Here is a 72,089-nt window from a genome sequence, read left to right on the forward strand (position 1 = left end):
AGCCCTTTGAACTTGACAACTTGTACTTAGTATAAACTTTTTCTTAACCTTAATGCCACTAGGACATGAACTTGGAAACTGTTAACCGTGTTGGTGCATTTTTTAGGAACTTGATTGACCCATTAACTTTTGTATTAATATCTAATAAAATAGTGACATGTGTTTTTAATAATTAAAATTTTTAATATATATTTTTTAGAATTTAAAAAATAATAATATAAACAACCTAATATTTTTTTATGAGTAAACTATATAAATAGTCACCCAATTATGTCCACGTTCTTCTTTTGGTCACTCAACTTTAAAATTTTTCAATTTAGACACTAATGTTTAAATTCATTCCTCTTTTGATTACTCACCGTTATTTTGATAACGTAAAGCCTTTTTCTAACCGGTATAATAGCACATTTAGTCATCAATACTTTCTTATTCTATCAATTTGATCCTAATTCTAAATAACTCAATAAATTTAACCTTCACATTAACAAATTCTATCAATTTCATATTCTAACTTTCTAACCAAAGCTTTTAAATTTTAAAATAGGGGCATTCCACATCTATTAATTTTTTTTATTTATGGTTAAAATTATTCAATTCAGGACATAACCCTTTTTTATATATATTTAAGAAGTTAGTGTAAGAAATTAACTAAACACTATTAAAAATAATAGAAAATACAAAATTTAAAAATATAATATATAATAAAATAATATAAATAATATTTTTGAAGGAAAATAAATAAGTTAGTATTTATAAAAAATAAATTTTCAATTTGACTAGCATAATTTTAGTTTTTAATTAATTTGGTAAATGATTTGACACTAAATCAAATTATTAGTAATACGTATTGCTTATTATAGATTTAAAAATGAAAAAATAATTAAAAATAAATAGTAACAAAAGGAAATTCAATTAATTCTTTCACATTTTTGTCTTATGAAAAAGTAAATGTTCATAATTTTTTCTTGTATAATTATTGATTGAATAATTGAATTTTTCAAAGCCATATTTTTTTTACTTTGGATTTAATTTCTAATTTCAAGTACTGGCTTCGAGCACTATTTCTATGTACTTTGAAGGAAATATTATACCATTAACAACATGAGTAAATTTACAGTACTTTTTTTTAAGGTTTTTTCATTTTCTTTAGCTAAATTTTATCAATCAAAGGGTTATAAAATATCATATTTAGAAAAAAAAACTAATGAAAAAAAAAGAGAAAAAGGGAATAAAGTTTCAAGATAAACGGTAACAAGAATTGGCTCGAAAAACGCTTGTTAGTTAGATAAGGTTTTTTTTCTCTTGTTGGGGTTTTACAAATTTATAGATATGGAAAGCCTCTATTTTAAAAATTGAAAGCTTTTATTAGAAAGTTTAAGGGTCAATTTGATAGAATTTTTAAATAAGGGTAAAATTTATTAAATTGTTTAGAATTAGTATTAAATTGATAGAATATGTAAGTATTAATGACAAAATGTGTTATTATACCAATTAGAGAAAAGGCTTTCCGTTATGAATTTAATGGTAGGTGACCAAAACATGACTGGATTCAAACGTTAGTGTCTAAATTGAAAATTTTTTAAGTTGTGTGATCATTTGCATAATTTATCCTTTCTTTATTTTACGTGCATAATAAATTTGGACAAATAGATGGCAATATTTAGATGAACCTGACTGTCCATTTTTAAATTCATTCTTGATGTGCATTTTTATAATTTTTTTATAATTTAAACATAATAATATAAAAATATAATACTTTTTTAAAAAAACTTCTATAAATTTTTAAAAAAATTTAGAACTTCATGCTTTAACCTTCAAGACTATAATATATTTATTGTTAGATAATAGGTAAATGGATGACAACAGTTACGTTATCCTCGATAAGGTCTCACCTCGATATCTTAAATGAAATCAAGAAAAACTAAAGAGGATCAACGATGACTGTTATGAGAACGTGTGAGCTCATTCGTATGGTGCAACATTGCCAAATCTTCTTTTTAGAATTTTGTGATTTAAAAAAATCGCATCATTATAATTTCAAAAAATATATATATTTTTAGAATTTTAGACACTAAATTGTGAATTTTGAGTTTTTTTTTAGAATTTTCTATCATTTTCATTTTTTAGTATTATTGTTAAGAAAAAATTTAAAAGAATTAAAATTATATTTTAGCTATAGTTTAGAGCTAAATTAGGCATTAACCTTTTAAGTTAATGTGACAGATCATCATCTCGTTAAGTGGGTAATAGAAGTTAATAGACTAGCGGCCAAATGCAACAACTCGATAATATTAATGATTATTATGTAACTTTTGAAAATTAGGTGATCAAAACGTAATTTTAATCAAAGTTTAGTGATTGTTTATATATTCTACCCTTCTCTTTCTATCCTAAGGAGGCTTATTTTAATCATGTTCTTTTAGAATGATATACTTAGAGATGGAAGTATTTGTCAACTCTATCTATTACAGGGATTGGATCAAATTAATCTTTCTACCGTTAAATGTATTGATTTAATCCCTATACTATTAAAAGGAATTAAATAATTATAGGGATTAAATCATGGCATATTGTAACATGATTAACATTTATAGTTAAAAATGACATAAAAATTATCTTTTTCATTTGTAGTTCAACTCCAAACAAAAGATTTCATTCTCAGAACCATAAAAATCTTTCAAAATATTAACTTTGTTTATAGTAAATGACATTTTTAATTATACATGGACTAAATTGATTCATTTAATAATAAAAGAACTAATTTAATTTGGTTCCAATAATAGTGTTGAGTAATATTTTCTTGTATGTTATTGATAGGACTATTTGGGTATTTATACATATTGTTACAAATGCTATTACAACTCATGATAGGGTCCTACTATTTTGTCTTGACTTTGTTTCCATTGCCTCTAGTACTGACATTCTCTGTCCCTAGTACTGACATTCTCTGCAAATTCCAAGTCTATTGGGTACGTGTCTACGGAGCAAGCGATCTTTTCTGTTCCTAGGACAGACATTCTGAGCGAGCTTCGTGCTTGTTGGACACGTGTTTAGGTGGCCTGTAAAGCACACGGTCCTTTTTGCGAGCTCCTTGAGTGTATACAAGTTGAGACCGTGGCCATCCCTAGGTTCTTGGGAGCTGAGACCGTGGCCATCCCTGGGTTCTTGCGAGCTGGATCTGCAACCTTGCCTTGCGAGTTGGATCCTTGGCTTTGCCTTGCGAGCTAGGTCCACGAGTTGGATCATCTCGTGGTTCACCTTGTACTCAATTTTTTGATGGAACCTATCCAGGTCACAGGTCAGAGACCCGGATCCTTTCTAAGACTCGAGTCAGTGATTACTGATGTATAACAATTTACTCCCCCTAGTGGGCCTAAGGGGTGTTATAAAGTGGAGCTCCTTAGGTCCATCGTGTCAAGTTTAAATGCAGCTTACTCAGTTGGCTGCGAGCTGTGATGCATAACAATCATTCTGCCACATGTGAAAGCGCGTTTCAGATATGCGTATTTGACCATTGAAAGTTGAATCATTTCTATTTGCTCGCATCTGGATCGTTGATTTTCCTTGGTTATACGAATTATTAAAGAGTGGGAAGAGAAATCATTCTTTCAAAGGAGGAACCTTCAGAACCTTAAATTTTTCACACTTAGCATTTTCAGCAATCTGAAGCAAAGGTAATTTCAAAAACATTTGTGCTTTTTAATTTGTGCTTTCTTCTTTTACCAATATTATGATGAAGATGAGAGGGATCGGTAACCGAATAGTTCAAGCCTATTTACCACAAGAATGATCTTGGGCTCTAGTGATGACTAAACTCTATCCCTGTACCACTAAGCGGGAGGAACTGCAACGGGTTCTAGCTGTGCTGGGGATAAAGCTCCCCTATTTTGCTTATAAGTTGTCCATCCCAGATGGATCACATTGGCTGTGTGAAACCACCGAGGACAGCTTTCTACTACCAATTCACTCGCTTAATGCTGGGTTCCACTTGCCACTGTACCCATTCTTCTATAGTTTGCTCAAGGATTACGGTATTTCCCCCAATCAACTCTCAGTCTTTTCATGGTGGATTTCCATGGCGTACTTCATCGATTTTTCTTAGCATGAGGTCCCTTTACTCGCCGTTTTCCAGCACCTATATCAGCCAAAAGGTCACAATCGGAAGAACTCAATGGGGGTTTATACCATTATTGTGAATCATTGCTCAAATATTCTTCTGAATTAGGGGAAGTATGTTTGAGTTCGCAGTAAAATTGGTGATGATTTTGGATTTCCCATAAAGTGGTCCTCACCGAGCTGAGACATATGTTTATTTCAACGGACCCTCCCCATAGAAGAAGCCAAAACCCAATTTTAAAGGCTTCGCGCTAGGCGTTTGTTGGTTTTGGAAGATATGATCACGACAAGGAATGTTTTTCAATATTGTTTTGAGGGTTTTCTGAAAGAAGTATATGGCCTTATGATATTGTGGATGAGTTGGGTCTGATATTGCGAGGCTTCAAGGAAGGACCAATAAATTTCTTTTATCATTTTTGCGAGATGAGTCTTCGCCCATTTGCTCTTGATGCGTCTTTGCAAGGGGAAAGTGGTAGGAGTAACGTTAATTTGCTAATTACCCCTATTAATCATAGAATTATTGCTGATACAAGCGTCAATCGTAGTTCTAGAAGCGATTCGAGCAAAAATGACAGTGTTTCTCGCAAGATCAACGAGGCCATGGATATTGATTCGGTGATAAGTGGGGCACGTAAAAAGCGCAAGACTAGTGCGAAGGTTGTGCGCATTGATTCTACCAGTGAGGATAAAAGGAATAGTACATAATTGGCGCAATGTACTAAGAGAAGGGCAGACCCCGTTGGTCTTAGTACTAGTGTAGCTAGAACTCCAATTTCTCCAGTGACGAGCTTACCGACTGTTCATCTTGTTAGCTCGCTAATTGCCATTGATAAGGATACTCCCCCACCTGTCCCTCATGTATCTCCTTCTGTACCTATTGTTGAGGAAGCTCCATTTAGAAGTAATGGAGGTTCATTTTCGTGGTGTGAAGATTTGAGTGCGCAAGATTATCCATATAATCCTGTCGATGTGTCCCTCAGATGGCAAGCTCTTGTGCCAGAAGCTGCGAGTTTAAGTAGCGCACAAATACCTCTTGCATCTAACATGCCCTCATCCTACAATCCTTACTTTCTGAAGCTAACATGGTGGGGTTGAAATATGAAGAGGCTCATCAAAGTGAGCTTTAGAGACTAAGGCAGAGTTGGCCAGAGTTCGTAAGCTGTATCTTAAAATAAAGGAGAAAAATAAGGTTATCAGTAAATAGAGTGGGGATCTTACAAAGTCTTGACTGTTGCTGAGATTAAAATGAACGGGTTAGCTTACGAGGTGGCCACTAAGAGGCAGAGCAAAAAAGATGCACAAATTAAGCTAGATAGCGTTGTTACAGAGCATGCCGTTCAGACGGAGATGATCATCAATGAGTGCCATTCTTAATTAATGAGGGTAAGGTAAGATCAGTTTGAGGCTCTAGAGAAATTTAAGAAAATGATGGCTAAGAATGTATGTAAGTCTATCTCCAAGCTGAAAATGAACATATTATTGCACATTTAGGTTGTTGGTGGCCCTTTCGATACACGTAAAGTGGATCTCGATGCTCTCGGTGGTGGATATGAGTGAGGTGGGTTTTGATGTGCTCTATCCTTCAGGTTCTGCATGGGACTCATTTGTGTCCACCTAGAAGAATTCTTTAGACTTCTATTTAGAGGAGGACCCAGTTGAGGATGAAGACGTGGCCCCCTCCGCTGAGAACAACGATGTTGTACCTCTTACTCGTGTCGACAATATGGGCCAATGTGCTGATGGAGAATAGGGTATAATACATCATAGTTACCTTGTGCTTGTTATTTTTCTTTTTATGAAATGAAAACTTTCTTTGGAAGAAATTTGCTTTTAATAGTCGTTGTCATTGTGTCTTTTTCGAGATTATCACATTTATCGTATAATTATATCGTTGTTATGAAAGCTTCAGATAGAAGCTCTGAAATTTTGAGACTTCACAAAAGTTTCCTAGAATCACCAATTCAGATCATTAATCCACGAGCCGTTTTAGGCTTAAGAAATTTTCTAAAATAATCGGCTGGAAATATCAATCTGCAAACTGTTTTAGATTTGGAAAATTTTCTAAAATAATCAGCTGGGAGTATTAATCAGTGAGCTATTTTATACTTGAGAAATTTTCAAAAAAAAATTGACTGGGGATGTGAGATCATGAGTTGTTTCAAGGGTTGCGGTTTTGATCCTGCGATCCTAAATTTGACAGCTGGGAGTTTGTAACTCTCACTAACTATGTTGAAGGCTACGATTTTAATCCCTCGAGCCTTATTATGATAGCTGGGAGCTTTGCTCTTGCTAACTGTGTTGGAGGATACAGTTTTAATCTTGCAAGCCTTAGTATGAAAACTAAGAGCATTTCTCTCGCTAACTATGTTGGAGGCTACAGTTTTAATCCTGCAAGCCTTAGTATGACAGTTGGGAGCTTTGCTCTCGCTAACTGTGTTAGAGGTTGTGGTTTTAATCCTGCAAGTCTTTATATGATAGTTGGGAGCTTTGCTCTCCCTAACTATGTTGAAGGCTTTGGTTTTAATCCTGTGAGCCTTAGTATGGCAGCTGGGAGCTTTGCTCTTGCTAACCATATTGGAGGTTATGAATTTTTATCCTACAAATCTTATTATGACAATTGGGAGCTTTGCTCTCACTAACTATGTTGGAGGCTGGAACTTTAATCCTATGTGCCTTAGTATGATAATTGGGAGCTTTGCACTCGCTGACTATGTTGGAGGCTCCGATTTTAATCTTACGAGTCTTAATATGATAGCTGGGAGCTTTGCTCTCGCTAACTGTGTTGGAGGCTGCTGTTTTAATCCTGCAAGCCTTAGTATGACAGTTGGGAACTTTACTCTTGCTAACTGTGTTGGAGGTTGCGGTTTTTAATCCTACGATCCTTAGTATTCACAGAATAAGGATTTAGACATAATACTTTTTGAGATGTTGGGTATTCCAAGTTTATGGTACAACCATGTCCTCCATTCTCGCTAGCTTATATGCTCTGTAACTTATTTTTTCTATAACTTTATATGACCCTTCCCAATTTGGAGCCATTTTCCCTGCTGTAATGAAAGTAGACTAGTTTTGATATTTCTTAAGATAAGATCACCCACTTGAAAGTGCTTGTTTTTTACCTTGAAATTGTTGTAGCAAGCTACTTGTTGGGCGCGTTTTGCGTTTCTAATTTTAGCTGCCTCTCTGAGTTCATCAATCAGGTCAAGATTTAGCCTGATAGCCTCCTGATTAACTTCCTAATTAAAGTGTTGTGTTCTGTGTGACCTCAAACCAACCTTTGCAGGGATTACAGCTTCTACACCATAAATAAGTGAAAAAGTTATTTCTCCCATTACGATATGGGGTGTAGTTCGCAAGGCCCATAAAATTCCAGGCAGTTCTTCCAACCAAGCGCCTTTAGCTCCACCAACTTTTTTCTTGAGGGCTGTTAGAATTTTCTTGTTCATTGTTTCTACTTACCCATTCGTCTATGGCGTTTTCACTGAGCTTTGAGCTAGAGCTATCTGGAGGTCAGTGTAAATATTTTTAAACTTTCCCTCGAACTGTGTATCAATTTTCATAATAATCATGCGATGTATCCCAAACCTGCAGACAATCAATTTCCACAGTAAAGATTCCATCTGTTTCTCTGTGATAGTTGTCAAAGCTTCAATCCATTTGGTGAAGTAGTCCACATCTACTACTATAAAATCCTTTTGTGTTGTGGCTATAGGAAACAGGCCAAGGATATCAATCCCTCAAGTTGCGAATGACTAATGACCTGACATGACTTAAAGAGGCTCTGTTGGTTGTTGCTAAATTTTGGTATTTCTTTGGCATGAATTACACATGTGAACCAACTGGTGTTTGTCTTTTTGGACTGTAGGCTAGTAATACCCTTGCCTAAAATTATTTTGTGTGAGTAATCTACTCCCTAAGTGATCATCGCAAATCCCCTCGTGGATTTTTCGCAAACATATTCAGCCTCAGGTAGTGATAGGCACTACAACAGTGGATGTGAAAATCCTTTTCTATATAGTATACCCTCCAAAAGGGTGTACTTATCAAAAGTAAGATTAAATACGTTATCTTAATTCATTGTCTAATCAGATGAGTTCATGACATTCAAATATTTGAATTATATGTTAGGAATTTGGCAAATATTTTTAATTTGCAATAATGACATACCTAGCTACTCTGCGTTGTAGTTTTGTGAGCTCCTTCTTGTCTTGGTTGTCTGGTTCGACTTGGAGGGTGCAAATTACTGGTGTCTTCTGGGTCTCCTCCTGATCCATGCATAATACTTGCGGTGTATCATAGCTCGGGGTCTCCCCATGCTCGATTAAGATTTTCCCTCTTTGTTCAATGATAACAAATGATGCTAATTTAGACAAAGCATTAGCACGCGTCTTGTCACTTCTCGGGAGTTGCTTAATTTAAGCTTTGTCGAACCCTACAAACAACTGGCTTGCCCTTGCATAATATTTTTTCAGCAAAGCTTCTTTTAAATCGTATTCTCCATTTATTTGCTTTGCCACTAAATGCAAATCTATGTGGACAATCAGGTCATTCGCTCCTAGCTGGTGTGCTAATTGCAGTCCTGATACTAAGGCTTCATATTCAGTGGTGTTATTGGATGTTTAGAACCCAAATAACAATATGTGCTGCCATTCGTTGCCACTGGGGTCGATTATGAATACGCGTGCTTTCAATCCTATTATGATTAAAGAACCATTAACATAAACTAACCAACTTTTAGAATTATCAGTTTCATGTACACTTGTATGGATGTGGGTTAGCTACTAAACGGTGTACAACAAGCAAAAAAGTAATTTTAGTATAAAATACGAAATACATGGTGTTTTACCATAAAGTAAAACATATGGAATTGTTAGCATGTTATGTCTCATCATAAAATATAACTAATCAAATTGTTAACTTCCATCAATGTTTATACAACATACAATTTTTATAAGATATTTACTATCCACCATTTCAAGTTGCAACCCACATTACCTGTTGCATCCTTAGTTCTTTCAAAGGAACACTCTACTATGAAGTCAGGTAGCACCTATCCTTTTATTGTTGTTTACGAGATGAAGTCTATTCTGAATTTAGAAAGCTCAATACTCCACTTCGTTACCCTTCCTAAAGTGTTTATCTTGGACAGCACTTCCTTCATGGGTTGATTGGTAACCACAACGATTGGATAGGCTTGGATGTACAGGCATAACTTACGAGCTGCAATTATCAAAGCATAGATACACTATTCTATTTTTGAGTACCTCAGTTTACTGTTTTGGAGTACCTTGCTGGTGTAGTATACCAAAAATTGGTGGACACCCCCTGACTTAACTAGTACTACTGCGATTATCTCTTCTGACGTAGCCAAATACAGGTAGAGGGTTTCACCTACCCAAGGTGATTTTAAAAGTGGAGTGGAGGTGAGATATACTTTAAATTTCTCGAAGGCCGTCTGACATTCTTCGGTTCACGAGAAGAAGGCCTTCAAAGCTTTGAAGAAGGGGAGGCACTTGTCTGCCATCCTAGAAATGAATTAAGTGCCACCACTTTGCCTGTAAGATGTTGTATGTCTTTTACGGTTCACGGATGAGGCATTTCTATGATGGCTTTGATCTTTTTTGGGTTCACCTCTATCCCCCTTTCTAAAATCATAAACCCCAAAAACCTACTAGCTCGCACACTAAAAGCACACTTCTCAAGATTCAGTTTCATGTTATAAGCCCTTAAGACTGCAAATGTCTCTGATAGGCTTCGCAATGTTCCCCCATCGACTCAATCTTTACTAACATGTCATCCACGTAGACCTCGAGCCCGCGACCTATCTGGTTCTTGAATATCCTATTTACTAGTCTCGGATAGGTTGCTCATGCATTTTTGAGGCCGAATAACATGACCCGATAACAAAAAAACCCTTCATTTGTGATGAAGGTTGTCTTTTTCTGGCCACCTAGATCCAAAAAAAATTAATTGTATACTGAGAAAGCATCCATGAAGCTCATGAACTTGTGACCTGTAGAGGCATCCACTAATTATTCAATCGAGGGTCAAGGAAAACTGTACTTAGGGCACAATTTGTTGAGGTTGGTGAAGTCAATACACATTCTCTATTTTTCGTTTTCCTTCTTCACCATTGCTAGATTCAAAACCCAATCCGAATAATCCACTTTTTTGATAAACCCTGCTGATAACAGCTTAGCTACCTCCTGTTTCACCACTTCCACCACTTGTGGTGTGAACTTTTTTCCCTTTTACTTTACTAGCTTCGGCTCTAAGAGTACGTTCAATTTGTGCACAATTACTTGGGGGTCCACACACATGGCATGTTTGCTGCGGACCAGGCAAAAACATCCAAATTCTTCCTCAAGCATCACATCAGTACACTTTTTTCTTCTTCTTCCAACATTGAAGAAATTTTTACAGTCTTTTCTTCGCTATAAAAAAATAGTTACAGAGACTTAGTATGTTAACGACATTAGGTTTTTTACTTCTATGCTCATCTCTCACCTCCAAACTATTTAAATCAAGAACCTGACTTGTCAATTCAGGTCTTTGTGAATTTTGCCCTTCGGCCACAGGCTTTCTTGCTTGCTTGACAGACAACATATGACCCTACCTTGTAGTCCACTGATCTGATCGCAAGAATCCAACCCCAATCTTTGTCGGAAACTTGATTTTCATATAGAATGTTGCGACCACCATCTTTTTAATCTTCATTACTGGCTTTTCAAAGATGGCGTCATATGCCATTGGGTGGTCTACCACGTGGAACCGAAAATATTACATGGTTGTGTGCTCGTCATCCCCTAAGGTGATTAGTAAGGTGATTGAGCCTCTCACCTCAACGAGGTGATTCATGAAACCGTACAACGGACTAGACTTGAACAACGTATGTTTCTTTAGCCTCATCTTTTGATATGCGCCCTCATACAACACTTCTATTGTACTCCCGCTGTCTACTAGTATTCTTTTGACCTCAAAACTCGCAACTGTTACCGATACCACCATCGGATCATTACCTTATTCATTGTGGACAGGTTCTTTGTCATCACTACCAAATTCCATATTCCACTTCTCTTGCTGTCGTGGCCTCTTAGGAGTGCTAACGGAAATTACACTTCGCATGTATGCCCTCATGTTTGTATTGAAACTTGTCCAATCCTCGTCTATACCTACGATCACATAGATGGTACCCTTAACTTTTTGCTTACCCTTGGGATCTTTGCTGAAGCTCTGACCCTGCTGCAAACCACTCTGATTTACGAACTCGGCAAGCTTGTCGTTTCAGACCGCCTCTTCTATATATCTTTTAGCGTGAAACAATCCTCGGTCTTGTGCCCCATGTCGTCGTGGAAAACGCACCGATCTCTCGAGTTTATCCTTCTCCCAATGCTCCTCATCAGGGGTGGCTTGGGTAGGATCCCAAGGCTCTTTACTTGAGTGAGAATGTAGGTTCAAGTAGCATTTAATGGGGTGTAAGCTTCAAACCTTCCCCGAGGAACATATCTTCTGGTGTGGTTTTGCTAAGGCTTCAAGGGATCCCTGAGTGTGTCACCATGGGCCTGACTCTTTTGTGGCATGTCATTTCTTACTCGCAATGATTGGCTAGGGGGCCCTGTCTGCTGCGGGGTACCTCTCTGTTTCTAAACTGTCTGTCTTCTCTCTGAAAGGTGGCACACGATACTCTTTTGATTTCCTCTGCTTTTGTAAACTTGTGGGTTCACTCGTAAAGGTCAGCCAAACTCTGCGGTCTGTTATCTGTGAAGGAATATTGTACGTAGTCGTTCTGTACTCCCATGATAAAGGCATCTATGGCCCATTGGTTCTCCAAGTTTTTGGTGTTTAGGGTCACCGCATGGAACCTCTTCACATAGTCCTGAAGGGACTCGCCCTCTCTTTGTTTCATGGACATGAGTCCTATAGGCGTATTCATAATCGTTCTGTGGGCTCTGAATCTACCCAAGAACATCTGTCCCAATTGCAAGAAGTTTTAAACTGAATCTTATGGAAAGGATAGGTACCAATCTTTGGCATTCCCTTTGAGTGTTGTGGAAAAGGCTTTGCACTTCACTGCATCTGATGCTCCCAGCACATTTATGTACTTATTGTACTGCATCAGAAGAGCTCAAGGGTCCTTTCTTCCCTCGAACATATCTTTCGGGACCTTGAAGTCACATGGTAAGTTCATCATTGCGATTTTAGAGCTAAATAGGCTATTGGAACAAAATAGTCAATCCCTGTCCTGCGATTCAGAGTGTAACACCCGTACATCTCTACACAACTCGTCCATCTTATTTTTCTATTCTTTGATTTGCATGCTTAGGGCCTCATCCTACGTGTTTACATTATCCTAAAAATTAGAGTTATCAAAATGCATATTTCTTCACAGCTCCTGTTGAAAAGCTTGTTATTGCCCGAACCGCGCCTCCTGAACGGCCATCTGTTCCATCATAAACCTCATTTGCTCCTAAAGGGCTAGAAATTACTACGGGGGTACCTCTTGGATGAGATAGAGTGGCAACCCCTGATCTATAGAGGTATTCAAGTCCAAAGGGTTAGAAGCTCCCCAATAGACCATATTGTTGAGATTTTCTGATCTATAAGTGAACCACCCGGCAAATAAGTTTGTTTTATTATACTGGTCACTAGAACTTGACGCTTTGGCCTATCCTGATGAAGAGTTGAAGGGGAAATTTTCACTCGAGTAAGCCATTTGCTTCGAAAACTAAAGAAAGCTTAATCATATTCGAAAAAATCTAAAGATCGCGTGTTCGATCCACGCTCACCGCAACATTTGTTGAGTAATATTTTCTCGTATGTTATTGATATGAGTGTTCAGGTATTTATACATATTGTTACAGATGGTATTACAGCTCATGATAGGGCCTCACTATTTTGTCTTGACTCCGTTGCCTCTAGTACTGACATTCCTTGTCTCTAGTGCTGACATTCTCTGCGAACTCCAGATATGCTAGGTACATGTCTACAGAGCATGCGGTCCTTTCTGTTCTTGGGACTAACATTTTGGGCGGGCTCCGTACTTGCTGAACATGTGTTTGGGTGACCTGCGGAGCACGCGGTCCTTTCTGTGAGCTCATTGGGTGTATATCAGCTGAGACTATAGCCATCCCTGGGTTCTTGCGAGCTAGATCTGCGGCCTTGCCTTGCGAGCTGGATCCTCTGGGTCCGCGAGCTCGCTTTGATGTCCTCTCGTGGTTTGCCTCGCACTCAATCTTTTGGTGAGACCTATCCGAGTCACGGGTCGAGACAGATCCTTTCTAGGACTCGGGTCAGTGATTACTGATGTATAACAAATAGGACATGCTCAGTACATTTACCTATACTTAGAGGTGTTCATGAGCCAAGCTAGACCCATGCATGGTTATTAATAATATATATGTTATTAATAGAACCCCTAGACATGTTAATTTTTTATTATTGGTGTAACAATAACTTTTTTATTAAAATTTATTTATTATTGGTGTAACAATAACTTATATCTGTGTTCTAAATTTTCATATATTTGTGTATCTATCTATATACTTACTATTTATTAAATGTTTTATTGAGTTGTTACCCTCAACTGGTTCACCAACTTGGTTAGGAAATTATAAAAATACTCTTCTGTAATTAAAATAAGTTTATATTATTTGAGGGTAATTTAATCTTTTTAAGCAATCAACCCAAGCCCTTTTTAAGTTCATCTATATTATTTGTTCTATATATATTTCCATTTAAATTTCTAAACATAAACAATTTAGAAGATTATAAAATAGAAAATCATTTAATACAGCGCCAGTGAAAAAAAATTCACAAGCAAGTTAAGAGTTTGACAAATGTATTATAAGGTGTAGTAAAAAATAAGATAAAAAATTAATTATATAAATAAATGTGATACTTTTTATAACCTGTAAAATCTAAAAAACCCCACCAACAATTTATCAAATAATTACCCTTATAAAATATCCTCCAAATAAACACAACACATTATAAAATAAAAGGATAAAATAACACATTACAAACATGACTTCAAATCTTAGAGTAGAGTCCAATCCCTATCCATACTTCAAATCTGTCTTATTTTTTAGACTTAATATTTTTACTTTAAATCTGTCTCATTTTTTAGACTTAATATTTTTACTTCAAATCTGTCTCATTTTTTAAATTTAATATTTTTTGTTCAAGCCTCGAGCTTGGACGAGCAACCTACAAAAGAACAATTTGATACTGAAAGTCATCCCTATGCTTTTGTTTCCTTTTCCTTTTTATAAGAGGTTTTTAAGCTCTGTTAATGGCTCTTCCAGATAATAGCAAGGCCAACAAGCAAATTCATCAGCCCATTTCAGACAAAGGAAGTTGACATGGATATTCTTGTACCTCTGCACATGATGTATTTTAGAAACTTTCAAGAAACACACTGATGTTAACCGGGTCAATAACTAGCAATCGTCAATGTAAATTCACCAACATGAAAAAAAAGCACATCATTGACTCAAGTCACTAACATTGAAACCTCTATTAATAGCATAATCTATGAAGCTATAGAGTGGCGCCACACAGTCACCATACTTTTCAAAGCCATCCAATTCGTTCTTAGCCTTGCTTCGAAGCTCTTCCATAATCTCCATCGACTTCTCGATCCCATACAACCTCACATAACCTTTACCTTTCTTTTCCTGCCCCTCGGTTCCTTCTTTTTCTGTCGATTTTGACAGCAAAACATCATTCACCACTTCATACAATACACCCACAGCTCTCCCGTACCTCCTCAACCTTTCTATCTCGTCATCTTTGGCACCAGCCAACAATCCCCCACACACCGCAGAGCATTCACCCATTGCACCGTATTTTTTCTCTTGGATAAAATCAACAGTGTTGCCGCCTTTAAGGTCTAGGAACTGCCCAGCAGCCATGCCAGAAGACCCCACAGTGCGTGCTATCTCAGCAATCACACGCAAGAGCCGGGATTCAGGAACAAGCTCAGGAGGCGTATGCATGACAATATGGTGGAAGCCAAGAGGGAAGAGTGCATCACCAGCAAGGATTGCCATGTCATCACCAAAGACCTTATGGTTCGAAGGTTGGCCTCTGCGTTCTAGAGCATCATCCATGCAAGGAAGGTCATCATGAATTAGTGAAGCAGCATGAACCTGTAAAAATGAAAAAAGTTCAGTTCTAACCTGCACTTATGATCATCTGGTACCGATTTAAACTACATACAGACAACATAAAAGACAACTTCAGTTTAAATAGAACAACTTGCAGACGTCTCTTTGATTACAGGGCTTTGATTTAGCAACAAAGAATACTACATATTAAAACAAACTTCCATGGCCAGTGAATCTTCAAGAGTGTTCTAACAAAGCAATGAATTGTCTTTCTTGTATTTCTGAATTAAGTTTCTTACTCAGTTTAGGCAAATGATATTGCGCAAATATAATCCCAGCAATCTTCAGAAAAAAGATGACTCTTCCTACTTCAATGTCAAACAGTGATTCTGGTTATAAATATGATAAAATCCTGATCCATTTGTTTATCAATTATAACCAAGATTGAATTCAGTGAACCACAAATTCAAAAGCATACTGCACCAGGGTTATATTCTCATTCCATTTGAGATTTTATGTTAATTTGAACATTGATATAATCATTCAAAAACAATCCAAAAACCATTCGGGAAAAGGTTACCTTTTCTCATAATCAACATTAATTCTAGTTTTTGATTCTCTAAAAATTAAACTCTATGAAGAAAGTAACCAATACTTGATATTACATGCTGCAGCTACTAGAGCTTCATAAAGGGAAGATTCTTAAAAATTTATAGAATTAACACTAGAATAAAGTAATCCAACCAAAGTTTTATACCATATTCCTTAAAGCAGATACCTAAGCGTGGTTACTAAAGAAGAATCAGATCAAATCATGTGAATAGAGAGGAAATTGGATAAATGGGAAAAGAGGAGGCAACCATTTCAAGAGCACAAGCAGTAGGAAAAGCAGCGAGTCGATTATCCCCAAAGATTTCATAGGCAGCCACACACATAACAGGAGGGGCTCGCTTAGCACCCTTTGCAAGAACAGAGTACCTCATAGCTTCATAGATCTGATCTGGGTATTTCACTGGGATTGCTTCTTCAAGCTTTTGAGTGATTTCTGCATAAAGGGTAGCCCAGTAAGCCTTTAAATCGAATTGGGTCAAATTTGATTGACTTGAAATTGATACAGATGGTGACGATAGGCATCGAATTTGGATGTGAATATTCTTGGGTTTCCTGGTAAGGTAGAGATTTGGAACTGATGTTAACACCGTTGAGAAAACCATCCTTTCTCTCTCTCTCTTTTTCCTTTTCCCAGTACAAATTGATTGTAGAATTTTTCCCTTTATATGAACTAAACTTATTTTGTTAGGTCAGTCTCAACTATGACATACGAAGCCATTTCCTCCATTAAAGCCATTTATTAGTGCAACTCAAAAGGATAGTGTTTATGATCAAAGAAAAAGAAAAAAATAATAGGCACTCACAATGAGTACAGAAGTTGGAAGGATAGTCACATTCTTCGAATATGTATAATCTTCACGTTACAATTTTAAGGGCCTTTCGCCAGAAAATGGATCATGTCCATGTCAATTTTATCTTCGACCTATAAGAGTGAGAGTTCGGTTGATTCGAATAAAAAATTTTTGAAGTAATCGAGTTGACAAATATTATTTTATCATTTTAACTAGATTTAAAATTTTCTCGAATCGAATCAAGTCGAGTGAGATAGAATTCAAATCGAATATATTTGTTCGAGTTAAATCAAAAAAAATAAATTTAAATATTTGTAACCACTGTTACTCACCGTCATCAAATTTGTTATTAAATTACATCTCCTCATGATTTATTTATTAATTTTTTTATATATGAGTTAGCATCTTTGCTTGTTTAGTTGTTTCAATTATCTTCTGATTGTTGTCACTATATATTTTGAAATTAAAAAATACATTAAATATAAAAAATGTAATTTTTTTATTAAAAGTTATCTTAAAGATAAAATGTGAAATTGATACCAACATAAAATTTTAACATGAATATTTTATGGCATCATTAATAATTCAATTTTAATATAAATTTATAAAGATTTAATATGATTAAACAATTCAATAATATAAATAGTATAAAATATGAAATTTAATTTAATAATATAAATAGCATATATAAATTAAAAAATTTGACAGAGATATAAATAAAAATTATTATTTAGATTTAGAGATTTTTTTGAATGATTTTTTTATTTAAGGGTAAAAGGTGAAAAGTAAATAATTCAAAAATTAAACTCGATTCGAAATTGAAATTCAAAAAAATAATTCAAGTTTACTCGAATAACTCGATTCTTTTAACTCGAATTTTGAAAAAAAAAATCAAAATTTTTAAGTCGAATCAAGATTTGCTCACTCTTATTGACCCATACTATAATTTTTTGGGGTTTATTATCGGCATAAATAGGATTCCATTATAATCGATTTAATTTTTTATTGGATAAGTTAGCGTCTTTTGTTGATTTAGTAAGTTAAGTGAATTGATGGTTAAATTAGCTATATATGCCAAAAAATGTTTATTGGTCAAATAGATTGATTTTTTGAAAATTTAAGGAAATTAGTCATTTTTGGAGAGAGTGTGTGAAAGCGTATCCAATTGGGTGCGCTTTCTGTACAGCTGGTAGGAAAGCGCGCCCAACTAGACACGTTTTTCCTTTAAGTAGCAATTTTTTACTTTTTTTTTTAATATAATTAGTTTGTTTGGTTGGATAGTTAAATGTTAGTTATTTTATTTTTTAGTATCAGGTTCAATTCATCTCCCACTCACATTAGTACATTTCTATTTCATGTTATTTTAAGCTTTTTTAATTTTTAATTAATATTTTTAACTTCTTTAGTTAAATAATTAAATAATAATTTCATTCTTAATACCTGTATGGATATAACACACCAATTCGTTATGTATAGATTATGAGATTCCATTGATATAGAGCAATTCCAATAGACTTATTGCAAGGTCCCATTAGCGTGCATCCAATAGGAATTGAATCTACGAATTCGCCAATTATGAGTTGGGTGCTTTAACCATTTAGCTACGGATGCTTAGCAGGGATCCGCGTACATGGTGAATAACCAGATTCCAATTGAAATGAAATCTTTAGGATAAATCAGTGCAATTTAGAAGGAATCAATGAAAGGACATCAATTCAAATACTAGATTTTCGAATTGAGAGAGATTAAGAATTCTCACTATTTCTTAGATCCATGGACCCAATTCAATTCAGTGAGATCTTTCACTCACATTTTTTCCACCAAAAACATTTTATAAAACTCTTGGACTCCCTAATTTGGAGTACCCTACTTTTACAATGGTAAAATGGTTTTATTGATATTAGCTTTGATAAATATTAATGCAATGAATTGTTCAAGGCCAATCATAATTGGCTTATCAGAACAGAACGAAATTCATTTATTTGATTAATTCATGTACCTTAGCAATTTAACATAGATCCAATCTATTTTATCGAAACATGTGATGAAGGGATTTGTTTTGTCCATTGAACCCAATTTTTAGAAACATACACACACACAATTTTCGATAACTTCTTGTTGCCTCTTCCAAAAATTCCCGATTGTTCAATTCTCATTTTCTAAATACATTTGTAATTTTTATTTTATGTTGTTTCAAGCTATTTTTTATTTTTAATTAATAAATTTATTATTTTCAATTTTTTTAATTCATCTTTTTAAATATTTTTAATTAATAACTCTTTTATTCATAAAATCAAATAATAAATATGTAATTATATAATAATATATATATTACATATATCATTATGTTAAAAATATTTGAAATTAACAACTCCTTTATATATAATATAAACATCAACTAATTTTTTTGATATTTTTTTCTTTATATATAATATTTATATGTCAAATATTTATATTCTCCACATGTATTGTGGGTATGGTGATTTCTAATATTATAAAATAAAATAATTATTTCAAATATAAATATTATTTTTATATGTAAAATATTTAAAATATCATTGTTTTTCATCTACATTATGGGTATGATATTTCAAATATTTTTTATAAGTGAAATATTTCAATTAATTGTTTCAAATATAATTATATTTATATGTGAAATATTTTAAATACACATAAAAGATATATTATATGCAATATTTATTTTTGAAAAAAATTCATAACATTTTTCTTTGTATTGCTTAACTTTGTCTTTACTTAGTTTTCCTGATAAGTGGCACGTTCTTTCGTCTAGCAAAGTCTAGGGTTACAACTGTGTTTTTCCAATATGTGTTTATCGCTCTTTTCTTTGCTGATAGTAAAGTTTACGCTTTTGAGAAAGTTTTTTTGTACAAGTGCGATTACACAAAATTGCTTCTGTAAAGAATCCAAGATTCCTCGATTGCAATCCAATATGCATTAATCTGGTTTTAGCGAGTTGAGATGGCGTTAGTGGACAATGATTTAGCAAACCTGAGTCTTGATGAGGAAGAAGATGAAGGGCTACAATTTGCAACAGAGGAAGGATCGCAACAACCACTATATGATTTATGCTTAGTCAGATATGTTCTCACAGAAAGTGTGGTTAATTTTTTGGCTATGAAGAACACGATGGCTAATTTATTGCATCTGTTGGGGGAAATTCAAATCTCTGAACTTGGAGAAAAACGGAACCTGTTCAGATTTTCTATGAGGTTGACTTAGAGCGGGTGATAAGTGGAACATCTTGGACTTTTAATAATCATCTTCTCATCCTTTATAAACTAAAAAACGGTGAGGATTCGAGTTTTGTTTCATTAGTTTTTTCTAATTATTGGGTGCAAATTCATGACCTTCCATAGGGGTTTTTTTACTGATCATGTGGCGCAATTATTAGGAAATTTTATTGGCAAAATTTTGGAACATAATACAAAATAGCTTAATTAAGGTTTTAGGAATTTTATGCGTGTTAGAGTTCAAATAGACATTAGAAAGCCATTCAAGAGGAAAAATAATATTTTGATTCCTTATTTAGATATGATATTTGTGAGATTTCATTATGAAAAATTGTCTTCATTTTGCGTTCTTTGTGGATGTTTGGGGCATGAAGATAAATTTTGTTAGAAAAGGATTAACCTAGGGTTGAAAGAAGTGGAGTATGGATGGGATGTTTCACTAAGGGCACAACCTAGGAGGGCGAGCATTACTCCAAGCGTTTGGTTATGGGAAGATAATATAGGGCAAACTTTTGGGGAATGGGCTAGTAAGGAAGATGTTCGAAATAACAAAAAAGAAATTCATAGCTTTGGTTTGCGACAAGAATTGGGGTTTATTAGTCATACTTTAGGACTTAACTTGAAATGAGATAAGCAGCAAGGAAAAGGAAAAGAGGTAATATGGCAAAGCGATGGGGAGAAGGAGGATATGGTTGAGGATATCAAAGAGATTCCATTAGAGAACGGAAGAGGGAAGAAGAGATTTAGGTTAGAAAGTCATGTCTTAGATAGGTTTCTGAATAGAGCTGAGGGTGGACAAGGGGAACAGAGAGGAACCTGTTATAATAATCAAATATCGGTGACTGCCAATAGGTAAGCCGATCGGACACAATGAAAATCTTAAGTTGGAACGTCTGTGGATTGGGGAGTCAATAGGGCGTTAGAAGACTTCAGCATATGCTAAAAATTTATAATCCTCAATTGTTTTTTTTATAGAGACAAAGTTAGATAATTCTCGGATGGAAAGAGTTCGACGACAATGTGAGTTTAATTGTGGTATTGATGTTCCAATAAGGGGAACAAGAGGGGGTTAAGTCTTGGTTGGAAAAGTGAAGTAGCGATCAGTTTAAGAAGTTATTCCAAACATCATATTGACATCAATATAAATGATAGTGAAGTAATGGCAAATTGGAGATTGGCCGATTTCTATGGTGCACTAGAGGCTCGTGGGAAAAGTGAGGCTTGGGATATTCTGAGGAGGTTAGGGAGAGAACATGATTCGCATTGGCTGGTTTGTGGGGATTTTAATGAGATATTATATGCTTTCGGAAAGGAAGGAGGTTTACCAAGGGATGAAGGTCGGATGGAAGAATTGCAGACAGTTCTTAATAATTGTCAACTTGAAGATGTAGGTTACTCTGGAAGGTGGTTTACATGGGAACATGGTAATCTCCCAGCGACAAATATAAAAGAATGGCTTGACAGGGGATTGCAAACAAAAAATGGTTAGAGTTATTCCCTGAATTCACAATGCGACATTTGTCTCACTCATTCTCGAACTATTGCGCTCTGTTTTTACAAACCAAAATTGAAGGGATGCTCAAAAGAAGGGAAGGATTTAGATTTGAAGCATGGTGGACTATAGAAACCTCTTGTGAGACAGAAGTGAAAAGGCTTTGGGATTTGTATAATGGAGGGGTGATGAAGAAATTAAAATTGGTAGGAAATGGGTTGCAAAGATGGGCTATAGGAATCAGGAAGTTATAAAGAGGATTTACAAAAAAGTTACTAGCTCGAATTAAAGACCTTGATGGAATGGAAATGACGAATGAAAACTTGGCTAAATTAATTGATGCTAAAATCAATTTGAATTTGGAAATAGATAAAGAAGAAAAATATTAAGAGCAACGAGCTAGGTTGAATTGGTTAAAAGGAGATAGGAATACAAAATTTTGCCACAAATTTGCTTCCTATAGAAGAAGAGCTAACAAGATCGAAGAACTTGAGAATGAACACAGCCAACTAATTTCTGAAAAAAAACGCAATAAAGGAGGTCATTAAACGGTACTTTGAAAATTTGTTTTCATTAAGAGGTGTTGGTTGTAACACCCTTAACCCGAATCTGTTGCCAAAATAGGGTTATAAAGCATTATCAAAATTTACAAATCAAATAACAGACATTTCATATCATCTTATGTTAGGACTTTTCCTGTTGAACCGTTTAAAATATCATTGGATACACGAGTAGTACACACAAGGTGTACAAATCTGTAATTCGTCAATTCATATACAGGTATTCCCATACGAGTATGTAAATGGGAAGCTCTTTCGAGCCACGTAAAGGGAAGCTCATACAAGCCATAAACGAAAAGCCCGAGAGAGTCATTAATCGGGAAACTCATAAGAGCCAATTATCGAGAAGCTCCAGAGAGCCATTAATCAGGAAGCTCATGAGAGCCAATTATTGGGAAGCTCGTGAGAGCCAAATAGCGGGAAGCTCAAAAGAGATGCGGTGTGTCCGCAACACATGCAGGATCACAACTAATTAGGAACCCTTAATGACAATGTCATTTGTATCCATCAAATTTCTTATGTTCAAACAGGACTTGGTACTTTTCAGATATCTTCGAATATGTGATCATTACTTATACATGGAAATTATAAATTTCACAAACATAATATTCAATAGAAGTGATCATGGCTGCCCGGCTCGATGGTCCGCCTGAAATATGGGAGGGTTCGGGTAAAAATATAGTCCCGAAATATGGGTTTGGGCAAAAACAATGACCGTTTAGAAAACGAGCCGGGCCCTGGGCAAAATTTTTTTGGCTGGGTCGGTCGAATATAATAAATATATATATATTTAAAATAAATTTCTCATTTCTCCTGCCTATTTCCCTAAGCCCGTAAAAATCCCTAAACCCTTCTCTCCTCACTTTTTTTATTTTTATTTTAAAATTTTTAATTTTTATATTTCAAATTAAAAATTTTGAGAAACTTTGAGAAACTTTTTGGAAAATTTGGAGAAACAACTCAAATGGGTAAATCGAGTTCTACCTTCCATTCTCAATCTGATAGCCTTTTATAGAGTGCTATTCTCTTTACATCATTTGAATCAGGAAATCATTACATTTGAGATTTTAATTCAAACTTTTTAGAGAATATATTCTCTGATTACAAAAATACAAATTACAGAACTGTTCACTTGTCTTTTCTTTTTCTTGTCTTTTCTTGTAGTGAATATTTCCTGTTCACACATCATTTCTTCAAAGGAATCTTTCCTGTTCACCTCGTCTTTTCTTGCAGAGAATCTTTCCTGTTCATGCATCATTCTTTGCAGGGAATCTTTCCTGTTCACAAATCTTTTCTTGCATCATTTCTTCTTGGATCTGATGATGGTCACCGAAGTGGTATCATCTGCAAGATCCACCGTCTTGATTGAGGATGCTGAAGATTCATCTTCAGATTCGGAGTCCAATGACCTGAGCATTTCAGCCATGAGTTTTTTGTATTCTTTTTTAGTCTTGGCTTGAGCTAACATTACACTAGCTGTCGACTTTGCTTGAAGAAATTTTGTTGTGGTTTGGTCCGGGGCTGCGAATTTACATAATTTTGGATTCTTATTGAAAAAATTATCCAAATATCTTGAATCATATTTTTCATCATTAAATTTGTCCCACCATTTAGTCCTGTATTTGCGAACTAATAATGGAATTCCGGTGTGTTGTTCTTGCTCATAAGAATAATTCCATGAAACAATCCAAGAAATGCATAGTTTCGAGAAAAAATGGATTGTCCTGTAAATGTGTTTTTGGTCTGGTTCAGGATGAAATTTGTCAAAGAATTTGGGCCATAAGTTTTGAATTTTTTCTGGTAGTATCTCAAAGGATGATGGTCCATACCAATTCCACCATTCTTGGAACCAGTTTAGGAATTTGAATTGGGTGCCATATTTGAAATATATGAGCCAAGAATGTCTCATGTGTTGGTTGTTCATTAAGAAAGCATTGTACCATGCCATTTGGTAATCCCAATATGTAAAATATGGGTAATGGTCTATTTCGGTGGTAAATTTGGCTGGGAATTTCGTTGGAGAATTTGGGTTTTCACTCCAATCTCTTGGTCGAAGAATTTTTAATATTTGGAATGTTGAATGGGTAATAAAATTTGGATCTTTTGGATCTGTGTAATGTTTGAACAATACTGATCCAGTTTGAACCAGTATATTTTCATAACACTGTTGGGGTTTTTGAGAATCCAATGGTTTAAAATGCCATCCATTGAAAAGTTCTTTTGCCAGTATATGTGGAGGTTTTTCTGAAAATTCTTCCTCCATAACAAGAATTTTTTCAAAATATTTGTTTGGAAAATATTGTGAAGATTTTTGTGTAGCAGTCAGTAAAGACACTGCTATCTCTTTTGGAAAAACATTTTTGAGAGATTTTAGTTTGTGTAAAACAATCTCTTTATTTTTTGAAACATTTGCTGCTTCAGCAGCAATTTGTTTGAGAGGAGTTTCCTCTTTCATTTGCGAAAAGGCCAATGCTACTTTCGGAGATTGAGATAGGGAATCAATCCATTTTTTGATTGGAGAACCAATCTCATTTAGATCTTATGCATCTTGAATTATTGTATTTTTGGAGGATTTTGACGAAGATGATGATTTCTCATCTTCTTCATGGCAAATTTCATACCATGACTTAATTGGTTTTGAGGTGATTTGGGTTTTGGATGATTCTTCTATTTTTCCTTTTCCTTTGTCTCGAAGTTTAGGGGGCATTTTTGAAGAAATTTTCTGGTGAGAAAATCAGGCAAAGAATTAGTTTCTCCTTTAATGTATTCAATATCAAAATCAAATATGCTTAAGATTGCCTGTCATCTTGCAAAAATCTGTTTTGAGGCAATGTTTTGGACATCTTTTTGCAAAACTTTTTTTGCTGATTTGCAATCGATTCGTAAAAGAAATTTTTGATTTAATAAATCACTTTGGAATTTTGTAATGCACAAAACAATTGATAAAATTTCTTTTTTAATAGTACTATAATTTTGCTGAGTAGGATTCCAGTATCTGGAAGTAAACTGGACTATTTGCTCTTTACCTCCTTTAACTTGTTTTAGGATCCCACCATATCCTATTTCAGAAGCATCTGTCTCAACAATCTTGGGGGCATTTGGATCAGCTAAATATAAACAACGAAGCTTAGTGATTTGTTTTTTGATTTGGGTGATAATATTGGTATGGTTATTTGTCCAAGGTTGTGGATTCTTTTTGAGCCTATCATATAACGGTTTACATAATTTGCTAAGACCTGGATAAAAGTCTATGACATAATTGAGGCTTCCTAAGGATCTTTGTAATTGGACTTTATGAAGAATTTGGTTTGGGAATTTGCTAGCAAACTCTATAGATCGTTCTATTGGGGTAATGGTTCCTTGGATAATATAATGACCTAAAAACCTTACTTTGGTTTGGAACAAACTTATTTTGGATTTAGAAACTACTAAACCATTATTTCTTATGACTTTTATAAAGATCGATATATGTTTGAAGTGTTTTTCTAAATTTTCTGAAAATACTAATACATCATCAATGTATACTATTGTGAATTGAGAATATTGTAAAAAATATCATTCATTATTCTTTGAAACTCAGATGGAGCATTTTTTAACCCAAAAGGCATTACATTCCATTCATATTGTCCAAATGGTACGATAAATGTTGTTTTATATCTTTCTTCTTCTTTTATTTGGATTTGCCAAAATCCAGATTTCATGTTAAATTTTGAGAAAATATTTGCATTACAAAGTTTTTGTAACAAATCTTTCTTATTTGGTATTGGGTATCTAATCCATTTTAAGGCTTGATTAAGAGGTTTGTAATTAATTACTAATCTTGGTGTTCCTCTTTCAAGTTCTTCATTTTTTATTACATAGAATGCTAAACAACTCCAAGGGGAACTGCTCTTCCTAATTAAATTTTTATTAAGAAGGTCTTGTATTTCTTGTCTACAAAATTCTTCCATTTCTTTGTTCATTTGTATGGGTCTTGCTTTTATAGGTATTTGTCTTTCATCAAAATCGTTTTCATATGGTAATGTTACTTCATGTTTTTTCTATTCCAAAAGGCATTAGGAATGTCAGAACAAATTATTGATTCTATTTCTTTTTTGATTTGATCTATTCTTTTTTGTATTTCTCTTATTCTTAATTGTTCCGTTAATTTTTTAAAACATATTTCTTCTTTTAGAAAAGAGATTTGCTTCTGTTTATAATTAATTAAATTATTAATTTGCCCATTATGAATGGATAAAGATTTTAACAGGTTGAGATTTCTTATTTTCGGTTTTTTTACAAAAGGAAATTCTATCTTAGTGTTTAAAACTTTGGTGGAGATAGAATTATTTGTTACTTTATAAGGTTTGAGTAAGGATATGAATGGGGTTCCTAATATGACATCTTGGGTAATATCTTTTACCGTTAAAAAACATGTTTGATATTTTATACCTTTGTTGGATATTTTTGCATTGGGAATTTTGTAAGTAATTTTTAGTTTTTTACCATTTGTAGCTTTAAGAGATTCTGATGTTTTATTATAATATTTTGTTGGAATTATTCATTCTCTAATGCAGTTTAGGTCCGCTCCTGTATCAAAAAGGGTCATTGTTTCTAACTGAAATCCATTATTTATAGCAATATTTATTTTTATTAAATATCTTTGAATAGATACTTCAGTTAGAACCATCATATATTCTTGTGTATTTTCTTCAGGTTCAGGTTCAGTTTCTGATGAACTTTTTTCTGAGGTTTCGTGTTTTAAGGTCCTCATTTGTTCTTTCATTTCTTGTTGTTCTATTTTAAGCTGAGAAAGTTCTGATTTAATTTGTTTTATTTCTATCTGTAATTCAGAATTTGTAATTTGTCTTGGTTTTATTTTTTCATATTTATTAAATATTATGTCTTGTATAGTATACATTTGTGATTGACTAGAAATGATTTCTTTTTCTTTTTCTGGTTTATCTTTTAATGAGGATTTTAATTTCAAAATGTATTCTCTTTTAAGCTCTAGGTCTTGAATTTTATCAATAACTTCAATCATAAATTCTTGATCTTTGGTTAACATGTTAATTGAAGGTTAATTTTCATCACTAGAAGACTGAGATGTTGTATGTAATTAATCTATTTGTAATTCATCTGTTTCAGTAGATGTATCATTTCAGAAGAAGTTGTTTCTAATAGGATTTCATTTAATTTTTGTTCTATCTCTTCATCTAGATTTAACTTATTGATTTTTCTTTTGATTTTACAATATTTTGAAAAATGTCCTGGTTTTCCACACCTATAACATTTTATTGTTTTATCAATTTTATTTTCTATTTTTTGTTGTTTCTTTCATTTTTTGTATTTTCTATATTTGGATTTTTTATAATATTCTGAAATATTCTTTTTCCTATTTTTTCGCTTTATAGGGTAACATGGTTTTGAAGCAGAAGGTTTATTTCTAATGTCAAATTGGTGGCAGAGTGATCCTAATTCCTTTCTACACTGATATCTTTCTTTCTTAAGTTGTTTTTGTAATTTTTTATCTTGACAAATTTTTAATCCTTCTTTTTGGGTGAAACTAATTAGTTTACCATATGTAAGCTTTTCATATGGAATAATACCTTTGTAATTTTCTCTTATTTGATTCCTAAATTTTTCTCCTAATAAAGTGGGAAGCCCTGCTAGAAATTTTTCTTTCCAAAACAGTTGTTGGTTATCAGATCTTTGCATAACTCTAGTCATAAAGACATCTTTATATCATTTAAAATCGGTTAATTTTTTGCATTTTAAATTTGATAATAACTCTGAATTTCTATCTTTAAGATGAGAAGGATCTCCAATAAAGTGTTTAGAGATTGAGAAAATTAAAGTTGCTACTGCATCTTGGATTTCTCTTTCTTGTTCATCTAAAATAATTCTATCTTGGTCATCTTTTTTTATTTCTTTTAAAATTTCTTCCTGTTGGGTTTTAGTGAGTGCATGATCCCACCATCCTTTTAATTGACCAGTAAATCCAGAAACTAAAAGATTAGCTATAGCATGATCACTGATTAATCCATTTTGATTTTAGGTTTTATAAACATTTGAAACCATTGTCATTTGTTGTAATAAACTAAGAATATTGTATTCAGACATTCCATCTATATTCCATTCATAGATTGTATTAGCATTGTATTTATTTTGGAAAACAGGTTTTTCTTCTATGTTAAGATCAGGTGCAGTGATTTTTGGATAATATAATCTTTTTTGTTCTTTCCAAGCCATCTTGTTAATTTGTTGTTCATCTGATTGATCCGAGTCAGATTGGGAGGATTGGTGTAATGTATTTACTTAATATCGAACTTGTATTGGGGTATTAAGAGCAATTAATTTAGACATGTAGCTCCCCAAAGCATTAAGTCTATTTTGGATTTCTGTTAGGAAATCATTTTGGGATTTTTGGAAAGTTTTTGGAATCTCATAAGGTGTGAATATTGGTTCTTTGGAACTTTTTTCGATTATCTCTTTTATTGGTTCTTTCCTGATTGGTTGACTTTCTACCAGATTCTCAATATGATCTAATTGTTTTCCTATTGTATGAAGATTAATATTTGTATAATTGTTTTGTTCTACTATCATTTTAATATCTTTTGATGACATTTGTTCTCCTGCATCAGGAGCTCTCATTCTTAAAGGGTTTGCTTTTATTCCAGTCTTCTTGTGAAGATATTGAACCTCCATTAAAGGGGGATGTCGAGATTCAACTTCTCCTTTATTAGTCTGCCATCTAGTATTATGTTTTATTGTATTAACATATTCTAAATAATATTCTTCAAACCATTCAAAGAATTTTATATGGACTTTATGGATATCCATAAATCTATAATATTCTTGTAGAATGCTTCATTTTTTATCATTATAATTTTTAAAGTAATCTTCTCTTGTTTTGTTTATTTTTGTTGGAATAGAAGTGCTTTCTACACCATTCTTTATTTATCTCAAACATTTTTTCTAAAATAAATATTTCTGAATTTTCTCATTGTCTTACATTATTGGTCATTGATGAATATGTTGGTGACATATTAGGTGAATTTTGGGGACTCTCTTCCTGTCTAGTATAGATAGGTTGAGCTATATTTGAGGAATTATCTATTCCTTGTAAATTGGTCCTAAATGTTGTTGGGATAGAAGAGACAGAGGCTCTGGCCATCCTAAATCTATTGTTTGTGTTTCTGGATTTGACTCTTCTTCTATATTTAACCTCCTAAAAGCTGTGCTGGTACTTCCTATTTCGAATGAGTATCTTGGAGGCATTCTTTGTAGCCTATTGAATTTTAATTCGACTTTGCCATCTTGGTGCTGAGAAATTTCACTTAATGAAGTGTTTTGTATGGGAGTTGGTGCCACGGGATCTGTAGCACCTACAAGTTTCCACTTATCAGGAAGATTTATCTCATGTTGTTGTATTGTTCTTGGGATTGTGGTATGAGATCTTGTGGTGTCTGTCTCTATTAAGAGGATTTCTCCTTTTGGGCTTTGGAGTAAAGCCTTGGTATTAACAACAGAGTACATAGCTTTGAAATGGAGTCTATACACTAAAGTTAATACTTCCGTACCAGGAAGCATTTTGTAGTTATGGGTATGTATTTGGAGGGTCAAGATTGTAAAATATTTTTATTAGTCAAAGAAACCATAAAATTTGGATAACAATTAAAATGTATCGGGCTTGTACATAGGCTTGTTTCTATAGTTCCTAATAATGAGTCATTAAACATGATGTGTCTTTGGTCTCTTAAGACTACTAAAATTGAGGTATTTTTAGTGGCTTCAACACTAAGAGGTTTGAGCCCAACCTGGACTAATCCAAAATGGATATATTTTTATATTTGTTCTTTGAGTTTATTAATGACGATTTTATCTAATAATTGGATTGTTTCATATTCTTTTAGAATAGGTAAATTTCTTTCTTTTTGTTTTTATAACATAACTGCAAAAAGCATTTAAATTTTCAAAAGTTGTTTTCTTGTAGACTTGGTTTGTTGGAACTCTTGGAAGAGTCTAATTATCAAATCTTTGGGGAATATTTTCATAATGTTCTTCTTGTTCATTAACAGTGTTGTTTGAGGTTTGGTCAGATTCTTAGGATTGATTAGAAACAAAGCTTGTAGAAGAATTGGTTCTTCTAAGGAAAGGAAACATCTTTTGTTTTCTTATTTCCTACAGGGGATTCTACTATCTAGATTTCTGAATTAATTAAGTTTCCTACAGGGATACTATGTCCTTAACATGCCTAACCCATGGCTAACTGGACACTGTATCAATTCTCAGCAAAATAATAATACATTAATGAAGATAGTTAAACCAGAACTCGAAAATATTGAAAACAAATTGAATTTTTCTTAAACTTAGAAATACCTGCTCCTCTTTGGTTCTAATACCAGTAAGTCCCGAGGATCCAAGGATCGAATTCTTAATTCCAAAGATCATTTAAAACTTGAGTTTGAAAATATTCATGTATTTAGATTTATTGTGAAAATCGAAACCCCGTAAGTTAGGGTACGACCTTCTCGAATCTAAACACGAAATACTATTTATTTAAAACAAATTTTGATATATCGAGTACAATGAAACACGATGTCGTAATAAAAAGAATGCGAAAACAAATTACATTGTTGATATGCATAACAAAACAATAATGAATACAATGGTGTCAAAATAATACGAGCAACAGCAACGTAAATAAGATAAATAAAAAGGACAAATCAATAACATACAAAATAACAAGTATATAAGCAAATAAAAGTAAAACATTCTTTTAAAATAATAATGAAAACGTAAATAAATAAGTAAATAAAGAAAATGAATAAAATTATAAAAATATAAAAAGATATATGTGTATGAATATGTATATAAATACATGAATTTTAAAATTATAAAATATATAAATATATATATATAAGTATGTATATATATGTTTATGGAAATAAAAAATATGTATATAGATATATATAGATATGTATATGATTAAATGCTAAAAATATATATTTTATGTAATTTAATTGGTCAATTTATGAGAATGCACCACTGATTTTTTCCATGTTTATATTGAATTTTATACAGGGGTGCAATTTGGGGCTAAATAGAAGAAAAAAGAAACAATTTGTGCTAGATTAAAGAAAGGAGCAAAGAAGGCAGGCCAAAGCAGAATTTTTCCAAGATGTAATTAGCTGAAATTTTATTTTGACTTAGTGGGAGATTATGTAGGGATTTTTATATCATGGAATATTTTATTTCCTTAATTTTTTATGGCTAGTGGCTCTTAATTTGGCAAAGCCACTAGTATAAATAGCGGGTTACTATGTTCATTTATTCATCAAGTCTTTCATCATGTGTTTTTCATTAAGTTTTTCATCAAGATTTCATCTTCTGAAATATAATCTTTCCTTTCTTCTTTATTTGCCAGCATTAGTTCCTTATTTTCTCTTTCATTATTTAATTTTCAGCTTTAGAAACACTGCACCCAAACCTTGCGTCACCCACTTCCATCTACTTTCATTTCTTTTATTCAACCCTCTCCAAATATGCCCAACTCCAACATGCCTCAAACTTTAGCCAACTAAACCCCTTTCAGCTTTAGGTAGGAGTTAACCCCGTTAAAGACCCGTAAGTTACGAACCTGAGCAATTTAACTCCTAATTTTTAGTATTTATTATTTCTCCGGGTTAAGAGTATGACTTGGTCAACTCACAAAGTCAAATCAACACTAATTCAAAAAAGACGCCGTTTGAGTTAGCGTGGTTAGACGTACAGTTAGAATTCTAAAAGGATCGATTGTCTAATCAGTTTTCCGTGAACACATTAGCGTGCCAAGTGGAGATTGCTGTTTGGTTCCGTCAAGGGAAATAGTAACCGGATTTAAATATCTCATGCGGTTGAGGGCATTGGTTCGAGCTAGGCTCTTCTAGAACGCAAAGCTATCAGAATTCTAAATCACGAACGTTTCATAGGTTGTTCGATCGGTAAGGGTTAGTTATTGGACGTTCCATAACTAATTTACACAAGGAAAAGTTGGTGTCTGAGGCATCCTTGGTAGCTATAACTAGCTTATTGGAAAAGAGGAGTTTATCTAATTTCGAGGATCGGTTCAAAGAAGGAAAAACCCGTGCCTGAAGCTGAGCTAAGTTTAATTAATTTTTCTTCAGATTTATTTAGCTGTTTTTATTATTTTGTTTTCAGCTTTTACTTTTTACGCATTTTTTCTATTTATTTCAGGTTTCAAATTTTATCCCCCCGAACTTCTTAGGCACGACAACTGCCTCGACATAAATCTGGTCAAGAGAGGAACAATTTACAGTAAACCTAGTCTCTGAGGGATGGACCCTACTCTCTATACTGCTTAAATTTACAAATTAGGAGTAGGATTATATTGGTGGAATCGACAACCATCAGTTTTGGCGCCGTTGCCGGGGACTAGCAACACTTACAATTGTTTAAATCGTCTTTATGACTAGATCTTCATCCGGAGATCTCGAATACGACCCAGAGATCGAGAAATCAGCACGAGCACGACGAAAAGAGACAGAAGCTCTTAAACGTTCATAGGTAATTCAACGTGGAAAACTAGTCGAAGTGGTTGAACCTGAGACTGACCATCTTTTGAAACAAAAGAAGAAAAAGACAACCTCGGTGAACCAGAAGGGATGGCAAACCGAACCATTCGTCAACTAGCTGCTGCTCCCAATGAGCAAACACCGTTAAGCATCAAGACTGATTCACCTTTTACCCCCTTTTCGAGGCTTGAAGAACGAAAATCCACACACTCATTTGAGAGAATTTCACATGGTCTGCTCAAGCATGAAACCTCAGGGAGTAACCAAAGATGAAATCAAACTTCAGGCCTTTTCTTTTTCTTTAATTGATACAACAAGAGAATGGTTATTTTACTTACCCCCAGTTCTATTACAACATGGGATGACTTAGCTCGTGTATTTCTTGATAGATTCTTTCCAGCATCGCGAGCAGCTGAACTTAGGAGAGATATAGTGGGAATTCGCCAATTGGAGAGTGAATCGCTCTATGACTATTGGGAGCGATACAAAAAACTGTGTGCAAGTTGTCCTCAACACGGTTTGACCGAACAATTACTTCTTCAATATTTTTACGACGGTTTGCTCCCTATGGAAATAAAGATGCTTGACGCTACTAGTGGAGGGACGCTTGTCAATATGACTCCTCAAAGGGCAAGAGATTTGATATCCACCATGGCGGCAAATTCTCAACAGTATCGGCCGGATTCAGAACCGACAAGAAGGGTTAATGGGGTAAATGTTTCATCCTTAGAAGATAAATTGGATAAGCTTACTAATATTGTTCAATCTATGCTTACAGAAAAGAAGAATCTGACCCAACTGTGTGGAATTTGTACTAGGTCTGAACATCCGACGGATTTGTGCCCAATCCTTAATGATAATTCAACAGCATATGTTGATGCTATCGAAGGTTTTCCAAGACCTTCGTAAAGATGCTATGATCCTTTCTCCAACACCTACAATCCCGGGTGGAAGGATCATCCCAACTTGAATTACGGAGCTAATCCCTGATATAATCCATCATACCAATCGAGACCTTTGCAACCACCACAACAACAACCTAAGCTGAGCATATCTCTAGAAGCTGTTGTGGAAAGACTTGTCGTCGATGCTGCAAAATATCAACAGAGGACAAATGCATCAATACAAGAGTTAACTAATCAAGTTAGTAAACTCTTGATGGCAGTTAATCGTTTGGAATCTCAAGGTAAATTACCTTCCCAGACAGAGTCGAATCCTAGGCAGAATGTAAGTGCAATAACTCTTCATAACGCAAAGGTTCTGGAAACAGTTCCAGACAAAAGTCAAACCGGAAAAAGAACGGAAAAAGTAAATCTCTGATCTAAAACTCAAGCCGGAATCAGAAATTCAGAAACCAGTCGTGATGCCACCTCATTTTCTAGGGAGGCTCGCAAAGGATAAGAAAGAGAAGGAGGAAAAAGAAATCCTCGAAACATTCAGGAAGGTAGAGGTAAATATCCCTTTTCTCGACGCTATCAAACAAATCCCTCGTTATGCAAAATTCCTCAAGGAATTGTGTTCTAGCAAGAGGAGGTTAATAGGTAACGAAAAAGTAAATGTAGGAGAAAATGTCTCCGCAGTACTGTAAAAGAAAGTTTCTCCCAAATACAATGACCAAGGTATGTTTGCTATTTCCTATGAGATAGGTAATGTAGGCATTAAGAAAGCCATATGTGATTTAGGGGCTTCCATTAATGTTATGCCTTATTTCTATTTATAAGTTGAGTAACGCGGGTCCTTTGAAAAAGACAGGAATAATATTCCAGTTGGCGGACAGGTCAGTCATCTATCCCGAAGGGTTGCTTGAAGACGTCCTTGTTAAACTTAACGAATTAGTTTTCCCTCAGATTTCTACATTATTAATATGGAGGACGATAACTCAACCAATTCGTCTGACATTTTGCTTGGAAGGTTGTTCCTAAGTACTGAAAGCGCAAAAATTGACGTTCGGAGCAGAACACTGACAATGGAGTTTGATGGCGAAATCATGAAATTCAACGTCTACGAAGCTATGAGTCATCCTAACTCACTGTCAAATATTTCTAGTATCGATATTATAGATTGTTTAACTCAATCTTATTCTGAATATTATGACTTTGATGAGTTGGAAACTGTCCTTTACAGAAGCATTAACATGGATGTTTTAAATTATATCGAGAAATTATCAATTATAAAAGATCCATTGCGAGAAATTTTCAAGCACTTGGAGACGCAACCATCGTTGACGAATCGAGGTAACCAATTTGAACTATTACCTTCCCAAGCTAAAATGTTGCCTTCGGTTTTGCAGCCACTAACCTTGATAAAGCATTACCAGACCATCTTAAGTACGTCTTTTTGGGAGAGAAAGACACTTTACCGGTGATAGTGTCAAACAAACTAACCAAAGACGAGGAGGAATGTCTAGTTCGAGTCCTGGTGGATTATAAGGAAGCTATTGGTTGGACAATAGCCGACATAAAAGGGCTAAGTCCATCCACTTGTATGCATAAAATTTCCATCGAAGATAACATGAAACCAAAGAGAGATGCTCAAATGCGTCTTAATCCACCCATGATTGAGGTAGTAAATAAGGAGATCCAGAAACTGTTAGATGCTGGAATGATATACCCGATTTCTGACAGTGATTGGGTTAGCCCGGTTCATGTCGTGCCCAAGAAAACTAGCGTGACAGTGGTGAAAAACTCGTTAGGAGAGCTAGTTCTTACCCGAGTCCAGAATGATGGAGAGTTTGCATCGATTACAGGAAGTTGAACGCAGCTACCCGAAAAGACCATTTTCCACTTCTCTTCATCGATCAAATGCTCGAACGATTAGCTGGTAAAACTCATTATTGTTGTCTCGATGGGTACTCGGGATTTTTCCAAATTCTGGTGGCACCTGAGGATCAAGGCAAAACAACTTTCACGTCCTCTTTCAAAACGTTTGCGTATAGACGAATACTATTTGGACTCTGTAATGCTCCGGTCACTTTCCAGAGATGCATGGTGAGCATATTCTCCCATTATGTCGAGAAAATCATTGAAGTCTTCATGGATGACTTCACGGTGTACGGTAACTCTTTTAACGAATGTCTTGATAATCTTGCGAAAATATTACAAAGATGCCTAAAATTTAATATTGTTTTAAATTATGAAAAATGCCACTTCATGGTTAACAAATGATTAATTTTGGGTCATATAGTTTCCTCGAAAGGAATTGAGGTCGATAAAGCAAAAACGGATATTATTGACTCATTACCTTACCCCACATCTGTGAGGGAAGTTTGTTCGTTTCTTGGCCATGCGGGATTTTACAGACAATTCATAAAAGACTTCTCGAAGATCGCGCAACCACTTTGCAGTCTATTACAAAAGGATAAAGAATTTGAATAACAGGTCGTCGAGCTAACGACGTTAAAAAAATGCTATTGGGAGGCAACCCAAATTTTTCCCTTTATGCAAATAAATTTTTTGGAAGGTAAAACGGAAAGTGAAAATGCATGTCGAGGATCGGTTCTGTCTAAGGAAAGACTTGGTACTTAAGAATGTCCATTGTGACTCACCTCTCTTTCCTGGGAACTTACCTGGTGCATTTATCATGACTATTTTACTAAATCTCATAATCTAGGTTTTTAATAATTTAAGCATAGCATTAGCTAAGCTATAAATTCGAGAAATAAAAATTACACATTTTATTATTTTATTTTATTTTATTTTTCTTCTTCCTTCTATTTTATTTTATTTTGCAAGTAGACTTCCAAGACAAAATTTAGGCCCCCAAGTTAGCCCACAAAATTCCTTCAATTTCAACCAATGACCCACCATTTAACACCGTGGACACACCTACGAGGCCACCCTCCACGACGTTGAAATACATGGGGAGTTTCTTTTTCTCTCTTTTTCCTACTTATCTTTACTTTTTATTCTTTAAATTACATTGGGACAATGTAAAATAAGTAGGGGGAGGGGAACATAAATTGATTCTAATTTGCTTATCCGTTGTCACTTTTTGCATGTTTCTCGTGGAAGGTAAATAATTTTCTTGATAAATTGGGATGGTCCACTTATAGTTTGACATACTTAGCTATTTAGATCTTTATGTATAAACTTTTCAATAGCCTTGACTTAAAGCAAAAAAAAAAGAATAATAATACTCCTCTGATATGAACATTAAGAGTGAGAATTGGGTTGTACACTGGACCGAGTAACCGGAATATGGTGCTTGGGTTGTCATCACATCTCACGTAAAAAGGTTCGTGTGGCTGTCCAATTTCTTTGCACTCACTCCGCTAACAAGCTATCATGAGTAAGGCGAAATAACCCGCTTAGAGACATCCGAATCGAGTAACCGGAACATGGTACTTGGGTTGTCATCATATCTCGCGTCAAAAAATTCAAAAATGTCCTAAGTACAAAAATAATAAAATGAGGGGTAGGTCCTTCTTATTTCTTAGGCTAGGTTATTTGAGATGATAATATGTAAAGACTAAATTGTTGAATTGTGCAAACCATGGGGGTCAAGTCCTATTATGGATGAAATTTTTCCTTTTGCAGATACATACAAAATGCTCGATGACTAGCATGAACTAAGTAGGGGGATTTGATTAAATGCTAAAAATACATATTTTATGTAATTTAATTGGTCAATTTATGAGAATGCACCACTGAATTTTTCCATGTTTATATTGAATTTTATACAGGGGTGCAATTTGGGGCTAAATAGAAGAAAAATGAAACAATTTGGGCTAGATTCAAGAAATGAGCAAAGAAGGCGGGCCAAAGCAGAATTTTTCCAAGATGTAATTAGCTGAAATTTTATGTTGACTTAGTGGGAGATTATGTAGGGATTTTTATATCATGGAATAGTTTATTTCCTTAATTTTCAATGGCTAGTGGCTCTTAATTTGGAAAAGCCATTAGTATAAATAGGGGGCTACTATGTTCATTTATTCATCAAGTCTTTCATCAAGTGTTTTTCATCAAGTTTTTCATCAAGCTTTCATCTTCTGAAATATAATCTTTCCTTTCTTCTTTATTTGCTAGCATTAGTTCCTTATTTTCTCTTTCATTATTTAATTTTCAGCTTTAGAAATACTTCACCCAAACCTTACGTCACTCACATCCATCTACTTTCATTTCTTTTATTCAACCCTCTCCAAATATGCGAAACTCACATCCATCTACTTTCATTTCTTTTATTCAACCCTCTCCAAATATGCCCAACTCCAACATGCCTCAAACTTTAGCCAACTAAACCCCTTTCAGCTTTAGGTCGGTGTTAACCCCATCAAAGACCCGTGAGTTACGAACCCGAGCAATTTAACTCCTGATTTTCAATATTTATTATTTCTCCAGATTAAGAGTATGAGTTCGTCAACTCACAAAGTCAAATCAACACTAAGTCAAAAAAGACGTTGTTTGAGTTAGTGTGGTTAGACATACAGTTGGAATTTCGAAAGGATCGATTGTCTAATCGGTTTTCCGTGAGCATATTGGCGTGCCAAGTGGGGATTGCTGTTTGGTTCCGTCAAGGGAAGTAGTAACCGAATTTGAATGTCTCATGCGATTGAGGGCATTGGTTCAAGCTAGGCTCTTCTAGAACGCAAAGCTGTCGGAGTTCTAAATCACGAACGTTTCGTAGGTTGTTCGATCGATAAGGGTTAGTTATTGGACGTTCCATAACTAATTTACAAAGGAAGAGTTGGTGTCCGAGGCGTCCTTGGTAGCCATAACTAGCTTATTGGGAAAGAGGAGTTTATCTAATTTCGAGGATCGGTTCAAAGATGGAAAAACCCGTGCCTCAAGCTGAGCTAAGTTTAATTAATTTTTCTTCAGATTTATTTAATTGTTTTTATTATTTTGTTTTCAGCTTTTACTTTTTACGCATTTTTTCTATTTATTTCAGGTTTCAAATTTTATCCCCCCGAACTTCTTAGGCACGACAACTGCCCCGACATAAATCTGGTCAAGAGAGGAACAATTTGCAGTAAACCTAGTCTCTAAGGGATCGACCCTACTCCTTATACTGCTTAAATTTACAAATTAGGCGTAAGATTATATTGGTAGAATCGACAACCATCAGTATATAAATTATAAAATATAAAAAATATATAAGTATGTATATATACATATATAAATAAGTTATAAAAATATGTACGTGTATATGTATATATATTATAAAAATGTATGTATGTATATATATAATTAAATCCAAAATTAAAAAGGTATAAATGAGTAAATAATAATAACAATAATAATAAGATTAAAAGATATTTAAACTTAGATAAATAAATAAAATTGAAATATAATAACAATAATAATAAAAAAATAATAGCATAATATAATAATATAATAGTGAGGAATAAATAAATATAAAAAAACTGAGTTAATTAATAAAATAACACAATAACAAAAAAAAAAGACTAATTTGAATTCTAAGACAAAGATTTGGGGCAAAATCAAAAATAAAATAAAAATGGGGACCATTCTAAACACGCACATAACGTGGGGGGACTGAAAGGGGAATTTTCCCTTCTCCTCCAAAACAACGTTGTTCCAGCGAGGACCAAAATGAAATCGCTCAAAAACGTGGGGTAAAATTAAAAAATTAAAAATACCTAATTAAAAATACATTAAAAAGAGGAAGGGCTGATAGCGCAATTAGCCCGTTAATCAAAAACACGCGGATTCCCTGGGTTGGATCAGGTCGACACGCGGGTCAAGGCCAAAATAGCGTCGTTTTGGCATCTGAACCCTAGTTGCAAAATAGCACCGTTTTATAGGGCTATTTAAGCCCAAATTTTTTTTAAAATTTTCATTTCTTCCTTCCCCCAAAAAAAAACTCCCTTTCTCTCAAATTTCCTCTCCCCCCATCCGACCACCGGCCTAAAATCCGGCCAATGGCTGTCGCGCTGGCCGCCGGTCGCCGCCACTGACGCCGCCGAGCACGGCGGCGAGGAGTCCAAAAATTTCCTCTTTTTTCTCCGATGCAGATCTTTGGCCTCCAAACACTTTGATGACGGCTAAAAAGTTAAAAAGGCCTCTCCTTTTTTTTTATTTTTATAATGCTTCGAAATAAAAAATAAAAAAGAGAAAAGGAAAAAAAATCACCTTTCAAAAAAAACTGATTTCTTTTTTTTTTATTTCTCCTTGTTTTTTTTTTAAATCCACCCTCTTATAGTTTGTTCTCTTAGGCTTTTATAGCCATTTTTACAAGATCTTTAATATTTGTTGTCATTTCTCTGCAAGTGTCGGTGCCAGTGGAGTCGGTGGCGACGTGACCGTGGCGATGGGAGTGGCAAGTGATGCTGACAGTGGCGATAGGCGTCAGAAGGGCTAGGGGTCAGAAGACCCTAGGTGTGCTTTTCTTTTCTAACAATGGGCTAGGGTATTTTGGGTATTGGGTCGGTTAATTGGGCTGAATTGAGTTTGGATAGTTGGGCTTATTTTGTTGGGCTTCAGGTTTTGGTCTGAGTTGATTTGTATTAGACTTTGTAATTAAGTTTGGATATTGGGCCAGGCAAAATTTAGGCTGTACAATAGTAATGAAATTCCTTTGTCAAATCATCAATCTAAATATGAACTATACTCGTATACACACTTCTTATGTGACTGAAATAGATATTTCGTTTTTTCTTAAAGAAGGTTTATGTTTAATTGTGTTTTGTTCCAATATACAAATTGTGTAGGGCACAAGACAAACTATTGTTTCAGACAAGAAGACTTAAGTTTGTCAACAAGTGTGAGAAGAGAGGGATTTCCCTCGCAAGCTTCCTTCAGTCTTTCCAACCTTCCCTCTACATTGCTACTATCCATTGTCAAACCTTCCTCTTTTTCGGCCTTTGTAACACTAGATGGCTTCGTATATTCGATGAACTGAAGCATCATTCCCTGTAATCATATTCCAAAAGATTGAACAAATGAATAATTAAACTCAGTATACACTATATATTCGACAATGAAACGATGCGGATATCCTTCTAGGTCATTAAAATAATACTCCATGCTACAATACACTGAATCACTAAACAATGGAGGTTTCCTTTCAAAAACCTCTGTATACAGAATATACTATTTTTACCATGGTTTTGGATCCTGTTTAGTGAGTTATAGCATAAATGCCACCACAATATGCTTGACATGTTTTTTCATATTCCAAATGACTCTTGTTTAGGCAGTCAAAAGTTTTTTAGAACTTTACAAGAAAAGCTGCATACCTCGTGCTGCTTCTTCCTGGCATAGTCTCGCAGTAGAGACTTCACAAGCTTATTCCGTAGCAATGGCTTGTCACTTTTATGAGAGATGAAAACAAAAGTTGAAAGGTGATGCAGAACTAATGTGAATGCAACTGATCCTCGAGTTGCAGCTTTGTCAAGGGCACCAGACACCCATGACTTCACATAAGCTTCCAAAATCGCTTCATTCTCCTGGAAAAAAAATCATTCTCATAATAGGTGATTTGCAAGTAATCCCCAGATGCTAAATCAGATAGAAACAGGAATATACAACTCTATTCAAGAAGTTGCAGAGAATATCTCTCTCTATAGGGAATAAATCAACAGTCCTCTAGGAATAGAAACCAGAAGTCTTGTTTTCTGTCAAATCTTAACATCAGAAACAAAAAATGTTGTTCACTTCCAAGTTAACCACGGGTGTTTTGAGTCAAAGATTTTACTTTATGCCAGTTCATTATTTCTATCTCTCCACCTTATTTATGATTTTGAAATAAGCTAAGAAATTTAGCGTTCTCTTCTGAGTTCTGACACATTGAAGCCAAATTGGGGGTTTCGTTAAGACAATATCAGAAATCAAATGTCAGGCACATTCAATTACATTACCATACATAGCAAGCTGCCATGCATTTGAATAGAACACAAAAGCAGCAGATAGCAGTCAGTACCTCAACAGGTTCAAGGTATCCTTCAGCCTCAGCCAGGCATTTCTGCAATGGTGGAAGAAGTTCAAGGACATGAGAATTAGATAACGCATTCCAGGCAGCAAGTCGAACAGAAGCTTCAACACAACGGTGTAAATATATAGCAACTTGTCGACCATAGGTCAAATCACCAAAAGATACAGCAGCATACTGCTCAACAAGAGTATCAATAAATGTTGAGTAACTTTCATGAATCTCGGATTGAAACCTCAGAAATTCCACATTAATTTTATTTTCTGTCTCTGGTGTTAAACTGGTAGACATATTTGAAATAGTTTGACTTCTTCCCTTAGACCTTATCTCATCAAGAAGGTGTCCATATAGCTCTTGTAGAGACTCATAAACATCCCTAGTCTTCTCATCTTCAAGCACAGACATTCCAATGAGTAATATGATGGATAATGAATGTAGTTTCCAGATTACCGGGACACTCCGAATGGGTGAAACAACATCTGCAGACAAGAAAGAGGACAAGGCTTCCAAACCTAAAAGGAAAAACATTCCAGCTTTAGAAACTTCAACTATATCACCAGGGTCCTGCACAATATTTTGTATATCAGAGACCCTTCCCAGCCCAGCATGTTTGCTATCGCATAAGGTTGATATTGGACTAAGAAACCAGTGCACGGGAAAAGGCAGTCTCTGGTGGGCCCATTCCATCATCAATGAAGTGCAGTTATGATCTCGACTCATCATTGATGTGTCCAGGTCCTCTGGTATGGTTTCTAGAGAAGCGTTACTCCTTGATGTTCTATCGACACTTGAGGCTTTCAATTTGTTCTTATTAGACAACCATCGATTTCTAAAGTGAGAAGCTAATATCTCACTGAAGAGCATATAGTCATCTTCTTTATATTCCCACCCATATAATTTTATCCTCCCATTACCCTGGATAAAATGCTGAATGCAAAGATCAAGGTACTTTAGCACAGGTACTTGAAGCATAACATCCAACGCTTTCTCCACAATAACCTTATCTCTTGGTCCAGAAATTAAACATAATCCTAAAGCTGAAAAGATTATTTCTCTGGTAAAGGTCCTCTCATCATCTAAGGATAATACTTCTATAGAGACAGTCTGAAAGATGTCAAGCAATTGACTGAGCAACCATGCATCTGTTTGTGCCAATAAAACAGATTTTGACCAAAATCCTCCACCAGAGGCTCCCCATCCAAGCCCCACACCAGGAGCAGGGCCTCCTCTACCAAAAATCTCAACTGACTGCACAAGGTGCCACTCCGAAGCAACTAACTTTGAGAAAATATCAAACACACATCTCAATTCAAACAAAGATTCCACCAGTATCCCCTTTGAAAGTATGTTCTCTTCTTGTGACAAACTGCATGCTTGAGAAGGATTACAGACCACAGTCTTAGCCAACTGGATCAAATTGTTAATGTATATAAAAACCTGGAAGAAGCCATGAAGGCAGCATAGAGAAGCAAATGATGTTTCGAATGCACTTTGCTTCCTTAAAGAACAGAGTTGCTCGATAAAAAAACTACCTGCAGCCAGATTAGCTCCATATTCTGCAGTATTCACACGTGTAAAGCTCAAAAAACCATTTCTAATAATTTCAAGTCCAACCTTAGGAACAAAATCTGGCAACCATGGCACATGACCATCATCCTGCAGACCCATGGCATCCTCAGGGATCACTTTTTCAAGCACTCTGGAAAGCATGTGCATAACAGCTGAGTACACCCACAATAGAGGAGAGGAAGATTTATCATGGAAAATAGAGATTCCAATTATTTCATCCTGAGAATCAATTAATCTAGACTTAAATGAAATCCACTTCAGAGCTAAATCAACCATTGGTCTGGCATGGCTCCAAGACCAGGTCTCCACATTGTCATCAGCTCCTTCAGCTATTCCATCACTTAGAATTTTGTGTGAATAAAAATTTGGAAGTGTTCTGGCCAAGGATTCTAGAATAAGGTATGCCTCCACAGAGATGGAAGCAAATTCACCTAAGACATTGTTCTCAACCAGTTTTCTAATTGTAGGCGGATTCAACCACAAGTACAAGGCAGGAAGAATGTTGGAGAAGTATGACACACAATACCCATACTGAATGCAGACCTTCCAAAAACGTAGTTGTTCAACCATTAATGCAGATGAAAGTTTACAATTTTCTCTTCCCAATTTCAACCATTGTTCCAAAGAGTAAGCATTTTTATATAATTGCCATGTCATAGCCTGGAAAATCCCATTCTCTACAAACTCTGCACAGTTCTTCCTGTCAGATTGTGATAACACCTTTATAACCAAAAAAAAAAAAAAGCAATATAAATAATTTAGGCTAAATGGTAAGAAAATAGACCATTTAATAAATAACTAGAAACATAATACATTTTTTCATTCTTTTTACTAACATAGAAGTAAGTCAGGAAGCCTCATAGCCCTCACTATTCCAAAAACAAATGAATAAAAGATTACCTTCAAAAGGCAAACAGATTTGATCTTAGACAGATAAACATCCATATTGCTATTTGCAGTAAATCGGTGAACAACAGTTTGAACTAATCTTTGGCACTTCATTATAGCATTCACACCCATTGGGGAATGTCTTGCTATTGCAACTAATACTGAAATCAAGCATTCTTCCAAAGGTGCAGTTGGTTCTATCTGAAAACATGAGTAACGTTACTAATGTATATATCAGAAATATTTCACAAAGTAAGCATTGAACTTCCAGGAGAGACACTATGGCTGCTCTCCTCTTAGGAGTCGGAACAACTAAAATATAGACCCACCAAATTAGCATAGATATTATTGTGCTACATATTAGTTTCCAGGGTCATGCAAGTATGAAGAAAGGAAAAAGGTAAACATGAAAATCTGCAGTAGAAAAAAGAAGATGCTAGCACAAATTCTAAATCAGTACTAATTTCTCTTCACACGACCCACAAAAAAGACAATTGTTTAAACTAGATAACAAGTTTATTAAATTTGAATAAAACATACGCGGAAACCTGATGGCAGGTATCAAGAACTTAAGTAAACATAATGGATTTATTCTGCTCACCTCCAAAAGATATCGAATCCTCGGAAGGATTCCCATCCTAACCAAACCAGCAGCAAAATCTTGTCCAGCAACAACAATGTCATCCTGAATTGTATGCTTCCCTTCAGTTTCATCTTCCACAATATTATCTCCATAAAGAAGAACATTTGAAGGTTTAGCACTGTATTTCCAAAATCCACCATGAAGGAAACCAACATCAATCTCTGGTTTAGACCGAAATATAGGAGCAGTATAAGTACCCCTCATGTCAATTGCTGTTTTCTGCATTATAGAACATTGGTTAAACTAAACATTACATATGGACATACAAGGCATATAAAAGATAGAAATCTACCTCCAAAAGATCAAAGAAACTCTGATTTATATCACAGCTCAATACGCACTGAATAACTTTGGCGGTTGCTAAAACTACAGAATTGTGGTTATCATCAAGCGACATCCTACAGATTTCAAAATATTCAAATTCAAGGGTAAAGAATACAGTATCAAAATCATTTTATGAATCAACATCTAAATTTTAACAGGAAAAAGAACAGTTTGACTTAACATTATTCAGTTTTTTGGGATAAAAATTCATTTAACCTTAATGATAAGATTAGCTCAGGTTCTGGGCCCAATGCAAAAGCCCAAACAGCTTCCCAGTCAACAGTGCTGTCAACATTGTCCTTATCAGCCAGAGTAGAACCAATTGGATTGAGATAAATATTACGTAATGCCTTATCAAGCACAGATGCAAGGAGATGCAATGCAAGGGCCCGTTGACCTGGAATCTAAAGTTAACAATATCAGTAAAAACAGGAGATCAGTATAGTCATGTCAAAGATAAACTGCAACAATATTTAAGATTGACATGCACAGTCTAGCTATATCATGACAACATGCAGCAGCATTTGCATTAAAGATCTACATGTCATCCAATAAAATAATAAATAAAATATAAACTGACCGTGCTTCTTGTGAGTGCAACTGCTTCTTTAATTGTATAACCTGAAGCGCCAGGATCTCCCTCTGTTCGTAAGAAGTCACGTTCAGCAACATTATCACCTCCTGCAATACAGTAATTGAAGGAAAAGGCAAAACAATATTTATTCAGTCATCTGTCGTTCCTTGTATGGCTAGAGTTTATTTACAAACTGTTCTCTAGACAGTCAAAGTATTCAGAATTTTGACAAACAAATAAATGACACCAAATATAGTTTTACTGAGTTTATCAAGAAAGGACAACAAGATCTAAAGTCTTACCATTTACCTATTGATACATAATATTTAGCGAAAAATGCATGCAGGTATGTATAAAAGCAACTAAGTAAGAATGTACCAAAAAAAAAAAAGAACAGAAGGATGGTTATGATTTTGCCTTACGTATCTCTGGTATCTGAACAAAATCATTTTCAACAACAGTCCCATCCAAGGAAAATCTTAATTCCCTAACAGCCTCAACTCTCTGGCTCCAAGCATCCCACAAACTGCCACTTGCGGAATCTACATTCTGCTTTACGCCATTGTCAAGGCCACTCTTTGTAATGTTTGAGCTTGTTGTGACCGTGGGATTATTGCTATCTAAATTTGGAGCTTTCATAGCATTGTTTGACTGATTTTCACGTCTAATTCCAAGTTGACTCTCAGCAGCCTGATTTGAGTGTGTGTCAATTTGCTTCTTTAATTTCTCTTGGCCTCGTTTTTTCAGTAAGTTTAGCAAAGCAGGATCCAGCTTCAGCATAATCTCAGCCTGTGCTTCTTTTATTTCTTCAGGTGACATGTTCTCTAATCGGGCACGATTCTCAGCATCAATTCCACTCTCAAGAGACATGGACCCACGTTCATTTCCTAAGTTGCGGAATTGCTCTGGAACCAAGGTATCTATCTTCTCCATTCTCCTGAATTCCACATTGGTACTATCATTATGACACATTCTTTTCGCCATGACCTGACCATCAACAGCCATCGTTCCTGATTCTTTACTGAAAATTTCAGAATCATGATCTTTAACATGCTCTTCTTTTTGTAACTGAAGTGAGTCATCTAGGTCCATTCCAGTGACTGAACTATCACTCAATTCGCTCCTCATGGCTTCTTCAGCTTTAGCTAAAGGCCTATGGGCATTTAGATGTGATTCTACATCCATGGAGGCTACATCTGCATGTGCACCAAAGGAGTTAATCAACATGCTTTTATTGCCTAGATCTTTCATGGCTTTTCCATCCATCATTTGTCTTTCAGTTTTCCCTACGTCTGACTGGTTTGTTTCCCTTCCCTTTCTCTGGGAAAGATCATCACCCTGCATTGCCTCTTTCCAATGGCTAAGATCCAAATTCTTTTTCTCTTTCCTCCGTATAGGTTCAGCGAAAACCGATATAGGATCAAAGTTAGCAAATCCAGTTTCATCTTCATCGTCTTCTTCAACAACATTTCTGTTATCACTTCTTGGAGTCCAATGCTGTGAAAAAAATCCAAGTATCAGTTCAAGCAAATTCTGCTTTGAACAAATCAAACTCAACCAAAAATAAACCCAGTTAATTAAATAATAACAGATAGGGAGATAAAACCAAAAAGGAACACCATTACTGCTAGTATTAGTTGATTGCCCCCATTCCAAAATCCAAACCCATGTTTGTTAGGTATTAAACTTATGGTTTTGCCTTACTCTTCCAAGCAACGACCTTACCCAAATTTGTAGTAATCAATAACAATGAATTACCTCCCCTTTACAGTCATAGGTATGGTAATTTATGCATCCCAAAAGAAACAATACAGAAAGGAAAACATAAAAAGTGTTCATATATCTTATAAATGTTCAAAATTTGTTGAATTAAGTAACTTAAATGAATAGCAAACCAATAAAGAAAATAAGATAGAGAACAAAGTCATTGCAGAAGAAGAAAAAAGAAGAGTAAAATTTGTGGTGGCTTACAGGACCATGAGAGCGGTGGCGTGCAACAGGGAAAGGAAGCACTGAGAGGCGAGGGGGTTGAATGGGTTTACTAATATCATTGTTCGAAACAATTCCCTTTTCGATTATGCTCCCAACTAAGCTGGAAGCATCGTCTCCATTGATTGAACTGCTACCAAATACCTTCAAAGAAGCAACTTTTCCTTCATTCCTTTTGGTTTTATGGCCGCTTCGTTGCTCCTGCTTCTTCTCCATAGGATCCAGGGTTCAAGGGAGGTTCTCTTCCGGCTCTTCGATGTTTCAATTTTGAACGAAAATAACATTGTCTTGTTTACAACCCAAAGGAAATAACTTTCTAACTGGATTTGGCCCAACCCAAAAGGTCATTTGAGAGGCTTCCTCGTATATGCCACAACACCCAACCCAAAGGAAATAACATTGTTGCAGCTGCTGCGCATAGAGGTTTGAGTGCAAAAGCAAAACTTGTGATACCAAATGGCAGATTGGTCTCAACTCCCACCAGAGCTTCTAATTCTAATAGCCGAACGCCTTGAAGCCCGATTTGATGTTGTCAGATTTCTATCCATCTACTCTTGATGGCGCTACTCTGTTCCACCAAAATTTTACCCTTTACTCACAATATTGAGGATCGACGGATTAAACAAGGAATAAGTAAAAATAATAGAAGAAATTAAGAATTTGAACACACAAATTTAACGTGAAAAAATCATCCAAAAAGGATAAAAATTACAGGCAAAGATAACTAAACCCCGAAAACGCGAAACAAATAACCCTCAAAACGTAAATATAGAATTCTCGAAAAGTGTTATGAGTTCTAATCTCTAATGGATGTATTTTCTAATGTTGTAAAAGAGTCTATATAGACTAAATTCATAGGTCAAATAATAATAAAATAATTTAGACTCATCAGAATTTGATTGAAACAAATAAACAGAGTTTAACTAGAAGATTATTTCTCAAATTTGACTAAAATAGATGTCATACTCAACAAATATCTATCTTGACTCATATTTCCACAACGCCATCTTTGTTAAAGCCCACCACGAGCCTATCTTGAACTATGTAGGGAATTAATTGAGTCGAATCTGTGCTTAGAAACTAGAAAACTTCTAGCCTTCTACTTGTACACAGCCAAATCAAAACTAACTCGGGTCTGATTTTCATTAACACAGTGCCCTAACTTTTCAAAACCTACATCCAAAAGAGAACCTCTCTTCAACAAAATGGTCAAACATTTTTCCCTCCTATGAGCAAGTTGTCTCCGCTCCAAATAAGTTGACTTCGACTCCGTAACGAACGAGAGACATTCGATTTTACTGGTCACTATAGAACCTTCCAGAATATAAAGATTGTTGGTTCATTTACCTTTTAACAAAATAAGAGCCCCACGAGACACCTTAATGTCACTTGACTAGATGTTGATTATGCAACATTTCAAGTTTAAAATACTTAAAGAGATAAGATTCTTTCGTAAATCAAGTACATATTTGACATCTGAGAGTGTCCTAATCGTCTTATCATGTATCCTAATTTTAATAGTACCAATACCAATTACCTTACTGAATGAATCGTTTCCCATGCAGACAACTCTACATTCAACCGAACTGTATGTGGAGAACCATTCTCTATTGGGACACATGTGGAAAAAACATTCTGAATCTAGGATCCACTCGGACTTAAGCTCAGAACTTTCGCTCGTTGACACTAATAAGAAATTATCATCACTTTCATCGGCCAAATTAGCACCAGCTACATCTTCCTCGTTACTCTCAGCAGCTCTTTTATTTCGCGGTCTATAACAATCTGCTTTGACGTGACCTAACTTTTTACAATAGCGACACATTTTGTCTCGCTTCTTTTATGTTACCAAAACGAAAGCTTGCCTATTTGCCTTACTATCTAAACTAAACTCATTGACGATTTTGTCTTTACTAAACAAATGACCCTTCACATCTTAGAACGGGAGTTTGTCTCTGCCTTAAATTAGAATCTCCCTAAAAGATTTGTATGAAAGGGGTAAAGAGCACAATAATAGCATAACTTAATCTTCATCGTCAATCTGAACCTCAACGTTTTTTAAATCATTTAAAAGAGTAATGAATTGACTGATGTGATCTCTAAGAAGTTCACCTTCGTTCATGCGAAACGTAAATAGACGTTGTTTTAACACTAAATGATTAGCCAGAAAATTAGTCGCATAAAGATTTATAACCTTTTCCACAAGATGGATGAGGTCTTCTCCATCAATACCTCCTACAATACTATATTTCTGAGGCACAACTGGATTGCAGACAACGTCTTTTCATCAAGTTCTTTCCATTCTGTTTGATTTAGATTCTCAGGCTTTTTCCTGGTAACAAATTTTTTTCATGTCAGTTTGAACTAAAATTTTCATCATTCGAACTTGCCACAAGTTAAAATTTGTGATATCATTGAACTTCTCAATTTCAAACCTTATTGTTGCCATCTCTAAACGGGCTGATCTACGAATATTGAACTAGCTTTGATACCACTTGTTGGGGATTGACTCGATTAAACAATGAACAAGTAAAAATAGTGAAAATTTTGAGAAATTAACACACAAATTTAACGTGGAAAAACCCCTCAAAAATGATAAAAAATCATAGGCAAAGATAATTATACTATAATGACAAAAGAACGAAGAATACAAAAGTTGAAGATAAAAACTAAACCTTGAACATAAAGAATCCTCGAAACGTAAACACAAAATCTTGTAAAAGTGTTATTGGTTCTAATCTTTAGTGGGTGTAATTTTTAAGGTTGTAAAATAGCCTATTTATAAGCTATTCATAGGTTAAATAATACTAAAATAATCTAGAATAATCAGAGTTTAATTGAAACAAATAAATAGAGTTTAACTGGGAGATTATTTCTGAAATTTGACTGAAATAGGAATCATACTCAACATACATACCTCCTTTCCAAAAAACATGCTAGATTTGAGGAGTCAATGAGCCATATTACCAGAAACACCTTTTACCTATTAAGATCGTCTCGCGGTAACCAAACAGAAGCCCCTACTTGATGATTGGTCAAATTCAGAGAATGAAGTTGCCTTGTCATACAACTGTTGCATCTTTTTTTAAGATTTTGAGCTAGAACCTCGTCCAAGAAACTTCCCAAAGGTATTGGATTTATCCAAATTTCAAGTCATTGAATTGGGTCATGAATATATTGTTTGGTATAATGTGTATATTGTTCATCCTTTATAGCCCCAATGCTACGACTACAGAAAGAAAATATATATTTTTTTGCGGTCAAGTACCAATAATTCAAGTCATTGAATTGGGTCAGCAATATATTGGTCTGTATGATGTGTATATTGATCATCCTTTAGAGCCCCTATGCTACGACTACAGAAAAAAAGTAGTTCTGCAGCAGTCAAGTACCAATTGTGATGATTTTATAATATTTGCGTCTTTCCGATACCCGGCTTTTCTGAGGTCGGGAGAAAAGGAATGGACTGTGCTTGAAATTATGTATGACATTGAGGATATTATTTCATTTAATGGGAAATTCTATGCCATTGACCTAAATGGCAAAACTAGAGTCATTGACCAATCTTTAAACGTTAGTTTCCTACCATGTGGGCTTCTATTGCGGAAAGTTGGTTAAGGCCCCTGATAATTTGTTGGTTAGTTGAAATGCTTTGGAATCCTGAAAAAGGTATTGGTTTTGGAGTTTTTAGATTGAGTGAAGAAGAGCAAAGGTGGGACAAAATGGAAAGCTTGGGGGAGCAAATCTTATTTCTGGATTCTGATCATGCCATATCTGCACTAGCTTCTGAATTTTGTTGTGGTAAAGGAAACCTCATCTTCTATCCTGAAAATCCCTCTAGCTGTCCAGAATATAGTCATATCTTTCTGTTTGATTTAGAAACCGTCACTACAAGCCCTTTAGAGAATTGTCCTGCCTACTGTAACTTGTTTTGCCATCTCTTTTAATGGGTAACTTCTTCAACTGAAGTTATAAGCAACTCAACTCATTTGATAACTTCTGCAAGTCTCCTGAATCCAATTTAGCTCTCTATAGTAGCAAATCCCCACAAAAAGAGTAACTTCTTCCGCAGGAAAAGGTTGGCAGCGATCGTTCCTCTCCAAGCTCAAAGTGCGGCTTCAACTTTTGCTGTTTATAATTCCTACTCTCAAGACTACCTATTTAATATTTACTGAAAATGTGTACTGGTATGTAAAAACTGTTATGATTTTTCCTTACTTATCTTTATATGGACAAAATCATTTTCAACAATAGTCTCATCCATGGAAAATCTCAATTCCTTACCAGCCTCAACACTCTGGCATTTGTCAATGCCACTCTTTGTAATGTTTAAGCTTGTTGTGATTGGGATTATTGCTCTCTATATTTGTAGTGCTTGTAGCATTGTTTGATAGATCATTTTGTGCTTGTTTAGTTCCTTTTTCAGGTGACATGTTTGCTAATAGGGCACGATTCTCAGCATGAATTTCACTATCAGTAGACATGGACGGGAGCCATGTTTATTTCCTAAGTTGTTGAATTGTATCTATCTTCTTCATTCTCCTAAATTGCACATCGACATTATCGTTACGGAATATTCTTTTTGGCATGACCTAACCATCAATGGTCATCGGTCCTAATTCTCCAGTGAAGTTTTCAGAACCAGCATCTTCAATATGCTCTTGTTGGTGTACTTGAACTATTGAAGTGAGTAATATTGTCCTGTTTTTAGGAATTTTTATATTTCCAATATCGTAATAGCTTAATCTAGCTATCTTGGAGGGTTAATTTGTAAAGTTATCAAAGTATTAAAGTTTTTCCATGGATGAATATACATGAATTATGAAATTTATGGTAGAAAATGAAAGGTTGTTGATAGATAAACAACTTTTGTAAAGTGAATTTTAATAAAATTTTGATTTAGGGGCTAAATTGTAAGAGCATGTTTGGTTCGCTGTATTGGAATAGAGGCGTAATGGAATAGAGGCGTAATAGCAAATCAATTGTTTGGTTGAATGTAATGGAATAGAGGCGTAATAATATTCTTGTGTTTGGTTGAATGGAATAAATGTGTAATAGCATAAGGGAAAAAAACTAAAATGACTAAATACCCTTAGCAGAAATTTGTTTAGGTAAATTATTATTGTTATTGTTATTGTTATTAAATTTTAATAAGATTATTAATATCAATAATAAATAATTTAATCATATTTTAACATAATTATTATTAAATATATTTTAATTAAAATATATAATTTAATAAAATTCTTAATAATCAATATTCTTATATGAATTTACTCAAATCATAATATATGATACTATAAAATATAATTTAACATAATTATTATTAAATATATTTTAATTAAAATATATAATTTAATAAAATTCTTAATAATCAATATTCTTATAAGAATTTACTAAAATCATAATATATGATACTATAAAATATAATTTGAAATAATTATTATTAAATATATTTTAATTAAAATATATGATTTAATAAAATTTAAAATAATTATTACTAATAAATTTTCTTATATGAATTTGTATAATTTAAAATAATTATTATTAAATATAATTTAATAATAATATATAATTTCATAAAATTCTTATAATAAATTTTCTTATATGAATTTATATAATTTAAAATAATTAATATTAAATATAATTTAATAATGATATATAATTTCATAAAATTCTTAATAATAAATATTCTTATATGAATTTACTAAAATCATAATATAACTTGAGAATTATATTCTGCATAAACATAATTAACTTATATTAACAAAAGGTTAGATGAAAATGAAATTCTACATCATAATCCATATGTTATATAGTTTTACAACATCAAAAAGTTTGAACATTGATTTTTAATGGTCAGAAAGAAATCTTCTGACCCATTCCAATCGCGCATCAGAAGGTAAACTAAAGAAAACGAGCATTTGAGTTGGATGATCTGGAATTTTACTCAAAGCTCGATACTGCTCATCGACGGTTAAACCTTCAATTTCCCATAAGGTTGAATATAAATTTGTAGCTTTCTCTTGGATGATCTGGAATTCTTCTGACTTCTGCTGAACTACCACATCGGAGGCAATACTCTTACTGATTTGTTCGCCAATGGCCCGCATGTTTTCGGCCAATAAAGTGGCAGCCTCATTAAATGAAGAAGACATATTATCACGAGTATCAGATTTCTTCTTTTTCTTATTTGAAGATGAGGAACCCCCTAGGTCTCTATCTCGTTGCGGCTCCGTAGCAGAAACATTCATGTCATCCAAAGAGACGTCAGCTTCGCAGTTATAGAATGAGTTTCTTTCTTCATTCATATCTGTAGTATGTACACCCTCAGCATTTATTTCTTCAAGAACATCAGCAGTTGTTTGAGCATCTTTCCCAGTCGCTCGATCTCTTGCGTATATGGCAGTAAGCTGGTCGTAGTAAGGGAAAGTACAATGTCTGAATTGAGCAGCTTCTTTGTGACTCTAAAAAAATGAGGAAATCATATTAGTTATAAGTTTGGTAAAAATAAGATAATAAAGACTTAAAATAATTCTTACCTTTAAATAGGAGTCCCAAACCGCATCTTCAACAACAACGAGCTGCCTATGCTCGTCCCAACCAAAACTGCTATTGTTTTGGTCATTAAGCATGTCATACACGATTGGCCACTCCCTTTTTAGTAACCTAATCCTCGATTCAATATTAGGTTTTGCCTTCAACATTGCATTTGGTAAAGCCTTTTCTAGCATTTTTTCCAACTCGTTTAAATAACCGGCTTTGAACCCGGTATCAGCATTAAATGTTCCAACATTGTGCAAGTCCACCATACAGAAAACCAATGCTGCATCTTCTTCTGGAACCCATTTTCTTTTGGTTCCTCGAGAAGCTTGAGAAGAAGCATTTGATTCTGGAACACCTGACATAATTATCTTAAAAAAAATAAATTATATTAATTACTATTAATATCATGAATCAAAAGGTGAACACTTTATAAAATTATAATTAAGTTCAATATCATGAATCAAAAGCTCAATACTAAATTTAAAATTATAACACATGCTGAATGAAATGAAATTAAATTATAATTCAACAAGTTTAGTACAATACAAAAATCAATTCAAACACCACCAAAGTTTCACAAACTAGATACATAAAATAACATAAACAAATTAACTCAAACTCATTTTGTCCCTAAACCTAACTAAATTCTAGATGCTTGCCATTCATTGAACATTTGGTTGGCTAGTTCCATCCTCCAAGTAGCCCAAGCATCCGATGGATGAATATTTGCGATATTCTGTTCATAGTCATCCACCACATTACTAGGTAATCCTTCTCCCACATCCGCTTCAATAGGATCAATACTCATATGGGTTCGAATAAAATTATGGAGCAAACAACATGCAATAATAATTCTATTGTGCACCCTTTCAGGATAGAATGATGGACTCCTAAGTATTCTCCATCTAAGTTTTAATAACCCAAAGCATCTTTTAATAACATTACGTGCTGAGGCATGTTTCATATTAAAAAACTTTTGCGGAGAACTTGGCTGATAACCCTGACGCCACTCGTTCAAATGATATCGTTGTCCTCTAAATGGTGCAAGAAATCCCTCATAATTTGTGTATCCAGCATCAACTAGATAATAACAACCTATAAAATAATTTTTTTAAAAAAAATGATTAATTCAGCAAAAAAAGTTTGATCTTAATGAATAATTTAAAGTCCTCTAACTATCCACTTTACCATTAAGAACTTTTAGTCCATGTCTTCTACTAATGGCATCTCGAAGAACCCGTCCATCAGCAACTGAACCTTCGCAACCAGGAAGAACATAAACAAATTGCATATTAAGTGTACAAACACCTAGCATACATGTCACCTTTTCACGTTCGATATCTAGGTTTATCAACTGTTGGAACCCTAATCTTGATGTGGGTTCCATCAAGCGCACCTAAGCAATTCTATATCACATGATATAAAACCTTGAGTTAGAATACTAATTTAATTCTAAATCAACTAAATGTTGTACAAGCTATATATAAAACTCAGTCCAATACCTTAAACCATTTCCACCTTGTGTCAGAAGAATCAGCTGTAATTGGCTCCGCCTTTTTAAATAACACATCTTGTAAGCGTATGACAGCATTTAAAACACTATGAAATGCTCTGCTAACAGTTTCCCCGGACCTTCTAAAGTGATGCTTGATAACTCAATTTTTTAGGTGATGGGAGATGATATGTAAAAACATTGCCACTTGCTCATCAACAAGCATGTTTCTTGACGATTTCAATCCCCCTAACGATTCTAACATCTCACATAGTTTAAAAAAGACAGTTCTATTCATCCTAACTTGTTCAATACAGGTCTCGTCACTAGCATATACAAGCCTTTTCACATAATCCCGTTTTGCATAAAAATCTAAGGTATAGGACCTAATCCTTGGTCTATAAGTATGTAGGCTAAGGCTGGCACCCATTATAAATAAGAACCAAATCGCAATTCTACAGATTTCCAACCATATTGTCAATGCAATACCAATTCTTTTACGCCTCACACTTTGTGCAATTAAAGGTAGACGAGCCATTACTGCAACATATTAAAATTAGAACACACTATCAAAGAATTGAAGTTGCAATTACACATTATCAAATAAAAATAAACAATACAAATTTAGAACACACGAAGCAAAAAAGTATCTATTAAATGATATCATTGCAACTTTAATTTCATTTCTTTATCAATCACCCAAACAATAAAGAAAGAAAATATATTTAAATACATATTAAATATATTAAAATTTAAAGGTATATGTATAATTGACCTAAAATTAATTGTTGGTATTTGTTAGATTATAACTAAACTCATTATAATTTAAAATTATAAAGCATGCTCAAAGTTTGAACATTGATTAGTTTATTTATTGATGATTAGTTTAATTAAGGTGACCTAATTTTAAAACAATTAAAATAAAGAATGAAGATTTAGTTTAATAATGAAATTGAAGTTTTAAAACTTTTATAACATTTTAAATTTAAATTTCATTTCGTATAAATATATATAACTGTTTTTTGTAAATTTAATCTCATTTACATCTACAAATAATTATTAAAATGTAGTATTGTATTTGCAATTATGATTGTGAAAGAAACAATAATTACACTTTTTTCGATATTTTGTGCTAAAGTTGAATTTATGAGGAAAAAAAGTAGGTTTGATATTTAAATTGACTTAATTTCACTTTCAACTTCTTCTAAATGCTGCTATTGACATGTGTTATAGTTAAAATCCGTTAATGTGATATTTTGAAATTTAAAAAAAATCACTTCATAATTATATAAAAATAATATTATAATGAATTCGAATTAAACAAAAAAAATAATATTATTATCAAGTTTAAAAATTAACGTTAGCATTTTAATCGGTTAAAGTATCTAGGCTAATATTGATGTACCAAATTATATTAAAAATTAAAATATAAAGATGTAATCTTAAATTTGAACATTATATAAGCATCGAAATTGAAATTTGATTGTTTTTACATAATTTAAAAATAGAGAGCTTATTAACTAAAAAAATCCTTGTAAAATAATTCAATAATTATTTGAGTCTTTAATAGAAAACAACATAATTAACCCTTAATCGAATATAAATAATAGCTCAAGTAACTCGTTTACAGCATTTGATTTCAAAATCTAAATCATAACAGAACTATATCCTACTATACTTGTAATTTCCAGTTTCATCTTCTACTCACTAACAAATCAAGAACAATCTCCAGCAGACTATCAAAACAATTTCCAGAACAAATCAAGAACAATATCAAAACAAATGCAACAATTTCCAGCTTCATCTTCCTCTCACAAACAAATCAAGAACAGTTTCCAACAGACTATCAAAACAATTTCCAGAACAAATCAAGAACAATATCAAAACAAATGCAACAATTTCCAATTTCATCTTCTACTCACTAACAAATCAAGAACAATTTCTAGCAGACTATCAAAACAATTGCCAGAACAAATCAAGAACAATATCTAAACAAATGTAACAATTTCCAGTTTCATCTTCTACTCACTAACAAATCAGGAACAATTTCCAGCAGACTATCAAAATAATTTCCAGAACAAATCAAGAACAATATCAAAACAAATGCAACAATTTCCAGTTTCATCTTCTACTCACTAACAAAGAGAAACTAATATCTGAATTGAAAAAACAGCATTATCAACAATTTCCATTGTAAACTCTTTCAAAAAACGGCAGATTATCAAAAAACAGCAGACTATCAAAAAACTGTCTAAATTGAAAACAGTAGACAATTTTCATTGCTCACTGCCTCAAGTCTGCAGTAAGCCTGGCATTCAATAGTTATGGAATCCGAAACGCACAATGTATAAACATCAATACAAACTCTGATTTTAGAAGACATTGTACACAAGACACAATATTAGAAGCTAATTTTAGAAGTTAAACCAGATTTTAATTGTCTTTTTCTTTGGTGAAAAATCTACAAACCAACAAAATCTTTATCGGCTATAAAGTCTTCAAATATGAAGCAAGCAATCTCATATTTCTAGTCAAACAGGCTGACTTTGACTAGAAAATCATGGTCACACGCATCTTAAAACAATATAAGGCCTGTTACATTAATGTATATAAAAGTGGTAAAAGAAATAGTAAGGACCATAGAAATGGAGGTGCTGGAGAAGATGATCTCTGAAGATGAAGATGTTTTGCTCCCTGGTTTTCGATTCTATCCTACTGAGGAAGAACTTGTGGGGTTTTATCTTAGAAGGAAAGTGGAGAAGAAACTCTTTTAGTATTGACATAATCAAACATGTTGATATCTACAAACATGATCATTGGGATCTTCCAAGTATGATTCAATAATCTTAATTTTCTTTCTTGTTAATTTCACATTTCCTTTATGTAATATTTTTTTATTACTTGCTAACTAATTATGGTGCAAAAGTTAGCAAGCTGAGCAGTGGTACAGAGAAGGAATGGTACTTCTTTTGTAAAAGAGAAAGAAAATACAGGAACAACATAAGGCCAAACAGGGTAACAGGGTCGGGATTCTGGAAAGCTACTGGGATCGACAAGCCTATATATTCGGTAGGTGGATTTCACGATTGCATAGATCTGAAGAAATCCTTGGTTTATTACAAGAGGAGTGCAAGGAGAGGCACTAAAACTGATTGGATGATGCATGACACAATTTTATTGATACAAGAGACAATTTTATTTGAGAAAAAAGATATTGTGCACAATGTATCAATACATACTTGCCCTTATGCCTTAAAACTCTTTGGATTACATAACAAAGGAAAAGAAACAGCAATACAAACATGAAATCGAGGAAAACTAACCTTTCAATCGAACATGCAATACAAACATTGAAAATACCTATGGAAAACTAACCTGTAATGAGCAAATCGGGGAAGAGTGTGATGAAGAAGTGTTGGAACAAAGAACCTGTAATGAGAAAAGGGAAATCGATTAAGTGAACAGTGCAATAATCGATGAAGAAGACCCTGCAATAATCGATGAAGAAAAGGAAGAGTGTGATGAAACAAAACCATAATATATATACATATATCATGATCAACAACCAAACAAATAATGAAAAAAATCATAACCAGCAAGAAACGAAATGTCGATTTACCAAGAACTGAAAATCGCACCGAAAACTCTTATTTATAAAAAAAATTGCAATAACACCCATTAAAAATGCATGCAGAGAGGAAAGAAATAGAGATTACTCACAGGCGGAGATTACTCACTTGCTGCTTTAAAGCGTCCAGAGATCTGAGACCGTGGAGTCGGCGAAAGATGCAAAGATGAAAGTCAGGAGCGGTTGGAGGTTTGGTTCGCTGGCACCTTCTGTTGATGTTGGGAGGGAGAGGGTGGGGTGGAGATCGATTTCGGCAAGGGGAGGGTAAAACAGAGACCGATTACCTAATCTTTGCTTTTGGAAGGGATTAGAAATCGGCGCTGAAGTAGAGAAAATGCCGAATCCATTCGCAACGTAATAGGCCCGTATTAGGGCAATACAGCGAACCAAACGACGTATTGAGTGGGGCCACGGAGTAGGGGTGTAATGGCTATTCCATTACACCCAACCAAACATGGTGTAAAGATGTAAAATTCATAGAAAAATTTTAAATTTTATGAAATACATGGGTTGTTAATGTTACATGTAAAAATCATTTAGGCTTGGAATAAGAATTAAATTATATGAATTTCATTTTTCGAGTTTAAAGATGAAATCGTCATTAATTAAAAGTATAAGGGAAAAATGGTAATTTTGCCTAAGATGTGAGTTGAATTGAATAGAATATGAATTTTATTAAATTGAGCTAAATTTACTCATATAGATCCGGATAGACCAAATACGGAGCTAGATCGAGGTAAAGAAAAAGTAATGAATTAGTAGCACATAAGTTCACGAACATTGTTGAGGTAAGTTAGTGTAACTAAATTGCGAATTTATATGTGTTAATTGAATTGTATGTGAGTGTTTGTATTATTGTCATGTATATGAAAGTATTCACATATCCGACAATGATCGATAAGTATAAAGTCCCGTTTGAATATATGAAATTCGATGGATACATGATTTCCCATATTGGTTGTGGTCTTGCATATGTTGCGGACACACCACAGCTCAAAAGAGCGCCCATTATTAGCCCTCTCGAGCTTCCCGTTATATGGTTCTTGCGAGCTTCCCGTTATATGGTTCTTGCGAGCTTCCCGTTAATAGCTCTTCGGAGCATCCCGATCAGTTGTGATCTTGCATGTGTTATGGACACACTGCAGCTCTTATGAGTGTCCCGATATATGGCTCTTCATAACCTTCCCGATTAAAGGCTCTTTGTTAGCTTCCTGATTAATGTCTCTCTAGAGCTTCCCAATATGGCTCGCTTGAACTAGCCGATATATGACTATCCGGAGCTTCCCGATTAATGGCTCTTCGGAGCTACCCGTTATTAGCTCGCATGAGCTTCCCGATTGTGGCTCTTATGAGCTTCCCATTATACAGCCCAGATAAACTTCCTGTGACATGGCTCACTTGAGCTTCCCGTTATATAGCTTGAGAGAGGACTTTCCGATTATGTTCTCTAACGAGTACCACCGAATATGAATTGACAGATTTCAGATTCGTACACTTTATGTGTACTACCCTTGTATCCATCGATATTTTAAATGATTCAACGGGTAAAGTTCTGATATGAGATGATATGAATTCAAGATGACTTACTATGAGAAATACTTGAAATACAAAGATATGTTAAGATATGTATATGTTCATGGACACTTGAAGTAATAAATACATATATGTGGAAATTGAATATTGATGAGCTCATTCATGTTCTCGGAATTTATGTGAATTACTTGACTAACATGCTTGATGAGGATCTAGGCTATTGGCCAAATTGGTTTGAGCATGTTTATTTGCTTACCATAAATGTGAATTTAATTGGTAAATTAAGTTCCTGTTATACAAACTTACTAAGCATTAAATGCTTACTCTAATTTAATTCCTATATTTTATAGTACTCAGAGGCTCGTAAAGGTTAGAAGTTGGTCGGAGCTATATTACACTATCCTTCGGACTTTTCGGTATAAATATAGTAAACTAATTTTGATTATAATGGCATGTATAGGCTAAATATGACTAATAATGATAATGTAAATGTTTGGTTGTAGCTAGCCATTGGAATGGCTTGTGATTGATATATTATGATGAGTTATATATGGTCTTAATGTGTTTGATGAGTCTTGAAATGAATAAATGATAGAAATTATATAGGTATGTTGATAAATAAGTTAAGATGATATAATTGGTAAAATATATATATGTTATATGATCAATTAGGTAAGATAAAAGAATGGACATATGGGGAATATTGACATGAATTGAACTTGAATTTGGCTTGATTTGAATGGCTGGTAATGTTTGTGAATGTGATAAAATGTGAATGTAGGTGGAAGACAAATTGGGTGAGGAAATAAGGCTTGGAAATGGCCTTATTTTGTCCACACGGGCAGAGACACGGACATGTGTCTCAGCCGTGTGTAACACACGACCTAGTACATGGGCGTGTGTTTCGGTCGTGTGTCCCTTGCATCTTAAAAATTCAAAATAGAATGCTCAGGATTTTTCACATGGCTTGCCACACGGGTGTGTGGCTTGGCCATGTGACCCCTGCACCTACACACGGCCTAGCACACGAGCATGTGACTTATTTTGAATGCACACGGCCAAGTTAGAGAGTTACATGGGTAAGGACACGAGCTGGGACACAGCCATGTGCCCTATTTTGAACGCCCACACGTCCTAAGACCGGGCGTGTGTCTCAGCTGTGTATGAGCCACACGGCCTGACCACATAGGTGTGTGTCCTCTGCACCTTGGAAAAACTTTGAGATTTGTGAAAAATTCTCTGAGTACTCGGTTTAGTTCCGAACTATTTCTAATGCATAATTTGGGCCTTGAGGGCTTAAATGAGGGACAATATGATTGTATATGATTGATTTTTGATATGATTGATGAATGATATTAAATGTCTATATCTGATCTGTAAATTCTAGTAATGCTCCATAACCTTGTTCTAGTGACAGATATGGGTTAGGGGTGTTACATGTGCACCTAAGGAGATACTTAACATGCTTCTCTTGCCTATATCTTTCATTGAATGTCTATATCTGATCTGTAAATTCTAGTAATGCTCCATAACCTTGTTCTAGTGACGGATATGGGTTAGGGGTGTTACATGTGCACCTAAGGAGATACTTAACATGCTTCTCTTGCCTATATCTTTCATTGCTTCTCCATCCATTATTTGTTTCAGTTTTCCCAAGGTTTGACTCGTTTTGCTTCCCTTTTCTCTTGGAAAATCATCACTCTGCATTGCCTCCTTCCAGTGGCTTAGTGAAAACTGATATGGGATCAAAGTCGGCAAATCCATTTTCATCTTCATCATCTACTACAACATCTTTGTTATCGTTTCTTGGAGTCCAATGCTGTTAAAAAGAATCCAAATTTTGGGTTCAACCAACTTCTGCTTTGAACAAATAAACCCATTTAATTACTTGAGCCAACAACTATGAGAGGAAGGAAGATAAAAACCAAAAGGGAGTGCTAGCATTAATTGATAACCACGTTCCAAATTCATTTTCTAGGCTTCAATCTCATGGTTTTTGAGATGGTTGTTTGAACTGGACCGACCAATTGGATCGGAACCAGTCAAGGTATCAGTTCAAAGAAAGGTATTGAACTGGTTGCTTTGGGAATCTATACGAATTGATTCAACTAGTTGAATTATGAAAGGACTTTTAGCCTAAACAAAAATGTTGTTCACTTCCAAGTTAAGCAAAGGAGTTGGAATCAAAGATTCTACCATACGACATTTCATTATTTCTATATCTTTGCGGCCTTACCATTTCGAAATAAGCTAATAAATTTACAATGTTCTTTTCTCTCGCATTGAATCCAATTAACTATTGGGGTTGATTTGAAAAATTATTTAACTTTTATTAACTCAATGGCATTCAATCAGATTACTATAAACAGCAAACTGCTATGCACTAATAAAACACAAAAATAACAGATAGCAGTCAGTACCTCAACAGGTTATACGTATCCTTCAGTCTTTCCCAGGCATTTCTGCAATGGTAGATTCGAGAATTAAATCATGCATTCCATGCGGCAAGATTTGTCAACCAATAGGACAAACCATCAAAAGATACAGCAGCATACTGCTCGATAAGAGACTTTAATGAATCTCTGATTGAAACCCAGAAATTCCGCGTTATTTTTTTTCATGTCTCTGGTATTAAACTGATAAGACATAATTGAAATAATTTTGGGTCTTCCCTTAGATCTTATCTCGTCAAGAAGCCGTCCATATAGCTCTTGCAAAACCTCATAAACATCCCAAGTCTTCTCATCTTCAAGCACAACCATTCAGTATTTAAATAATAATAATAATATAACACAGCCGTTCCAGTGAGTCATATGATGGATAATGAATGCAGTTTCCAGGTTAGGGGAACACCCCCGAGCAAGTGAGCCTACATCTGCAGACAAGAAAGTGGACCTGACTTTCAAACCTAAAAGGAAGAGCATTCCATTCCCAGCTCCACAAACTTCAGAGCTATATCACCAGGGTCTTGCATAATATGTTGTAAATCAGATACCCTTCCTTTGCAGTTTTTCCTTTTTCCAGCTTCAAAGCTGAAGCCTTGATGTAAAACTTAATGGAGTATGGATTTATTGCCATTTTCTTTCAGGGAAACTTTTAATTTTACATATTTTGTGCCAGTTATTTTTTCTTGGTTCAACGTCACTGGTGATTTATTTCTCAAGAATTCGAAGAATTGATCTCTTCTTGGTTGATAATTGTAAGCGTCCGTCAATGTGAAAATGAATAACATTTGACAAAAGTCAAGACAATTCTTCACTCAGTAATTTGTTGTAGATGTTCCCATTATTTTCTAGAAAACTGTCCAAAGGTTTTTATTTATTTATTTTGAAACTACTTTAGAGTAGGATAAAGTGATCAAGTTCCTCAAAAGCAGAATAGAAAACGAAAAAACATTTTTATTTTATTTTATCGATTTACTTGAACTTTTTATTTTTTAATTCTATTCTGAATATGTTTAATAAGAAAAGTTGGCAGGCAGGCAGCTACCGTTGCCCGTAGCAGATCTGAATGCAAAGCAAAACTTGTGATCTCAAATGGCAGATTGGTCTCAACTCCCACAAGAGCTTCTAGTTCTAATAGCCGAACGCCTTGAAGCCCGATTTGATGTTGTCAGATTCCGATCTGTCTGCTGTTCATGGCGTTCCTCTGTTCCACCAAAACTTTACCCTTTTCGACCCACGTATCTCCGAACCCAAGGTAGAATTGAGGAGTCTCTGAGCCATATCACCAGATATACCTTTTACCTTTTAAGATCGTCTCGCGGCGACGAAACAGAAGCCCCTGCTTGCTGGTTGGTCAAAATCGGAGAAGGAAGCCGCGGTTTCAAAATGCAATTGTTGAATCCTTTTTCAGATTCTAAGCTGGAATCTCTTCCAAGAAACTTCCCAAAGGTATTGGATTTAACCAACTTTCAAGTCATTGAATTGGGTCAGCAATATATTGGTCTGTATGATGTGTATATTGATCATCCTTTAGAGCCCCTATGCTACGACTACAGAAAAAAAGTAGTTCTGCAGCAGTCAAGTACCAATTGTGATGATTTTATAATATTTGCGTCTTTCCGATACCCGGCTTTTCTGAGGTCGGGAGAAAAGGAATGGACTGTGCTTGAAATTATGTATGACATTGAGGATATTATTTCATTTAATGAGAAATTCTATGCCATTGACCTAAATGGCAAAACTAGAGTCATTGACCAATCTTTAAACGTTAGTTTCCTGCCACATGTAGGCTCTCCTGGTAGCAGAAAGTTCTTGGTTAAGTCCCATGATAATTTGTTGGCTGTTGAAATGCTTTCGAATCCAGATAAGGGTGTTGGTTTTAGAGTGTTTAGGATGAGTGAAGAAGATCACAAGTGGGATGAGATGGAAAGTTTAAGGGATCGGATTTTATTTCTGGATTTTTATGGAGCAGTTTCAGCACCAGCTTCTGAATTATATTGGAGTAAAGGAAACCTCATCTTCTATCCCGGAGGTCTCTTCGGCTCTCCACATGATCCTGACCCTGGATTTAGACTTGTCTTTGTGTTTGATTTAGAAACTGGTACTGCCTGCCCTTTAGAGAATTGCCCTGCCTACTGTAACTTGTTCTGGCCACCTCCACAATGGGTAACTTCTTCAGAATCAGTAATTTCTTTGACAGAAGTTATAAGCAACTCGACTCATTCAATAAGTTCTGCTACACCAGAAAATGAATGCATGAATCCTGAATCTGATTTCACGATTTCTTTGACTGAAGTTATAAGCAACTCGACTCATTCGATAAGTTCTGCTACACCAGAAAATGAATGCATGTATCCTGAATCCGGTTTCGCTCTCTCTCCAACACCAATTACCCCAAAAAGAGTAACTTATCTGGCAGGAAAAGAAGTCGGCAGCGAGCAACCCTCTCCAAGCTCAAAGTGCAGCTTCAAATTCTGCTGTTTCTAACTCCTCTCAAGACTCCCATTTACCCATAGATGTATAATATTTATGGAAAACGTGTGCAGGCATGTATAAACTATTATGATTTTTCCTTGCTTATCTCTATATGGACAACATCATTTCCACCAATTTCTGCATAATCTCAGCCTGTGCCTTTTTTATTTCTTCAATTGACATGTTTCCTGGTCAGTGACAATTCGCAGCATCAATTTCACTCTCAAGAGACATGGAGTCATGATAGTTTCCTGAGTTGTGGAATTGTTTTGGCACCATGGTATCTACCTTCTCCATTGTCCCAAATTGTGCTTTGGCACTATCGTTACGGAACATCCTTCTTGCCATCAATGACCATCCATCCTGATTCTGAACTGAAGTTTCCAGAGGAAGCAAAATTAACGTGCTCTTGCTGGTGTGACTGAAGTGAGTCATCAAGTACTCATTTCAGTGACTGAAGTAGGACTCAATTCACTCCTCATGGCCTCTTAGACTTAAGCCAAAGGCCTATGGGCATTTAAACCCGATTTTCTTGCACTATATCTGCATGTGCACTGACCAAAGGCGTTCCTCAACGTGCTTTTCTTGCATACAATTTTCATTGCTTTTGTCCTTCAGTTTCCCCAACGTCTGACACTTATAGTTTGCTTCTTTCCCCTTCTCTCTGAAAAATTATCACCCTGCATTGCCTCTTTCGTATAAGCTACGCACCTCCCCCTTCCAGTTACATGTATGGTACCTACGTATCCTAAAAGAAACAATACAAAAATGCATAAAATAGAAGAGTTCATATATCTTATAAATATTCAAAATTTGTTGAATATGAGTAACTTAGAAGAGTAGAAAATCAATAAATAAAATAAAACAGAGCAAAGTCATTGGTGAAGAAGAAGAAAACAGAGTGAATTTGGAGGTGGATTATAGGACCTGATTGAATCGTGGATCAACAATGGAAACATGTGAGAAAACTGCTGATAACAACTTTTTGTATGTGAAACTGCTGATAACAACTTTTTGTATGTGATTATACATACCAACAGTATATAACCTAAACAGAGATTGATGAGTTTAAGGCCCTGTATATGAAAATATATAGCAATTGACTAAACGATTATTCAGTCTGTTTTTACATTGTTGATGTTCAAACATTATTTTCTGGAAACTGAGTTTTAGGGTTTTCATTTTTGTTTTGTTTTTATTTTGTAATTACTTAACAGTAAGGTAAAGTAATGAAGGTCATCCTCAAAAGACAGAATAAAAAACGAACATAGCAAAATTTTAAATTTATTTATACCTTATTCTATTCTGAATATATTTATATAAAAACAAAAGATGGCGGGCAGCTGTAAGCAACCCTAGCAGATTTGAGTGGAGCAAAAACTTGTAAACCCCAAATGGCAGATTGGTCTCAACTCCCGCCGGAACTTGTAGTTCTAATAGCCAAATGCCTTGAAGCCCGATTTGATATTCTCAGATTCCGATCTGTCTGCTCTTCATGGCGTTCCTCTGCTCCACTCCCACCAAAACTTAACCCTTTACTACCCACAAATCTCCCTTTACCAAGGCGTGGTAGAAGTGAATGGTCTCTGAGCTATATTTCCGTAAACACCCTTTAACTTATTAGATCGTCTTGCGCTAACCAAACAGAAGCCCCAGCTTGCTGGTTGGCCAAAATCAGAGATGCAACCCACCATCACCCTGTCGAAATGCAACTGTTGAATCCTCCTTGGCTGGAACGTCCTCCGAGAAAGTTTCCGAAGGTATTGGATTTAACCAACTTTCAGGTCCTTGAATTGGGTCATGAGCACGTTGGTCATTATGATGTTAGTGTTGATCATCCTATAGAGGCCCATTACGCAACCTACCGACAGAAAGTTGTCTTCTTGCGGTCAAGTACTATCGATAGTGATGATTTTATAATGTTTTCCATGTTCGGGATCTCGGCCCTTCTGAGATCGGGAGAAAAGGAATGGATTGTGCTTGAAAATGTGAGTTGCCTTGAGGATATTATTTCATTCAATGGGAATTCTATGCCATCGACGGAAATGGAAGAACTATAGCCATTGACCAATCTTTAATCGTTAGTTTCCTACCACATGTAGAGTGTTTCCGCGCTTCCAGATGCAGAAAGTTCTTGGTTAAGTCCGTTGATAATTTGTTGTTCCTAGAAATGTTTTGGGAAGCGGGGAAGGTGGTTCCTGTTAGAGTTTTGAGGATGAATGAAGAAGAGCACGTGGGATGGATAGTTTGAGTTTGAGGGATCAGATCTTGTTTATGGGTTTTCATGAAGCAATATCTGCGCCAGCTTCTGAATTTGGTTGGGGTAGAGGAAACCTCATCTTCTATCCGGAAAATCTCTCCGACTATCCAGGATATGGTAATCATGAGTATGGAATTGGATATACGTATATGCTTGTGTTTGATTTAGAAACAGGTACAGCCAGTCGCTTAGAGAATTGCCCTGCCTAACGTAACTTGTTTTGGCCAGCTCCAGAATGGGTAACTTCTTCCACTGAAGTTATAAGCAACTCCACTCATTCCATAACTTCTGCTACATCAGAAAGTGAGTGCACGTATCTTGAGCCCGATTTAGCCATCTCTCCAACAGCAAATACCTTGAAAACAGTAACTTCTTCTGCAAGTAAAGAAGTCGGCACAGAGCGTCCATTTCCAAGCTCAAAGTGGAGCTTCAAATTTTGTTTTTTCTAACTCAAGTATATAGTAGACATGATAATTTATGTATTCATGTTATTTTTCTGTATGTACTCTTGAGTTTCTCAACTTCTTTTGAATGCTACACTCGGTTGATGTATTCAAAATTGCACATAAGAAATAAAAAAACTACTCTCAATTAATGGTTATTAATTATGTCTTTTCTTAATCTCTTTCATGTTTATTGACATGAGCGTAGAAAATATGGACATCATATATATAGTAAGAGTAATTACATGTTATTATTTAGTATCATAAAAGATTAGCTCAATTTAAAAGTGATCTAATTTGGTTAAGTTTTATTGGACAGTATGGGTCAAATATATGTAGACACTCTAGTAATTAATTGCTACTTGATGATGTGCTGCGTAGAAATTAAGGTTAATGTATAAAAGTTAAATATTAAGATTATGGTCTCAACTTACACCTAAGGTAACTTTTCTAATATCTCATCTCTAGAAAAGAAAGAGACACATTTTTTATATTACTTATGTGCTAATTTAAAAGATCAAAACCGCATTTCAAGAAATCGATGAATTTAAGTATACTTCTGCATCTAGTTTGATTTATGCTTTGGTTTCAAACGTGTTCTTTTTGTCAATTATTTTATGTTTATTTCATGATATGGATGTTTGGTTTTTAGGAAAAAGGAATCCGGGCATCGTTTTAATCGTTTTAATTGATTCCTTCAATTAAATATTAAATCAATCATTGTTTGAATATGTTTTTAGTAAGGTGTGAATGTTGGTAATCATTATATTTTCATAATTTCATATATAAGTATAGATTCAATTCAAAGAGGATTATTTCAAAATTCGTAAATAAGTCGACTATTTTTTTAAAGAATGTTTATTGCATGGAGGTTTATATTATTTTTTTAATCTCTTAATTGCTTTCTATTATTTTGTTTAATGGCTATATATTATCGTATGGTCAAATATATGATGAGATTTAGGTTATTTTGCTGTGCGTATTTGGTTTTAGTATATTATGAATTTGAATATTTGATTAAATTATGATGATATGTCAATTATTATGAGGTTAATTTTGAGATATTTAACTTAATGGTTTTAAATTTTGATGCAAACTCATGATAATTATGAGCATTAAGTTCAGATTTATAAGATTTGATTTATAAAATTTTAATTCATCAAAAATTAAGGTATTCGATTTTCCATTGAGCAATGAGACAACCTTATTTTGGGTTATTGTTATGAACATTTTAAATTTAAATATTGGTATGTTTATATAATTTTTTTTAAATAATTTATTTGAAATAATAAGTTGCCAAAGTGGCCTATATTATTGAAATTTTTTTGTTTTAAAATATAAAAGGTTGTGTGCATGTAACTTAAGCTACATTAATATTGATTGGCTCAAAGGAATGTTAATATTTAACAAAATTACATGTGCAACTGTGATAATAAACATGTGACAATTATTCAATTTTACATGTGAGCAATAAATCGTCCCAAAGGAAGATTATTGTTTGACATGTTCGTATTGCCAGTTGATTACTACACCAAGATATCACTCACAAGTTAATATTTCATCCAAAGATGAAATATTAATGGAGTGTCTGATATCTTGAGATGGAGTTTACTTTTATTCAAATTATTTTGGCTTAAATATGAAATATTTTGAAACAAATAAATTCAGGTTTTGGTTTTGGGATTTAATTAAGGACGTCTAATATTTTAAATAGATTAATTGAAACAAAATGCCACCAAAGTGACCTCTTTTCCTTAGATTAGTTTATTTAAAATATCAAGATAATTATATATTTTTGTGATTCATGCGTTTATTAATCGACCCAAAGGTAAGTTAATATTTGATAGAATTTCAACGACATTTGTGGTGATAAATGTTTGACAATTATAAGGTACTTTATGTGAGCAATATGTTAGTCCAAAGATTAATTCATTGTTTGACATAATTTATTGTCAATGTTTGATTGCTACAACAAGAGTATCGCTTACTATTTATATAACTGTCCAAAACTTCATATTAATGTTGTGTTTGGTATCTTGAGATGAGATTAGTCATTATCTTGAATTTATTTTTTACTTATGAATATTGATGTGAGCTTGTTTATATTTATTTTTGTTCTATATTCAGTTAGCTCATCTTCTACTGCCGCAATATCTACTAATATAAATTCTATACCCATGCTTAATGAGACTAATTTTAAAGAATGGAAAATGCACTTACTTATAGTTCTTGATTATATAGATATAGACCTTGCACTAAGGGAAGAACAACCTACACCCTTCACTGTGAAAAGCATCCTTGTTAAAAGGGATTTTGAGAGGTGCGATCGTTCAAATCACATGAGTCTAATGATCATGAAGCACAACATTCCATAAGACTTTAGGGGCACAGAATCTGAAGAGATTACTCAGACCAAGGGTTTTCTCGACGAAATTGAGAAAATGTTTTGCTAAAAATGAGAAGGTTGAGATGACATTGCTTCTGACTTCTTTGGTGTCTATGAAGTATAAGGTTCAAAGAAATGTGAGGGAGTACATTATAAAGATGTTCCATGTTGCTTCAAGACTTAAGGCGCTAAAGATCGAATTTTCTAAGGAATTGTTTGTTCTTATGATTTTGGTATATTTCCTGCATAGTTTAACCAATTTAAAATTAGTTAATATTGTAAAAAAGGAGAAATGAACTGGGCAAGAGGAAAAAAGATTGAAACACGATAAGTTTGAAAGTGCTCATTTGGTCAGTTCCTCTAAAGACATCGACTTACATTCTAAATAGAATACCCATTAAAGCTGTTGCAAAAACACCTTATGAATTCTGGACAGGTCGAAATCCTAGTCTAAAGCACTTTCATATTTGGGGATGTCTAGTTGAAGCAAGAACTTATAGGCCACATGAAAAGAAATTTAACTTAAAACAGTGAGCAACTACTTTATTAGTTATTCTAAGCTATCTAGGGGCTATAAATTTTATGATCCCACAATTAGGAATATTTTTTAGACAAGAACTGCAACATTTTTTGAGCATGTTGAGTTTGGAGGGAGAAATAAGGTTAGAGACATTTCTTTTAAGGAGGAACTGGATTCTTATTCAGTTTTTGCTATCATTTTTGATGATGTTCAAGTTCTCATACCTATCATTGATCAAGAAGTGAATTCAGAACCTCAACAAGACAATGTTGAATAACTCCTTATTTAAGATGAGATAATTTTTCTAGAAGAACAAACTCAACAATCTTAAGAACGAATATCATTAAGAAGGTCTACTAGAGAAAGGGTTATAATGGCTTTAGTGGAATATTTTAACCTTAAGCTATATCAGATGAATGTTAAGTTAATGATTTCTTAATGGTAACATTGATCATACATTTTTATGGTGCAACTAGAAAACTTTGTGTCTGATGATGCAAAATTAATGATTTGCAAATTAAAGAACTTCATCTATGGGCTTAAGCAGACTTCTCGTCAATAGTATTACAAATTTTACCAAATGATTATCTCATTTAGTTTAGAGATAAATTTGGTCAATAATTGTATATACCATAAGTTCAGTGGGAGTAAGGTTCTATATTTGGTTTTATATGTTAATGACATATTGCTTGTCAATAATAAGTTAAGTCTCAACCAATACCCCAAGAATGATTTTGAGATTGAGGAAATGTATAAGATTCCTTAAGTCTCAAGAGCGAGGAGTCTAATGTATGCTCAAGTATGTACGCGTTCAAACATTGCGTACATTACTGGGGTGTTAGGTAGATATTTAAACAACCCTAGTATGGACTATTGAATAGTAGCGGGTTATAAGGTATCTTCAGTGAATAAAAGATTACATACTCACATATTGGAGGTCTAATAAGTTAGAGATCATCATGTATACAAACTTCGATTTTGATGGAATATTGATGCAAGA

General features: G+C 34.4%; 4 protein-coding genes and 1 pseudogene across 4 annotated transcripts; 3 read left to right on the forward strand and 2 right to left on the reverse strand.

Moving 5' to 3' along the window:
• Window positions 1–14,539: 14,539 nt before the first annotated feature.
• LOC107922395 (heterodimeric geranylgeranyl pyrophosphate synthase small subunit, chloroplastic) lies at window positions 14,540–16,734 on the reverse strand. The gene is made up of 2 exons (XM_016852414.2): window positions 16,085–16,734; window positions 14,540–15,266 (listed from the first exon to the last, which is right to left on the reverse strand). Exons 1-2 carry the CDS (start codon window positions 16,436–16,438, stop codon window positions 14,601–14,603), a joined length of 1,020 nt encoding a protein of 339 aa, XP_016707903.1. The 5' UTR covers window positions 16,439–16,734; the 3' UTR covers window positions 14,540–14,600.
• A 23,305-nt stretch (window positions 16,735–40,039) lies between these two features.
• On the reverse strand, window positions 40,040–47,974 carry LOC107922182 (transcriptional elongation regulator MINIYO). Its single transcript, XM_016852076.2, has 10 exons — window positions 47,345–47,974; window positions 45,796–46,870; window positions 45,380–45,480; window positions 45,016–45,203; window positions 44,768–44,873; window positions 44,434–44,694; window positions 43,845–44,033; window positions 41,367–43,664; window positions 40,684–40,893; window positions 40,040–40,357 (listed from the first exon to the last, which is right to left on the reverse strand). The coding sequence occupies exons 1-10, from the start codon at window positions 47,576–47,578 to the stop codon at window positions 40,169–40,171; spliced, it is 4,851 nt and encodes a 1,616-aa protein (XP_016707565.2). The 5' UTR covers window positions 47,579–47,974; the 3' UTR covers window positions 40,040–40,168.
• Window positions 47,975–58,045: 10,071 nt separating this feature from the next.
• Window positions 58,046–59,296, forward strand: LOC107921555 (transcription factor JUNGBRUNNEN 1-like). The gene is made up of 3 exons (XM_016851393.1): window positions 58,046–58,173; window positions 58,331–58,469; window positions 59,159–59,296. The coding sequence occupies exons 1-3, from the start codon at window positions 58,046–58,048 to the stop codon at window positions 59,294–59,296; spliced, it is 405 nt and encodes a 134-aa protein (XP_016706882.1).
• A 3,783-nt stretch (window positions 59,297–63,079) lies between these two features.
• Window positions 63,080–65,626, forward strand: LOC107921077 (F-box protein SKIP23). The gene has a single exon (XM_016850933.2). The coding sequence runs from the start codon at window positions 64,098–64,100 to the stop codon at window positions 65,490–65,492; it is 1,395 nt and encodes a 464-aa protein (XP_016706422.1). The 5' UTR covers window positions 63,080–64,097; the 3' UTR covers window positions 65,493–65,626.
• A 130-nt stretch (window positions 65,627–65,756) lies between these two features.
• LOC107921078 (F-box protein SKIP23-like) lies at window positions 65,757–68,325 on the forward strand (annotated as a pseudogene).
• The last annotated feature ends 3,764 nt before the right edge of the window (window positions 68,326–72,089 follow it).

The sequence above is a fragment of the Gossypium hirsutum genome, chromosome D01 (assembly GCF_007990345.1).
Source record: "Gossypium hirsutum isolate 1008001.06 chromosome D01, Gossypium_hirsutum_v2.1, whole genome shotgun sequence".
Classification (NCBI taxonomy): Eukaryota; Viridiplantae; Streptophyta; class Magnoliopsida; order Malvales; family Malvaceae; genus Gossypium; species Gossypium hirsutum.

Coding starts and splice junctions, on each gene's coding strand:
- LOC107921555 (XM_016851393.1), top strand. CDS start 58,046: ATGGAGGTGCTGGAGAAGATGATCTCTGAAGATGAAGATGTTTTGCTC. Junction 58,174..58,330: donor GTGGAGAAGAAACTCTTTTA/GTATTGACATAA, acceptor TGCAAAAGTTAG/CAAGCTGAGCAGTGGTACAG. Junction 58,470..59,158: donor TCGACAAGCCTATATATTCG/GTAGGTGGATTT, acceptor TAAAGCGTCCAG/AGATCTGAGACCGTGGAGTC.
- LOC107922395 (XM_016852414.2), bottom strand. CDS start 16,438: ATGGTTTTCTCAACGGTGTTAACATCAGTTCCAAATCTCTACCTTACC. Junction 15,267..16,084: donor CTGCTTGTGCTCTTGAAATG/GTTGCCTCCTCT, acceptor TCATTTTTACAG/GTTCATGCTGCTTCACTAAT.
- LOC107922182 (XM_016852076.2), bottom strand. CDS start 47,578: ATGGAGAAGAAGCAGGAGCAACGAAGCGGCCATAAAACCAAAAGGAAT. Junction 46,871..47,344: donor GCCACCGCTCTCATGGTCCT/GTAAGCCACCAC, acceptor TTTTTTTCACAG/CATTGGACTCCAAGAAGTGA. Junction 40,358..40,683: donor CCAGGAAGAAGCAGCACGAG/GTATGCAGCTTT, acceptor ATATGATTACAG/GGAATGATGCTTCAGTTCAT.
- LOC107921077 (XM_016850933.2), top strand. CDS start 64,098: ATGGCAGATTGGTCTCAACTCCCACAAGAGCTTCTAGTTCTAATAGCC.